This window comes from Dromiciops gliroides, chromosome 2 (genome assembly GCF_019393635.1).
Source record: "Dromiciops gliroides isolate mDroGli1 chromosome 2, mDroGli1.pri, whole genome shotgun sequence".
In the NCBI taxonomy this organism is placed as follows: Eukaryota; Metazoa; Chordata; class Mammalia; order Microbiotheria; family Microbiotheriidae; genus Dromiciops; species Dromiciops gliroides.
The window spans coordinates 456,850,505-456,922,593 of NC_057862.1; the positions used below are offsets into that span (position 1 = coordinate 456,850,505).

At 39.9% G+C, this 72,089-nt stretch overlaps 1 protein-coding gene across 1 annotated transcript; it reads left to right on the forward strand.

The window, feature by feature from the left end:
- Nucleotides 1-16,740: 16,740 nt before the first annotated feature.
- Nucleotides 16,741-47,668, forward strand: ZFP64 (ZFP64 zinc finger protein). Its single transcript, XM_043981119.1, has 6 exons — nucleotides 16,741-16,914; nucleotides 18,715-18,954; nucleotides 31,636-31,797; nucleotides 39,017-39,079; nucleotides 39,992-40,243; nucleotides 44,434-47,668. The coding sequence occupies exons 1-6, from the start codon at nucleotides 16,869-16,871 to the stop codon at nucleotides 45,780-45,782; spliced, it is 2,112 nt and encodes a 703-aa protein (XP_043837054.1). The 5' UTR covers nucleotides 16,741-16,868; the 3' UTR covers nucleotides 45,783-47,668.
- The last annotated feature ends 24,421 nt before the right edge of the window (nucleotides 47,669-72,089 follow it).

Genomic DNA, 72,089 nt, shown 5'->3' on the forward strand with positions numbered 1-72,089 from the left:
TAATACAGCTACTAAGTCAACACCCCCAAAGAAATGAAAGAAAGAGGAAAAGGACTCATATGTACAGAAATATTTGTAGTGGCAAAGAACTAAAAACTGAAAGGATGTCCCTCAATTGAGGAATAGATGAACAAGTTATTGTATATAAATATCAGTAAATACTAGTGTGCTATAAGAAACGATGAAGGCAATGGTTTCAGAAAGACCTGGGAAGACTTGTATGAACTGATGCAAAGTGAAGTGAGCAGAGCCAAAAGAACAATTCATACAATGACAATGATATTGTAAAGATAAACAACTTTGAAAGTCTTAGAAATTCTGATCAACACAACAGAGGACTAATAATGAAACATGCTACCCACCCCCAAGAGAGAGAAGTGATGGGATCAGAATACAAATTGAGGCATTAGGAAGAGGTGGAGAGTGCATGGCTAATATAGGAATCTGTTTTGCTTAACTATATGTATTTTTGTTTTTGTTTTTTTCAGGGCAATGAAGGTTAAGTGACTTGCCCAGGGTCACACGGCTAGTCAAGTGTCAAGTGTCTGAGGCTGGATTTGAACTCAGGTCCTCCTGAATCCAAGGCCAGTGCTTTATCCACTGTGCCACCTAGCTGCCCCCAACTATATGTATTTTTAACAGGGGTTTTGTTTCTCTTTCTTTTTCAGTAGGTAGGACAGGGAGAATTAGAAGCTGAAAATGAAATAAAATTTAATTTTTTAAGTGCTATACAAATTTGAGTGATTATTCTTATGGATAATATATAACCTAAATGTCAAAAGAGGCTCTAAAACTCTTGGCAGTTGTACCTTAGATTCTACCTTAGAGATCCTCAGTATTTCATCTATTTTGCTCATGCTCCTACCCAGAACCTTTCACTGGAAAATCAAAATCAGCTCGTTTTAACTTGGCTCTCAGGCTAGGCAGTGTTCTCCATTTCTATAAACGTCTTAAGGCTTCCAGAGTTTTTAAACATAGGATATTTAAGACAACAAGAGCCTCCTTTCCCCACCACCTCCAGGTCTCTTTGCCCTTCTCTTTTTCTCCCTCTCTTCTTTTTCCTTATCCCTTCCCCTTCTACTCCTCCCTCCTCTTTCTTTTTTTCTTCCCACTTTTCCTTCCCTCTCTCCATTTCCTTTCTCCTTCTTTGATCTCTACCTTCCTCCTCCCTTTATTTCTTCCTCTCCCTTTTCCTCCCCTTCTCCCTCTCTTACCTTCTTCCTCTCCTTCTTCCCTTCCCTCCCCAACCCCCATTTTCCTTTCCCCCTTTCTAACCTTTCTGCTTCCTCCCTTCCCCAGCCTAGACAATGTCAGTGGTAGTGGCAGAGATGGTAGGAGGCCGCAGAGCCCACTGAGGTGAACATCATAGATCTGTTCCAAGATATTGTCTCCAAAAAAGTCCACTTACTGTACCCATGAGCTGACAGTCACCAGTGAACATTACAAACTTCTGGAAAATACAAACTAACCAGCTTGAAGTATGTCAAACTGAAAGATATTGCACTATACATTGGTAGAAATCTGAAACACTTAAACCAGATGTATGCAGCACTTCTGCCTTACCTGGATCAGATCAGTTTAACTGAGGAGCACACAGCAGCTCTTGTTGGATGCATATCAGAAAAAAAACTAGAAGCAAAGTATAAGAAGTTAGGGAAGCGATGAAAGAATCAATTTTACCTACAAGAGTTGCAGAAGAGCTAAAACGTGCCAGATGGAACATATTAAAATTCCATGCTTTAGTTCCATAAAAAGAAGCAATGCAATAATCCAAAGAGAATCCCAGCCCCTGAGATTTGGTTAGATAGTATGATTTTGGCTGCCCTTTGTTGTTTTTCTAAAACTGTACCCCTTTGAACTTTATATAAATTCTCTGATTTCTTCTTACTGTTCTTCAACCCATGCCCCTGGACAAAGGCTCAGAATTCAGGATCGACCCCCTATGGAGCCGAAACAGACAAATGAGAGAATCTGGTTTTCCTGTCTTCTACCATACTAGTAAACACCTTTACCCCCTCCCCTGCTTCCTTATGAGTCAATCTTTGACTCTTTATAAAGTTTGGTCATTTTTCTTAATGTTGCTGAAGTACTACCAGCCTGTTCTTGAACTAAAAAAATAAAATACCAATATATAATCCTTAAAAAAATACAGCAATATCCATAGCAGAATTACTTTAAAGCATGTACAGATCATAGAAGTCAGCCTCCCTCCCCACCCCTCACCTAAATGAATGTAATAGGGATTAGTGATCAACCACTAGTCCTAATAAGTGCTATTTCTTAATGTCATCCTGCCAAAATGGTTAGTGCTCAGTCCCAGAAAACTCATATCATCCCTAGAGGAAGTCTAGAGGAACTACTAAGAGCATGAGTGTGCTGTGATAGCTAGTCCTAGGACAAGCATAGCTACTGCATCCTGACTTCCAGGAACTCAACCTATTTCTTGCTTTGGCCTTCCCATAGCGGTCATCCATTTCTCTCAATCAATGTGTGTTTTATCACAGCTAATGTCTGCTGCTGCCACCTTTGATTTCACAATTCCACAGCAACACCCTAGTGATATTCCTTTGCTTTCAGGTTGACAATATAACTCTGAAACTCTTCTCTCTCCTATCTCCATGGTTCTTTTTCTTCTTATTCTTCCTCTATCCTTTCCCAATCATCCCTACCTTCCTGATATCCTCTGCTTGGTTATCTCTGCCATGAATCTTGGAAAGCAATTTTCCCCTACCAGTGTCATTTATTCTCTAAAATACTCTACATATACTTCTTGACTCCTTCCATTCATGCCTTGTTGCAAAAACTCAAAGAGAAAAATTTTTTTTTAATTCCTGACCCTATTACCACGAAGAAGGAGGAGGAAGAAAAGAAGAAAATTGACAGCAGATGGGTATGAGAATGATCCCTATCTTTGTTCTCATCAGCTAGGTTTGTAAACACAGAATCACAGAATGTTTGAGTTGGAAGGGACCTCAGAAGCCATCTTGTCCAACTTATACTTGAAATACTTTTCTACCATATGGTACCATATTCAGTAAGTGGTGATGTATTTAGTCTCTATCTGAGAACCTCTAATAAACCTACCACAAAATTCCAAGGCACCTTATCCTTAGAGTTGTCCTTGACTCTCCTTTCCTTCATTCCCCAAATCCAATCAATCAGTTGACAAATCTTATTGATTTTACATCCACAGGATTCTCATAAATATCCTTTTATCTTCATTCACAAGGTCACTACATTATTTAAGGACCTCGTCAACTCTTACTAGATTATTTAGTAGTTTCCTAATTGGTCCCTCTTCTTCTATCATCTCTGATCTCTTCCATGTAGCTGCCAACTTAGTTTTCTAATCATAGGTCTTACCCTGTTCGTCCTATACTTTAAAATTTTCTGTGGCTCCCATACAGTAGTTTCACTATATACAGCTGTTCCTTTAACTGGGATGTTTATAATATACAGTTGAAATTACTCAGCCTGGCATTTAAATCTTTCTAAAATCCAGCTCCTGCCCACCTTTTCAGACTCATTTCATATTACTTATCATATATTACCCCCTCACAAATGATTTGTTTTGGCCAAACCGACCTACTTTCACCCAAACTCAGCACGCTATCTCCCATCTCATTGTCTTTCTTTGCAAAGACTGTCCCCCATGCCTAAAATGCACTAGCTCCTCACTTTCACCTGTCAGAATCTCAAGCTTTTTTCCAAGCTCAGCTTAGGTTCCACCTCCTATATGAAGCTTTGCCTGATCCCTCTAGTTGTTGGTACTCTTTCCTAAAATTACTTTGTATTTAGTTATGTCTGTATTGTATCCTTCCTCCCTATTGTATTCCACCCTCAGGACAACACAAGCTCTTTTAAATCAGAGATTTTTAAAAATCATGATATGTCTACCAATTAGCCAGATGTCTTGAACACAGTAAATGCTTAATGTTTGTTGAGTTATAATAATACAACATGCATGGTCCATGCAGGATACTAAAACTCAAGTTTTCCCCTCTGTGTGCTTCTTGGTTCTAGTATATCTGAGGAAACTAACATGACTCATGGAGATAAAATGACTTGCTTAAAGCTAGACAGTCAATTCATGGCCAATAGAATCCAATCAAAGAAGTATTTCTCAAAAGAGCTTAGTATGTATCAATCCATCAATTAACCATCAACATGTATTATTAAGTGTCATGAACTGTGCATTAAGCAGTAAGTACTGAGTACTTCAAATATTAGTACAAAGAATGAAACGATTTCTGCATATAATGAGCATCCATTTTAAAGAGAAAGACATGTGTTTGCAAGGCAATGTGCTGTTCACTGGAGATACAAAGACAAAATGTAAAACAATCCCTGCTCTCAAAAGCTAACATTATATTGCAGGGATTAATAAAGGTCTGAAGTGCTGGATTGGATGGCATTTAGATTTTATTCATCTAAATCAGTTGTTTTTTTTTTACCATCTAAGTCAGCTCTTTATCGTAAATTTGTTTTTATATTTTGGTTACTATTTCAATATAATTGGTTTCTTTTGTAATACTATGTGTTTCATGTAATACATTAACAATATTATTCAGGGGCGGAGCCAAGATGGCGGAGGAAAGACATTAAGCTCACTGGGCTCCTGATACAATAACCCCAAAAATAGCAATAAAAGAACCCTTGGGGCAGAAAAACACACAAAAATACAGGCTGAGCGTTTTCTCCAGCTATAGATAGATTTCAGGGGGCCGTGCTGGACCACAAATAAAGCCTAACCCCACAATCGGGCCGACACACCAGACACCTGCCAGAGGAATTTGCCCCAGTACCTCTGAATCGGCTGCAGCACCAGCGTCTTCTGGAACCGAGGGCACAGTCGGACTGAACGGCTGGAGGGGGCGAGGGGGGGCAGGTAAGTGCAGGGGTACCAGTGGATTGGGGGGAAGGATTCGACTGTCCCACCCCAGTGGGCAACCAGGAAGAAATCCTGAGCGGCGGGAGACCCAGGTGGGGGAGGGGAGCAGGGGAGCAGTCTCATCGGAAGCTGAGAACCACACCACAGAAAGCTTTGCTGGTTGGTTTCTTAGTAAATAGGCCTGAGGTTATCTCCAGACCTGAGAACAGGCCAGGTGAGATCAAAGCCTGCCCCCCCCTCAACCCAAAACACCTGGGACCCTCTGAAGCTGAGAACAGGAGTGGAGCCGAGAAGCAGCCCCACCCCCCTCAGCCCCCCAGTGGAGAGTTTAAAATCAAATGAAAGTGAGGCCAGGCAGGCTGAGAAGAAGCCTGATAATCCCCCAGGCCACGCTGTAGCTTGAACAGTGTGTCCTGGAAGTAGCACCACACTTAAAGAAGGAGTTAAAAGCCAAGAAATAGTAAGTCAGGATGAGCAGGCAGAGAAAGCAGAAGACCATCGAAACCTTCTTTGGGGGTAAGGTAGACCACGATACAACCTCAGAAGAAGAAGATAATAACAGGGTCAAAGCTCCAACATCCAAAGCTTCCAAGAAAAATATGAACTGGTCTCAGGCCATGGAAGCTCTTAAAAGGGACTTTGAAGAGAAAGTAGGAGAAATAGAAAGAAGATGTAGAGAAAAGGAGGAAAGAATGGAAAGGGAAATGAGAGCGATGCAGGAGAGTCATGAGAAAAAAGTCAACAGTTTGAAAAGCCAAATGGAAAAGGAGATTAAAAAACTGTCTGATGAAAATAACTGCCTAAGAATTAGGATTGAACAAATGGAAGCTGGTGACTTTATGAGAAACCAAGACACAGTAAAGCAAATCCAATTGAATGAAAAAATAGAGTGCAGTGTGAAATATCTTCTTGGAAAAACAGCTGACCTAGAAAATAAATCTAGGAGAGATAATTTGAAAAGCATTGGACTACCTGAAAACCATGACCAAACCAAAAGCTTAGACACCATCCTCCAAGAGATTGTGAGGGAAAATTGCCCTGATATTCTAGAAGCAGAAGCTAAAATAGAAATCGAAAGAATCCACCGATCACCTCCTGAAAGAGATCCCAAAAGGAAAACCTCCAGGAATATTATAGCCAAATTCCAGAACTCCCAGGTCAAGGAGAAAATACTGCAAGCAGCTAGAAAAAAGGAATTCAAATACTGTGGCGCTCCAATAAGGATAAAGCAAGATCTAGCAGCTTCTATATTAAAGGACTGAAGGGCATGGAATATGATATTCCAGAGGGCAAAGGAACTGGGACAAAAATCACATACCCAGCAAAACTGAGTATAATTTTTCAGAGGCAAAAATGGGATTTCAATGAGAAGGTGGTCTTTCAAGCATTTGTGATGAAAAGACCTGAACTGAATAGAAAATTTGACTTTCAAATACAAGATCCTGGAGAAGCATAAAAAGGTAAACAGGAAAAAGACTTCATGAGGGATATCAAAAGATCAAACTGTTTACATTCCTACATGGGAAGATAATACTTTGAAATCACAAGAACTATCTCAATAAGAAATTATGGGACAGCTGGGTGGTGCAGTGGATGGAGCGCTGGCCCTGGACTCAGGAGAACCTGAGTTCAAGTGTGACCTCAGATACTTGACAATTAATAGCTGTGTGACCCTGGGCAAGTCGCTTGGCCCTGGTTGCCTCACCAAAAAACAAAACAAAACAAAACAAAAATTCTTCACAAGAAATTCACAGAAGACAGGGCTGAACTGAATATGAAGGGATGATATGTGTAAAGCATTTATGTTTTGTTCTTTGTAGGGCAGACGGGGAGGGGTGTCTTATGTCTGGGGCTGGATTTGGGCTTGGGGGGGCCTCCTGGGTCTAGGGCTGGTGCTTTGTCCACTGTGCCACGTAGCTAATCCATGATGACATCATTAAAATAAGGTTGAGGTGTAGGAGGAATAAACTGGGGGAGGGAGAAGGGGAGAGATAGTCTGGGGAGAGGTATTTCACATGAAGGAAACAAGAAGAAAGCTTATGGAGGAGAGTCTAAGAGGGGAAAGGAGTTGGGGAGTGAGTGAACCTTAATATCATCAGAATTGGCTCAAAGAAGGACTAACCTACATACTCAAGTAGGTATAGTAATATACTTTTGCCCTGGGGGGGGGGAGAGAAGGGAAGGAGGAAAGGGCAGATTGAGAGAGAGAGCAGTAAAAAGCAAAATACTTTCAAGGAAGATGAAAATGTTCTGCATTACTGCACCAGTATGACATACTGAATTGTTTGATCTCATAGGGAGGGTTGAGGAGGGAGGGAGGAAGAAAAATTTAGAACACAGAATTAGCTCAGGGACCCTGATCTCATTGGAGTGGGTTAATGGAGGGAATAGCTTTCATACCCAATTGGGAGGAGCAATCTAACCCTGCAGGAAAATAGGGGAAGAGGACGAGGAAGGAAGGGTGAAAAAAGGGAGTGCAGAGCAAGGGAGAGGATAGTCAGAAGTAAGGCACCTCTGAGGAGAAATAGGTAAAAAGAAGATAGAGTAAATTTTGAAAAAATGGGAAAGGAAGGAAAGAAAATAGATTCTTGCTGATTAAAAAATAAGATATTTTTTAAACTTATGGAATTAACCTAAAAGTCCATATAGTAAAATATCTCTAAATGCTTTTACCAACAAAAGAAAGAACAAATCAGTGACTTAGTCCGGCAACTAAAAAACTAGAACAAACAACAAGAAATCAAAAGCCCCCAACTAGATATCAAAGTAGAAATTCTGAAAAGTATAGAAGAAATTAACAAATTTGAAAGCAAAACAACAAAAACAACATTGAATTTATAAATACAAATAGGATCTGGGTTTTTTAACAATAATAAAACATATAAACAGTAGTTATATATAAAACATATAAACAGTAGTTTTTTTAAAAAACAGGGAACAAATTGTTTATATCAAAAATGAAAAATTGAATAAGATATAAATAAGCTTCCAAAAGAAAAACTATAGAAACAGATGGATTTTCAAATGAATGCTATTAAACATTCAAGAACAATTAATTCTAACATCCCATAAAATCTTTGCAAAAACAAGAAAATAAGGTACCCTTCCAAACTCTTTATATGATAAAAATATAGTCTTGATATCTAAATCAGGGAGAAACAAAGCAGAGAAAGTAAACTTTTGATGAATATACTCAACATATATTGATACAAAAAAATAGCCAAGAGACTTCAATAACATATTTAAATGACTATATACAATGGCCAGATATAGTTTATACCAGGAATGTAGTTTTGGTTCAATATAAGGAAAACTATAAAGACAATGGGTCATATTAATAACAAAAATCATGAAAACCATATTATTTTGTCAAATGCTGAAAAGGCTTTTGATAAAAATGTAATACTTGGTTCTGTTAAAAACAAAAACAGGGGCAGCTAGGTGGCACAGTGGATAGAGCACCGGCCCTGGAGTCAGGAGTACCTGAGTTCAAATCTGGCCTCAAACACTTAACACTTACTAGCTGTGTGACCCTGGGCAAGTCACTTAACCCCAATTGCCTCACTAAAAACAAAAACAAAAACAAAAGCAGGGAGCAGCTAGGTGGTGCAGTGGATAAAGCACTGGCCCTGGATTTAGGAGGACCTGAGTTCAAATCTGACCTCAGACACTTGACACCAGCTATGTGACCCTGGGCAAGTCACTTAACCCTCAAAAACAAAACAAAACAAAAAACAGAGAGCTGAGAAATAAATGTATTTTTCTTTATCTATAACAAAGAGCAAACATCATATTTAATGGATAAATGTTAGAGGCCTTTCCACTAAGATCAAGGGTAAAGAAAGGATGCCCGTTTTCATTACTACGATATAATATAGTGCTAGAAATGTGAGCTATAGAAAAAAGCCACAAAAGAGCTATCACTTTTTCAAACTATCTAATATTTTATCTAGAGTAATTTAAAGATCTAACTAAAAAATTAATTGAAACTATATATTCAGCAAAGTTGTAGTACATAAAATGGATCCAAATAAATCACCAGAATTTCTTGCTACCAAACTCAGCAAAAAGACATAGAGAAATCCCATTGAAAATTGATCATTGCAGGGTGGAGGGGTGCAGCTAGGTGGTGCTGGCCCTGGATTCAGGAGGACCTGAGTTCAAATCTGGTCTCAGATACTTGACACTTAATAACTGTATGACCCTGAGCAAGTCACTTAAACCTCATTGCCCCCCTCCAAAAAAAGAAAATTGATCATGGGTCAGCAAACCCAATATAACAAAAATAATCATATTCCAAAAATTAATTTACTTATTTAGTTCCATACAAATTAAACAATGAGGGGCAGCTAGGTGGCGCAGTGGATAGAGCACTGGCCCTGGAGTCAGGAGGAACTGAGTTCAAATTTGGCCTGAGACACTTGACACTTACTAGCTGTGTGACCTTGGGCAAATCACTTAACCCCAATTGCCTCACCAAAAACAAAAAAAAAACCCAAATTAAACAATGAAAGATCACATTATAGAGCTAGAAAAATAATAGCAAAACTCGTGAAAGAACAAAAAGTTAAGAATCTCAAGGAAAATCATTTTTTTAAAGTAGGAAGGAAGCAGGCCTAATATTACTAAATCTCAAATTAAACTATAATACATCAATCATTAAAAAAATATTTGGTAGTGGTTGAAAAATAGAAAGCTACAATTGAAGAATATTTTCTCTCTTTACTTTTTCTCTTTTTTCAGAACATGAGGAAATTTGTCTTTCATTACTTCATATTTGTACTGAATTTTGTATTTTTTGTTTTCTCAATGAATGAGGGAGAGGTGAAAGGCAGGAAAAATCTGAAACTGAAAACTAAATTAAATTTTTTTTTAAAGAAAGAAAAACAGAGAACTTGATCAGTAGAATACATGAGTTACAAACAAACCTAGTAACCTGGTGTAAGGACTCCCTAATTGTCAAAAACTGCTGGGAAATCTGGAAAGCAGCCTTACGGAAAATTGACATACTTCAACATCTTACACTGTAGATGAAAATAAGCTCCAAACATATACATGATTTAGACATAAAGGATGACATTATAAACAAATTAGAGGAGCAAGGAAGAAATTACCTTTGGGATTTATGCATAAGGGAAAAGTTCATTAATCTAAGGGCAGAAAGAATCACAGAAAATAAAATGCAAAATTTTGAGCATATAAAATTTAAAGGGTTTTTTTTTTTTGCATAAGCACAACCAATACAATTAAATTTAAATGAGAAACTGGTAACCAGTGGGGAAAAATCCTTGCAATAAATTTCTCTGATAAAAGTCTGAGTTCCAAGATATATAAGAAACTGATTAAAATTTATAAGAATGATACATATACCAACCTATGAGTGACCAAAGGAAGGAGATTTAAAAGGAAGAAATCTTATTAACAAATGGAGGGAGGCAGCTCCAAATTGCTAATAATTAGAGCAATGCAAATGAAAGCACATCCATAAGATTGTCTAAGATGACATAAAAGGAAAATAACAACTGTTAGATCACTGTCAGAAAACAGGTACATGTCCCAGAGCTTCTGGAAAGCAATTTGGAACTATGGACAAAAATTTATAAGCTATAACATGTGATTCCATTTGATCCAGCTGTATCACCTTAGATCTATACTCCCAGAAGAACAGCAACAACAACAACAACCAAAAAAAAAAAAAAAGGTCAAAAAAGAGCCGCAAGCACAAAAATATTTATAGCAGCTTTTTTCATAGTGGCACAAAAATGGAAACTAAAGGGATATCCATCTATTGGTGAATGGCTAAATAATGGCATATGAATGTAAGAAAACATTATTGCAACCTGTTAGGTGGCACAGTGGATGGAATTTCAACACTTAAGTCAAGAAGGTGTGAGTTCAAAGCTGATCATAAATTCTTTCTAGCTGTGTGACACTGGGAAAAGCACTTAACCTATTTGCCTCCATTTCTTCATCTGTAAAAGAAGGATAATAATAGCATTTCCCTACCAGGGTTGTTATAAGGATCAAATGAGATAATAACTGTAAAGTGCTTAGCAGAGTGTCTGACACATAGAATGTACTATGTAAATGTATAAGAAATTACCAAAAAGAGAGCTTTAGAGAAATTTGGGAAAATCTGCTTGAATTGATTCAAAGTGAAATGAGCAGAACCAAGAAAAGAATGTATATGATAAAAACATTATTAAGACAAACAACTGTGAAAGACCTAACCTTGATCAATGCAATCACTAGCTACAATTCTATAGAAGTGAAAATGATGCATGCTATCCAGATCTTGACAGAGAAGTAATGGAGTTAAATTGGAGAATGAGACACACATTTTTTAACACAGTCAACACAGGGATTTGTTTTATTTGATTATACTTATCTGTTACAGGGGATTTGTTTTTCTTTTTTTTTTTTTTTGAATGGAGTGTGAAATAGAAGGGTGAGAGGGGATAGGGAAAGAAAGAAGGAAGAGAGGGGGGGAGGAGGAAGGAAGGAAAGAAGGAAGCAAGCAAGCCAGGCTTAGTACACACTCCTCATATTTACATGGGCAAGATTTGCTCTTAGAAGCTGCACAACCAGTAAACCCAAAAGTTGAACAGATCTTCTTGGAGCCAGGGAAAGGGAAAACAGTATACAGGGGATAAACTTTAAGGAAGGAAAGATAACCCTCAGAATTCATCACACTTTAAAAATCATTGGGGCAGCTAGGTGGCACAGTGGATAGAGCACCGGCCCTGAAGTCAGGAGTACCTGAGTTCAAATCCGGCCTCAGACACTTAACACTTACTAGCTGTATGACCCTGGGCAAGTCACTTAACCCCAATTGCCTCACTAAAAAAAAAAAAATCATTGATAAAGCTATTTCATAAACCTCTTCTTGTTCTCTTAGAAATGGGTGTAGTTATTATGTAATTGTTGACAGAGAAAAACTGAGGCAGACAGTGTCATGCAAAAAGCATCTGCCTTGGGGCAGCTAGGTGGTGTGGTTGATAAAGCACTGGCCCTGGATTCAGGAGGACCTGAGTTCAAATCCAGTCTCAGATACTTGACACTTACTAACTGTGTGACCCTGGGCAAGTCACTTAACCCTCACTGCCCCCCCCCCCAAAAAAATTTCATCTGCCTTGTGGTCAGAGAACCTGACTTTGGTCTTGAGAGAAATTATTATTTCTCTCTTGTATTAATTACTAATTATTTAATCAAGACCAGGGTTTTTCTCCTTTTCTACTTCCTCATCCAGAAATCAATCAGGGTGGGAAATCTTTCTCAAAGATTATTTCTGCTCTGTTGTCTTTACTCAGGTCTGGGGAAATGTGGATTCTCCCTTTTGTCAAACAGCTGATACGGAAATTGATAAATCTCTTTGAAAAAGACTTGAGTGATTCAAGTCATGTACCTCAATATTCTCATTGAAACATAACCCACCTCTCATTATAATATTCATTCTCTCATTAATTGTTAACCAATCAGAGTTGATTACCACCCTCAGGAACACCCACCCACCCTTTCAGTGACATAAACCATAAGCCCATCGCCATAAGGGATCTTTAGCATCTAAGAGTGCCACTGACCTCTTTATTAATAAAATGGCAGCCTTATTAATAAAATTATTAAACTATACAGAAATTATGTCTCTCAAACTTTTTACATGTCACAGTCTCAAACCTGAATTTGCTATTTATGACCTCTGTAACTTGGAGCAAGTTAGTTAACCACTCTGTGCCTCAGTTTCTATGTTTGTCAAATCAAGAGTTTGAACTTAAACAACAATAATAACAGGCTAGAGATAGGAACTAGATGTGTGATTTTATCAGAAAAGGGAATTCTGAGATAGGGAAACTCCTTCTACCAATCCTAGTCAGTACCTTCTCTACATTTTACGTCAGAGAAAGTTGCCACCACCAAGAGGTGAAGAAAGTTTCCCCAGGTCACACTAAATAATACAAATGCAACACACAAATAATAATGGACATCTGTTCAGTAAGGGAGTCATTGAATATACGACTAAATACAATATACGTTTATTTAAAAGCTTTAAGGTTTGGGCAACTAGGTGGCACTGTGGATAAAGCACCAGCCCTGGATTCAAGAGGACCTGAGTTCAAATCTGGCCCCAGACACTTGACACTTAACTAGCTGTGTGACCCTGGGCAAGTCACTTAACCCCCATTGCCCCACTAAATATATATATATATATATATATATATATATATACACACACACACATATATATATATATACATATATAAATGAAAAAATAAATAGATAGACAGATGAATGAATGAATAAACAAACAAACTAATTAAATAAAAGCTTTAAGATTTGACCTGGATATATTTGCATCAACCTATGCAAAGTGAAATGAGCAGAATCCGGAGAACGTGGTATACAGTAACAGCAATATTGTATGACAAAAAACTGTGAATGACTTAGGTGTTCTGCTATCTGCCTCTAGAGAAAGAACTGATACTGTCTGAATATAGACTGAAACATTATTTTTTTTACTCTCATTTTTTTAATTTGAGTCTTCTGGCACAAAATGACTAATATGGAAATGGTTTACATGATTGCACATGTATAAACTATATCATGGATATATAGGAGATTTGGAATTTGGAACTAAAACCTTTTTTAAAAAAATGTTTTAAAAAATGTTTAAACATGTAATTGGGGAAAAAATAAGATATCATATTAAAAAAAAAAGAGGGGCAGATAGATGGCGCAGTGGATAGAGCACCAGCCCTGGAGTCAGGAGTACCTGAGTTCAAATCCGGCCTCAGACACTTAACACTTACTAGCTGTGTGACCCTGGGCAAGTCACTTGACCCCAATTGCCTCATGAAGAAGAAGAAGAAGAAGAAGAAGAAGAAGAAGAAGAAGAAGAAGAAGAAGAAGAAGAAGAAGAAGAAGAAGAAGAAGAAGAAGAAGAAGAAGAAGAAGAAGAAGAAGAAGGAGAAGAAGAAAAGCTTTAAGGTTTGAAAAGTGATTTCCATGTGACCCCATTTGAGACTTACAATAAATAAAATTGTCACCGATTCTTAATGTTGGGTCTGATGAGGTTGGTTTTTTTTCAATATTTTAATAACTATATGTAAATATAATTGTCTTCCTTTGTAATCCTATATCTTTTATTTTATAGGCTTAAAAACATTACTCAGGTAGGTAGGTTTTACCAGATTGCCAAAAGGATCCATTACACAAAAAGGTTGGTTATAAAGCAAGGGTCAAAGACAGGATGTGAATAATGAGTAACAATAGCTGGTATTAATATAGCTTTTGTAAACCTATTATCTCCTTACAGTAATCCTGGGAGATAGGTGCTAGATGAGGAAACTGAGGCAAACCTTATATGACTTGTTCAGGTCACACAGGTAGGAAGTGTCAGAGATTGGGTTTGAATTCAGGTCTATCCCAACCACAAGTGCAGTTCTCTATTCACTGCTCCAAACAGTGAAAACAAGGAGGCCTCCCTCCAAGTGCACCTCTCTATCCACTCACTACTGTTTCCTTTCAGTTCAATTATCCCCAACTCTTCGTGATCCCACTTGGGGTTTTCTTGTCAAAGATATTGGAGTGGTTTGCCATTTCTTTCTCCAGCTCATTTTACAGATGAGGAAACTGAGGCAAGCAGGGTTAAGTGACTTGCCCAGGGTCACACAGCTAAGTGTCTGAGGCCAGATTTGAACTCAGGGAATCAGATTCCTGACTTCAGGCCCTTAGCTCTATGCACCATGTACTGGCCAGTTTCCTTTCTAGAGCAAAGCTTCTTAAATTGTGAGTTGTGACCCCATATGGGGTAACCTTACTGAATATGGCAGGGGCGGGGTTGTGAAAAATCTAGAAACAGTAAAAAGTTATATATATATATATATATATATATATATATATATATATCAATTTTATATACCTGGGGTCTTGTAAAAAATTTCTTGGGTGAAAAAAGGGTTGCAAGTGGAAAAAGTTTAAGAAACCCTGCTCCTGAAGATCCTTAAGTTACATTCCAACTGTGAATCCTATGATCCTTATACCAGGTCTACAAATAAGTGAGAGAGGCTTTGGAGAAAAGTTCCTCACCTCTCTGGGCCTCAGTTGTCAAGATGTTATATTTACATCAGGGCAGAAATTATGACCTGCTTTTGTTTCATAGATTATTGACTCCTTGAGAGCAAGGACTGGTTTTTGCCTTTCTTTATATTCCCAGCACTTAGCACAGAACCTGGTAGAGAGTTGACACTTAAATAGAAGTTGGTAATTTGGTGGAAGCTATGACCCCTGGGGGGGTGGGGGGGGACGTGGTATGGAGGAAGGAAGGAAAAGGAAAAAGAAAAAATAATGCATAAGCTAGCATTTATATACAGCTTTAAGGTTCTCAATAATGTTTTACAAATACTATCTTGTTTTATCCTCACAACAATCCCAGGAGGTAGGTGCTGCTATTATCATTCCCCTTTTACAAATAAGGAAACTAAAGTTGAAAGGGGGTTGTCAGTTGCCCAGCATCACATAGTTATTAAGTGTCAAAGGTCGTAATTGAGTTCAGGTCTTCCAGATGCCAAGTCTAGTGCTCTATCCATTGTGCTATATCCAGCTGCCTATAAAATATATAAGATTATAAAGAAAGCAAATTCTATTGAAATAGCTAGCAAATATTTTTAAATTTATATTACCTTAAAACATTATTTAAAAAAAATACATGGGCAGGAGCAGCAAGGTGGCACAATGGATAGAGCACTGGCCCTGAAGTCAGGAGGACCTGAGTTCAAATCTCACTTCAAACACTTAGCTGTGTCACGCTAAGCAAGTCACTTAACCCCAATTGCTTTAAACATCCAGGACCATCTCCAGTCATCCTGATATATATCTTGCCACTGTACCCAGATAACTTTGTAGGAGAAAGTGAGGTTGGTGAACTTGCACAGCCCTCCCTCACTTAAATCCAATTCACTGCAAGTCATGACACCACCCCCAAGGTCATGGTCCTTTTCGAGAAAGGACAAACAACTACAAGAAGACACTTTAGCTGTGTGACCATGAGCAAGTCATTTTTAACCCTGATAGACTTCAAAAAAATAAAAAATACATGAATTCCAGAACAAAAATTCTTGTTCACATAGATAATATAGAAATACGTTTTGCACGATTTCACATATATAATTAATGTCATATTGCTTGCCTTCTCAATGGGTGGGAGATTTTGGAACTAAAAAAGAAATTTTATTTGAATGTTAAAAATACGTAAACAATAAACTAATTTTTTTTAAAAAATCATGTTCCAGGGTTTTTACAGCTCTAACTTAAATACTTCCAAGAATCTGTGATTCCCCCCTAAGTAGATACACCCTTTAATAAGGCGGCTCCTACATTCCCAATGTTAGCTCCTGCTCTCTTGACTAAGAGCCGCCCTGCCCACTGCCTTCTGTAATTGACCAGCAGGGGGAGAGAGCCGCTTTGCTTTCCTTGAAGGGTAATGAGCACGCAAGCGCAATACACAAGGGAGAAAGTCGCTGCAGCCGGCTTGTAACAGCTGCAAAGAAAGGGGGAGGGGTGAGTTCTAGCAGCACCGCTCCTAGACACGATCTGCGTGTCTAGGATGGCTGCTGGGGCTACAGTACTCTTAATGGGGAGCAGGAGCAATAGCCCTAGCAAAGCAAGGCCAACAAACGGCTGTCGGTGGCTTGTAGCAGCCCCTGCATAGAAGGGAGGACGCAGAACTAGAAGCAGGTGGATGCCCGCCTTAAAGCGCCCTCTAGGCAGCGGAAGTGTGGTTTTCTTTACATCCGTCCTCTTGAATCGCTGAGTTAAGGGAGGAAGCGGGGCGGGGAGGGGGGGGGGAAGGAGGGAAGAGGAAAAGTCACTGCATAATGTAAATAAACACGCGCTCTCACCCCACCACCACTACCCCCCCCCCGCCCCATCAACCCTATGCACCCCGGCCTTTGCAGCCCCAGCGAGACTTCAACCCCAGGCCATGAACGCGAGCGGCGGGGGCGAGGGCTTCCCCGGCTCAGTCCAGTGTAAGTTATGCCGCACGGCGCGCTCCGGGGCCCGGGCTGGAACACACTGAGGGAGAACTGGGCCGAGTCTGGAGCCCCGAAACCTGGGTAGCAACAACCTGCCGGCGCGAGCCCCAGCCCGGGAACCTGGCTGGGGAGAGAGCGCGCGCCTGCCGGGCGGAGGAGGGCGTGGGAGCCTGGGACAGAGCTAGCTTGCTTTTTTTTCCCCCGAGCAGAGCCACTGGTACCCTGGAGCCGGGGGGTGGGCTGCGGCTGCATCCAAGGACAGTTCCAGCATCAGGACGGCGAAGGGTTTTATCTCCCATTCCCCACCGATGTATTTGCAGAATCCAGAGGGTCGTCGGAAGGAGTCAGGGGACAGTAGCTTGGAAAAAAGTTTGAGTCTCCCCCACCATTGGTTTGTGGTCCTCTCCACCATGGGGCTCTGTGGCCAGGAGTTGAGGGACATTATGCCAGGAAAGAGAGGCTAGAAGGGGAGAAGCAATAGGAAATCCCTGCAAAGAAAAGTTCTGCCACATTCAAACCAAATCCTGCTTTGTTGAGGAATGTGATTTCAGCAGTAATAATTGGGTAAAGGCATATTGCATGACCCCATTAATAGGAAATCAAGGTTAGCTTAAGATACAAGAGGCTTCCTGCAAATTATGCAGTTTACCCCTGGGTGGGTTGGGGTTTGGTGGGGGGAAAATACTTTCTAACATCATCATTTTGTAACCCTTGTTGTCGCTTGAGTTAGAGACAGTGTCAGGGGGAAAAAAATTGTTTAACTCTATGGGTTACCATCATCTGCTTCTTTCAGCTTTCTTAACCTAATTAGAAAGTGAGGCCTGGACCCATCCGTGATAAAATGCATAAAATCAATCTCTTCAAATCACTTCCTTTCTCATTTCCTCAGTTAACCCAGCTGCTGAATGTGGGAAGGAGTAATAGCTACAAAGAATTCTACTTATGAAGGAGCTCCTTAGCAAAAAAGGCTATCAAATTTTAAAATATTATTGATAATGTTAATATAGTGATAAAATACTGAGAATACTTTGGGCTTGCCACTTTACTACAAGTAAATATACACAGGACACCTGTTTTTTAGGAGACAGAGGGGGGAAAGAAATTATCCAGTAATTTTAGATAGTGAAAGCCTAACTCCTTTCCTTTAAAAAATTGTGTTATAAGTATAAATTTAACTGGGCTTGTTATTTAAAAGTTCACAAGAAATTCATCAGAATTTCTGTTCTAAATTCATGTTTTAAAAGATCAGTGTTATACCTCCATCTAGACAGATGGGAGCCTCCCTATAACTTAATAATTATTTTCATAAATTTCTGTGGCCAGGCTTTTCCTGACATTTTTCTATGCCTAGCTAACCTGATCCTCAGGTGGTCTGTTGTCCAGCTGTTCTTAGAGTCTTTACATTTTAGCAGGACCTTCTAGAGTTTGTACTCCACTAGCATAACCTTGGGGAATCCTGGGCTACCTCCATGCCAGGTTAATCCATAAAGTCTCCTTTTAATGGTAGTCATAAGAATTTGCTTTTTAACAACAACAAAAAAAAAAACTGCACCGGAAAGAACATTTAATTTGGAGTTCGAGGACCTGGGTTCAAATTCTGGTGCTGGCACTTATTACTGCCTGTTTGACCTTGGACAGATCACTTCATTTCTCTGAGCTTCAGCTTTCTCATCTGTAAACCCATCACCGCTATCTACAATCTTTATCATTAGTCCAAAAGTAAAAGCCCATTCAGTTTGCATTTTGAAAATCTTTTTAATTCACTTGTGAATTTTTTCTTTTTGTTTTATATAGTTCCTGGTGGCACTACTGTCTTAGTGGAGCTAACCCCAGATATTCACATCTGTGGCATTTGCAAGCAGCAGTTTAATAACTTGGATACCTTTGTTGCCCATAAGCAAAGTGGTTGTCAGCTGACCAGCACTACACCTGGTGCTCCCAACGCAGTTCAGTTTGTGTCAGAGGAAACGGTGCCAGCTACCCCGACTCAGACCACCACAAGAACCATCACTTCAGAGACCCAGACCATCACCGGTATGTATAGCTTTAATTACTTGGAAAATAAAAATGTAGCCATAAATGGTGTGATCCTTGTAACTAAATACCAGCCCTTGGAATATCCCAGGCTTTTACCACTGGCTTAAAACGAGGCTACTCATAAAATCCTACAATTGAGAGGGGCTTTATTCCCTCTTCTATCTAAACCAGACTTCTTTTTTCATAGATGAGGAAACTGAGACTCAAAGAAGGCAGATATCTTGCTAACGATGACAGAGGAGGTTAGTTAATGGCAGACCTGGGACCAAAATTCAGTTTTCCTGATTCTTTTCTCTTAGTGCTGTGCTGTTCTCTTTGAGAAAGACCCTGATTTGAAGTCATCATTATCACTGAAATCGATTATTTGTATACAATACAAGAAAGTTCTGGGTTCAGAATCTTGAGATTTACACTTCAACACAAGGAAGAAGATCATTAGTTTCTAATGTGGTGGCTAACTCTACCCTCTTCCCATTCATAATGGTTAATAGATACCTACTATGTTAAGAACATGGCACTAGATACTAGGAGAGATACAAAGTTAAGACAGCAGTCTCTGCCCCATGGCACTTTCATTCTGGTAAAGACCTAAAACCCATATACTGATAATTATCTGAAATACACAATTAACTGTGGCAAGTACATTAGCTGCAAAACAAAGTCCTTTGTGAGATCCAAGGGAGAAGATCATTTTTAGACAGTGGAGGCTGCCTAAAAAAGGCAGCATTTGAGTAGGGTTTTAAAAGGGTAGATAGAGGTGGAGGAATGGAGTGGCAAAAGGCAAAGATATGAAACATAAGAAAGAAACAACATAAGCAAAGGCAAAGAGATAGGAACCCATCTGGGGAACAGAAAGTATTTGTAATATGAGATAAGATTGAAATGTTGGAAAGACAGTATTGTGCTAAACCATGGAAAACTTTGAATAAACAAGGCCAAATCAGTCCACTGATAAGCATTTATTAAGTGTCCACAGTGTACTTAGTGCGCTAGATAGATACTGAGGATACAAATGCAAAAAAGTGAAATAATCCCTAGTCTTAAAGAAGTTATATTCTACCAGGGGAGATACATGTACATATATAAGTATGTACAGAATAAATATAAAAAGAATCAATACAAAAGATGTATATAAAATAGTTAAATGAAAGATTGTTAAGGAAGAAAGTACTTACTTGGGGGGATCAAGAAAGACTTCCTATAAAAAATGGTGCTTGGGCTGTGTCTTCAAGGATGTGAGAGATTTTATGAGGTGGAGGTAAGGAGGGAATATAGTCCCAGGTATTGGAAATAGCCAGAACAAAGGCATGAGATGAGACATTGGGGGCTACGTGTGAAGAATAGAGAAGAGGCCAGTTTGGTTAAATTATAGAGTATAGAAATAGGAGTAATGTAAAACTAATGGTTCAGGAAGGAGAGGTTTGGGCCAGATTGTGAATGGCTTTTTTTTTTCTTTTTGGTGAGGCAATGGGGGTTAAGTGACTTGCCCAGGGTCACACAGCTAGTAAGTGTTAAGTGTCTGAGGTCAGATTTGAACTCAGGTACTCCTGACTCCAGGGCCAGTACTCTATCCACTGTGCCACCTCGCTGCCCCATGAATGGCTTTAAAAGCCAAACAGAGGAGTTTATACTTTATCATAGAGGCAAAAGGGAACTACTAGAGTTTACTGAATAGGGTCAGAGCTGTACTTAAGAATAATCACTTTGGCTGTTGTGTAAAAAAGGGTGGATTGGAGTGGGAAGTCTTGTGACAAAAATACCAATTAGACCATTGTTGAAATAGTCCAAGTGAGAAATGTGAATAGAGAGGAGGGATGAGATTCTACAACTGTTGTGGAAGTGGAAAACAAAAAGTTTGGCAACTTATTAAATATGTGCTTTATAGGAAGTCAGGTTTCTTTGAGAAAAAGAAAATGGAAAGAGTAAGAGAAAGAGTTTTAGGATGAAGAGGAATTTGTTAACAAGAGGACATAGGTTCTAGAGGGAAGGGAAGCACAAAGAAGAAAAGGTCCAGTAAAGGAAAGGCAGGACTGAAATGGATGGGGTTGAGAAAGAATGAGGGGATAAAGATTATGAATCTGAAAAGCTGAAAGGATGATGGTGCCTTCGATATAAATAGGGAAGTTCAGTAGATGGGAGGATTTTCAGGGAAAAATAAATTCTGGTTTTGAGATATGTCTAGGGCATCCTGTTTGAGATGTCTAATAAGAAGGGAGAAGCATTTTAACTCCTACTCCAGATCTTTCTTTTTCCCCCTATTCCATCATTTTCCAGTACTGGATATTTCTTCTCCCATGCCATGCTAAGCTAGAAGAAAGAGTAGACATTCTTAACTCATCACTACCATATCCAGACCCACTGACTACTGCTGGCTCTCAGCTATCTTTTCTCCATCTGCCTATATCACCCAGTCCAGATCGTGTGTGTGTGTGTGTGTGTGTGTGTGTGTGTGTGTGTGTGTGTGTGTGTGTGAGAGAGAGAGAGAGAGAGAGAGAGAGAGAGAGAGAGAGAGAGAGAGAGAGAGAGAGAGAGAGAAACTGCCCCTGGTTTACTCTCCCCCTTTTCTCAAGGATTTCAGTACCTTCTTCTCTATTCCCACAATATACTCCTACCATTATAATATTCTAATTCATCAGATTTCTTAACTTGTATGTCTTCTACCAGTTAGGCACAGGGCTAGTCATACTTTAGATTTCACTAGCAGTGGTAACTGCTGCCTCTATGATAGAGAACTCTGAAATTCCCTTCTCTAATCATAACCTCTTCTTCTGCCTCAGTTTCATTCCATCTATATGTAGGCTTTATGCTCCTGGAAAGAAATATATAGTCCTTCTACCCCAGTCTGCAATCTTACTTTCATTGCTTCATTGTCTCAACACTATAATTTACTAGTTCAAGTATGTACTGTTCTCTGTCCTACATCCCTTGCCCCCTTTTCCTAAACCTCTACTCACAAGTTTCCAAACTGCTGAGGCAGCCAGATGGTGAAGTAGATAGAGCTGTGGGCCTGGAGTGAGGAAGACCTAGGTTCAGATCCAGCCCCAGACACTTCCCAGCTCTGTGACCTGAGGAGATCATTTAACCTCTGTCTGTCTCAGGTTCCTCTTCTGTAACATGAGCTGGAGAAGGAAATGGCAAACCACTCTAGTATCTTTGCCAAGAAAACCTCAAATGGGGTCACAAACAGTTGGACACAACTGAAATGACTGAACAAGAACACAGGGTTGTTGTGAGGATGAAATTAAATAATATTTGTAAAGCTCTTAGAAAAGTTCCTGGCACATGATTGGTGCTTAATAAATAGTTATTTCAGAGGGCAGCTAGGTGGTACAGTAGATAAAGCACCGGCCCTGGATTCAGGAGTACCTGAGTTCAAATCTGGCCTCAGACACTTGACACTTACTAGCTGTGTGATCCTGGGCGAGTCACTTAACCTCCATTGCCCCACAAAACCAAAAAAAAAAAACAACCCTCACTTACTAATAAATAGTTATTTCCTTCCCTTTCCCTACCTTGGCTTACCCCCACCATCTACTTTTACTATTCTATTCCCGTGCTGCTGATTACTACCAAATGCCACTGGAAGAAGCCATACAGCTGTATTGCCTGGTTATTGTTATTTAATATTTTAATATTGTTATTTTCATATTCAGATTTATATTATTTAATCTGAGCTGGATCCTCAATGCTTTATAGCAATCCTTTTGTTCTTCCTTGATTGAGTCTCTACCATACCTCCCATATCAACTGTTCCAAACCTCCTCAAGAACCCTACACCAAAGGTATCAAAAACCGCAGGCCATGTGGCCAGCAACACTTCCCAATGAAGCCCCAAACCAGATTAAAATGTAGGAAAATATTTAACAACATACATAAAAATACAAAAAACTTAGATAACATTATATATATTTTTTTTTAATTTTTTTTTTTTTTTAGTGAGGCAATTGGGGTTAAGTGACTTGCCCAGGGTCACACAGCTAGTAAGTGTTAAGTGTCTGAGGCCGGATTTGAACCCAGGTACTCCTGACTCCAGGGCTGGTGCTCTATCCACTGCACCACCTAGCCGCCCCGATAACATTATATTTTAAAACTAAGTCAACATGCAGCCCACAGGTTCATATATTATATTCAGTTTAGTGTCCCCAGTTCTGTTTGAGTTTGATACTGCTGACCTAAGTGCACTTCCTCCCTTTCAGCCCCTGACTTTGTCTTCTACTTTACTAAGAAAATCTAGGCCATCCACTGAGTTCCCTCTTCTTCCCTACTCCACACCCCAACAACTCCTCTATTTTATCCTCCATTGTCTTCTCCTTTGCTCCAATCTCTGAGGAAGAAGTGGTCCTCTCCTTACCAAGGCCAGTTCTTGTCATTATCTCCTTGATCTTCTTCCCTCCTGCCTCCTCCAGGAGCTTGCCTTTTAATAAATCCTATTCTCTTTGACTCTTATTTTAGTCTTTTCCTATTCTCCTCGTTTCTATCTTACCACCTACAAACATGCCCAAATCTCCCCCTATCCTTAAGGAAAAAACAAACTTTACTTATCTTGATATCTCTTCAAAATCTTATCCTGAATTTCATCTTTATTTCACAGCTAAACTCTTAGAAAACATCATCTGTCCTCATTGCCTTCATTTCATTATCTTCCATTCACTTCTCAACCTCTGGAAATCTTGCTTTGCTCCAGAGTGGGCACATGCTATCTCTTCCTCTCCTCCTCTCTTTCCCCTGTGCTTTTCTAGTTGACACCCTGAGACAATTCCACTTCTAGGTGAAGCCTCCCCATCCCAATGATTCTGAACTCCCAGTTCCCATTGTCCAAACCTCATTCTACATCTCCCACTGACTGTTCCCTTATTCCCGTTCCCATCAACCCAATCCCACACACACACATCCCACCCCGTTCTAAAGCCATTCATCCCTTCCATTGTGTTCTCTAGAATACCTGCTCCATAGGTAACACATTAGCTTTCATCTTCAACCTTTTCCTTTTTTGTTTCCTTCATCGTTTTGTAAGCCCTGAGATACAATTACCCTTTCCGTCACTGGTTGTACTTTCATTGTTGTGGTGGCTGAGTTGGAAAACTCCTTCCACCCCATTGCCACTTCCAGACTTTCCCACTACCCCCATCACTAAACAGTATCCCCTTCTTTGAGGTTCATTTAATCCATATTTATTACCCAATCAAGGTTCCAATGGTTGTTGTCTACAGACTTCCAGGATACTCCCCTTCCTCCCTCAATGAGTTCAGTGTTTGGCTCAGTTTTTTTTCCTCCTCATGTTAGGGGACTTCAACACACCATATACATATATACATACATATATACACACATACATCTATACTTATATGTGCATATATATGTGTATAATATGTATATGCTCCCTCAAAAACCCTAACTGAATTCCTCAATTTCTTAATTTCTTATGAGCTGCTCCTCTACCCACCTCAGCTATACATACAGTAATAACCTTGATCTTATCTTCACTCACAAGTGTCTCACCTCTATGCTTATGAAGTCTGAAAATCTTTATCTTATAATCTGTTATCATTTCATCTCTTCCTCTGACTTGCATCTTGAACCCTGTTTTTCATCCTTACCAAGATCTCTAATTACTCCACTATCAGTTATTCCCTAGACCAACACCCCTGCACTGCACAGTCTCCTCCTTTCCATATCTTGATCATTTGGTGAACCAGTTCAACTGTATTCTATCTTCTCAAGGCCCTTGTCCCTTTATCCTGTTGCTGTTCTTGCCCCATCAAGCACCAGACTTGGATTACTTTACTATCCACTATTTTCACTCCTATATTTACATGCTGCTGAACAAAGGTGGAGAAAATCATAAAACCATACTGACTTGATCCACTACAAATATATGTTATATAATCTCAACTCAGTCCTCACTGTGGAAAAGCAGTTCTTTTATCTCTCCCTACTCAGTTCACTGCCCACTCTCCACAACAGCTCTTCCAAACCTTTTCATCCTTACTCAAACCTTCCACAGATCCCCATCCCCTCCCCTCTCATCTCAAAACCTCATATTTCATTGAAAAAATTGCAGCCCCTTATCAGGAGCTCCCTCTTTTCCCTTCTTTCTGATCTCATATCACTCAAATAACTTTTGCCACTATCTCCTCCCTCACCTTGCCTCACATGATGATATAGCCTTACCGTTTTACAAGGTTAACCCATCTACATTCACAGGTGATCCCATTTCATCCCATCTTCTCCAGCATATTGTCCCTCCTTTCATTCCCACTCTCCCATTAATCCTCAGTCTCTCTCTGATAGATGTTCCCCTACTGCCTACATATATGTCCATATATCCCCATTCTCAAAAAACCCTCAATTGGTCTGTCCATCTCTACTAACTACTGTCCTATCTCTTGCCTCCCTCTCATGAATAAATTTCTTGAGAAAGCTATCCAAAATCACTGCCCTGACTCCCTTTCCTCTCTTCTAAATCCTCATCAATCTGGCTTCTGATCTCATTATTTAACTTTTCTCTCCAAAGTTACAAATGATCTTTTCATTGCCCAATCTAATGGCCTTTTCTCAATCTTCTCCTTGATACTATGTTCTCACTAGGTTTTTGTGACTGTTCTTTTCCTGATTCTCCTCATACCTGTCTAACCATTCCTTCTCACTCTCCTTTGCTAGATCTTCTTCCACATCTTGCATGGTCTCTTTGGGTTTCCCCATAGCTCTGTGTTGGTCCCTCTTCTATTCTTCCTGTATACTATTTTGCTTGGTGATCTCATCAGTTCCCATAGATTCTATTATCTTCTTTAAGCAGATGATTCTCAGATACATATCCAGCAGCCTATTGGACATCTCAAACTGGATATCCCATAGACATTGTAAGCTCAACATCAAAAACTCAAAACCTCATTATCTTTCCCCAAAAACTCTCCCCTCTTCCAAGCTTCCCTAGTACCGTGGAAGGCACCACCATTCTCCTAGTCCACTAACCCTAAAACCTAGATGTCATCCTTGACTTCTCACTCCCTTTCGCCTTCTATATCCAATCAGTTTCTAAGTCCTATCAATTCTACCTTGATAACATTTCTCATATACCACTCTTCCTGTCCTCTGAGAGTGCCACCATCCTGGTGCAGACCCTCTTCATACCATACTTAGACTATTACAGTTGACTTCTGGTTGATCTCCCTGCCTCAAGTCTTTTCCCAGTCCAATCCATCCTTCACTCAGCTGTCAAATTGATCTTTCTAAAGCACAGATATGACCATGTTAACCTCCTATTCAATAAACTCTCTCCATTAGCATTTGTTCAGTCTTTTTTTTTTTCAGTCGTGTCCAACTCTTCATGACCCCATTTGGGGTTTCTTGTTAGAAATATTGGAGTGGTTTGCCATTTCTTTCTCCAGCTTATTTTACGGATAAGGAAACCAAGGCAAATGGGGTTAAGTTATTTACCCAGGGTCACACAGCTAATAAATGTGAGGCCAGATTTGAACTCAGGAAAATTATTATTCCTGACTAGGACCAGTACTCTATCCACGCACCACCTAGCTGCCCTATTAGCACTAGGATCAACTATAAAATCCTGTTAGGCTTTTAAAGCCCTTCATAACCTGACCTCATCTTACCTTTTCACTTTCCTATGCCTTACTACCTTCCATGTACTCTGTGACAGTGACACTGACCTCCTTTCCATTCCTTGCACAAGACACTCTCTCAGTGCTAGGCACTTTCTCTGGCTATCCCCTGTGGCTCGAACTCTCTCCCTCCTTATCTCTACCTCCTAGCTTTCTTAAAGTCTCAGCTAAAGACCCATCTTCTACAAGAAGCTTTTCCCAATCCTCCTTAATTTTAATGTCTTCCACCTAGGATTAGCTCCAATTTATTCCATTAGACTGTGAACTCCTTGAGAGCAGCGACTGTCTTTTGCCTTTCTTTGTAAACTCAGGGCTTAACACATTGCCTGGCATATAGTAGGCACTTAATAAATACTTGCTGAATTGACTTGATTTCTGCCAGCACTTTATGAAAATTGATTTCTCCAAAGTTACCAGCAGTCCCTTAACTGCTAAATCTAAAGGCCTTCTCTCAGTCTTCATCCCATCTGACCTCTCTACAGATTTTGGTCCTGTTGACCTTTTTGCATATTCTCTACTCCTTTGGCTTCAGCAAAACTCTTCTCCTGCTTCTCTTCATACCCACCTAAAGACTCCTCAGTCTGCTTTGATGAAACACCATCCCAAATTTGGATGTCCCCTAAGGCTCTGTCTTGGGCTCTCTTCTCATCTGTCACTAAGCAGCTAGGTGGATCAGTGGGTACAGCATTGATCCTGGAGAAAGGAAGACTCTGACTCCAAATCATTGCTCTTTCCACTATTACTTCCAGATGGGTAGGTGTCATAGAAATGGCATTTGAACTGGGCAAACCAGTTTGCCTCAATTTCAACTGTAAAGGCTAATAAATAAATGTACCTACCTCACAGATCTGTTGAAAGGGTAAAATGAAACATTTGTAAAACATTTAGCACAGTACACATAGTGGACATTTAATAAATGCTTATTCCCTTCCCCACCACATGCTTCTCTCTGTACTCTTTTCCTGGTGATCTCATCTCTCTCCGTGGCTACAGTTTTCCAAAATTGTCTTTAGCCCAAATTGTTATTTAAAACTCATCCCAAATCACCAACTCCAGCCTGGATGTCTCATCAATATCTCATATTCACGATATCTTTCTTCCTAAACTTGTCCCTCCTCCCTAGGTCTCCTGAACATACCACCATCTTCTGTTACCCAAGTTTACAACCTCAGAGTCACAGTCTACCCTTCCATCTCCCTCCATATCACATCAGTTGTCAAGCCTTAGGGATTACACTTTCTTAGCAGGTCTTACATTAATCCTTTTCTGTCTCCTATCACTATCTTAGAGTCCTGCCTTATTACCTCTAACTTGGCCTATTATAATAGCCTCCTAATTTGTCTTCCTGTTTCTAGCTTCCCCTTTCATAGAATTACAGAATTCCAGTATTAGAAAGGACCTCAGAAGCCATTCACCCAAAAGAATCCCTTACTACTGCACACCTGACAGGTAATCCTCTAGCCTCTGTCCCAATGAAGAGAATCCCAGTACATTATCCCCCAAACAGTCTATTCTACTTTTGGATGGATCTAATTATTAGGAAGAGGCAACTAGGTGGCACAGTAGATAAAGTACTGAGGCTGGAGTTAGAAAGACTCATCATCCTGAGTTCAAATCTGGCCTCAGACACTACTAGCTGTGTCACACTATTTACCTCAGTTTCTTCATCTGTAAAAAAAAAAAAAAAAAATGAGCTGAAGGAAATGGCAAACAATTCCAGTATCTTTGCCAAGAAAAAATTTTAAAGTGGGTCACAAAGAGTCAAACACAACTGAAAAACACTGAATCATTTTTAGGAAATTTTTCCTGACATCAAGCCAAAATGTACCTCTAATTTCTACTTAGTACTCCTAGTTCTGCCCTCTTGGACCAAATGGAACTGAATCTAATCCCTTTCCATAAAACAGCCCTACAAATACACTGGGTCATTGGTTAACAGCTAGAAGGGACTTAAGAGGCCCTCTAATCTAACCCCTTTTTTTACAAATAAGGAAACCAAATCCCAGAAAAGTTAAGTGACCTGTCCAGGACCACATAACTAGAAAGTAGAATAGTTATAATGTCCTTTTCTTCTCTAAGCTAAACATCTCCAGTTCTTTTAACCAGTCCTCAGATGGAATGCATTTGAGGCCCTCTGAAATTTTGGTTGCCCTCCTGTGGAGATTCTAGTTTATCAAAATCTTTCTTGAAATGTGGTGACCAGAACTGAAGACAGTACTCCAGATATGGTCTGACTGGGGCAACATAAATTGAGATTTTCAGTTTCTAACTCCTAGAAGCTATGCCTCTCTTAATGTAGTCCAAGATCATCTTAGCTTTTTTGACTGATATATCATACTGTTGACTTATTATCCTTTTGGTCTGTTAAAAGCCTGAGATCTTTTCCACACAAATTTCTCTCTAGTTGAGTTTCTGCCACATGGTGCTATCCTTGTAAAGTTAATTTCTTAAATCAAAATGTAATATTTTACCTTTATCCCTATTAGATTTCATCTTTTTTAGATTGAGCCCTATTTTACAGCCTGTCAAGATATTTTCAGATACTGATTATGTCATCCAGGATGTTATCTCTCCCTCTTAGCTTTGTGTCATCTGAAGATCTGGTAAGGATGCTACCTATTGTCTTTTTCCACATCATTGATAAAAAATGTTAAACCGTATGGGGCCAAGCTAAGATCACTGGAGACCTTCTGGGTTGACATCAAACTATTTTTTTTTTTGCAAGGCAATGGGGGTTAAGTGACTTGCCCAGGGTCACACAGCTAGTAAGTGTCATGTGTCTGAGGCCGGATTTGAACACAGGTACTCCTGAATCCAGGGCTGGTGCTTTATCCACTGAGCCACCTAGCCGCCCCCTGACATCAAACTATTAATTAACTATCCTTTGGGTCTAGCCAATCAACCAGTTCCAAATCCATCTAACTATATTATCGTCTGGCCTACATCTCTCCCTTTTTCCACAACAATAGCATCTTGTACTTAAAAACTTGGTTAAACCAAGAATATCTACAATATCAAAGAGTATCTACTCTATTCTCTGATCTGCTAATTTAGTAACCCTGTCAAAAAAAGAATTAAAATTAGCCTTGTTCTTAATGAAGGTATGCCAACTCTTTGTGGTCCTCTCTTCCATTTCTAGAGATTGAGTAACTGCATTTAATTATGCATCCTAGAATTTTGCTAAAGATAGAACCCAGACTCACTGGCTTAAGTCTACAGGTTCCATTTTTTCTTTTCTGGAAAGCAGGACATTTGCCCCTCTTCTAGTTTTCTTTTCTCCCTGGTCTTTCATACATCACTGCCATTGAATCAGTAATCAATCCTTCTCCAATCTATCCTCCACACAGCAGCCAAAATAATATTTCTAAAGCGCAGGTCTAACCACATGATCAGAAATCTTGAGTGGTTTTCTGTTGTGCTTAGGATAAAATACAAATTTCTCAGCATGGTATTCCAGACTCTCCCCATCTGGCTCAAATCTACCTTTCCAGACTATTACTCACTTTCTCCTATGCTACGTTGTAACATCTTGCATCTCCATGTTCTTGCATATGCTTTGGGGATGACCCCTGTCACCACCCCCCCTCCATGCCTGGGATGCACTAACTCTTCACCTCTGATTCAGAATCCCTAGATTCCACCCAGGCTTAGCTTCAGTGCCTGTGAGCTCCAGCTCCCATTATACGATTTTTCTCCCCCTAGTTGTTAATGCTTCCTTTCTTAAATTCTCTGGGCCTCAGTTTCATTGTCTGTCAAATAAGGTTTCCATATACCTCAGATGGCTTTCTCTGCTCTACTCCTCCCAAATTCTCCCTTTAAGGCACAGCTTAAATTCTGCTTCTGCTATTACTTCCCAGCCAGAAGTAATAGTGGAAGGAGCATTGGATTTAGAGTCCCAAAACTTGGATTCACATTCCAGCCCTGCCATTTATGATGTGTGTGACCTCACACAAGTCATCCTGCCCATCTGGGCCTCCAATTTCCATATCAGTAAAACAAGAGGGTTTAAACTCTAAATTATATGATTTTATAGAGCATTCTTCATCTTATGTTCTGGCATTTTGCACTCCTCTTATACACTTAATAATATAGACTAATTAATAATATATTTATACGTGTATGTGTCATCCCCTTCCCCCTTTAGATTTTAAGCTCCTTGAGGACAGCAGCCATATCTTCATATTGGTTTCTTCCCCAATGTTTAATAAATGTTTAATAAGTGAATAAATGAACAAAACGAATGCATACTATCCTAATGATGCCAAGGTAATGAGTTCTACCTCCTATCAGCCATTTAGCTATAGCCACAGACACTACTGACCAGAAAAACAGAGTAATTGTTATATTGTAAGGGGCTAAAATTCTAGCTAGTCTGTCTAAAATATCTAATGAGGGGGCAGCTAGGTGGCACAGTGGATAGAGCACCGGCCCTGGAGTCAGGAGTACTTGAGTTCAAATCCGGCCTCAGACACTTAACACTTACTAGCTGTGTGACCCTGGGCAAGTCACTTAACCCCAATTGCCTCACTTAAAAAAAAAAATATCTAATGAGTGGTCGCCAATAAATTATAAGCTTTAGCAAGAGTTAGGCTTTTAAGCATTTATTAAGGAGAATAAGAATTTGGTGAAGAGAAAGAAAAGCCTAGATTCATCTATCTATTAAAGGGAGAGCACATTTCTCGCTCCCTTCTCCACCCGAGTCCTGAGGAAAGAGAGCAAGAGCACCAGCCTCTCCCCCTCTTCCTCCCACAAACAAACGTCACTTCCTGACGCCAAAGAGCCGCATGTCCTGCCTTCAGATGCCTTCTCCTCATGGTGCGGCATCCTGCAGTAAGTCTCCAGCAGGTGGCATCATTCCAATTGTTACAATATGTATGGTCCACATATACCAACCTAGTAGTATTTCATTTCTGTCTACCTTTACTCAGAATGGACTAGCTATATAGTATATATAATTTTTCACTTTTTTAATAGTACAGCTTAATATTAACCATGCTATATGATTATATTATGAATTATAAAAATGTTCATGTGATGGTAACACTTTTTGTATCTTTAGTTTCAGCTCCAGAATTTGTTTTTGAACATGGTTACCAAACCTATCTGCCCACAGACAGCACTGATACCCAGACTGCCACAGTCATCTCAGTCCCTCCCAAGTCACGGTCTCGAAAACCTGCAGCGTCACCTGCACAGAAGAAACTTAACTGTTGCTATCCAGGTAAATATTATTTTATCTCATTTCTTGTGTACCAGAGCAACACAATTTAGCACCCAAGTGGAAAATTCAGGCTTTCTTGTTCTCTTACTCTTCACAGTCAGACATTAGATAGCCAGTGCTACCTGTTAAAATCATCAGCTATACCGACCTGGCCAGCACACGCAGCATTCCATTGTCAACCATTACTGGATGCTCACTTAGCTCAAGAGTTCTGCAGTGTTTTTAGCCCTGGTATGTGACTCGCCAAGGCCATGGACCTCTGTGAACTTCCTTCTGAAATCTGTATGGTCCAGTATACCATTCTCTCTCCATCCTTGTTACTGTTATTTACTGACCTTGAAATAACTCTTCTCCCAAGCTTCCCAGATGACCTCAGTAGGCCAAGGTCCTCCCAATTTCAGGGCAAGTGTTACATCCGCTGCACCACCTAGCTGCCCCTCACCTTAAACACTTACTAGCTGTGTGACCCTGGGCAAGTCACTTAACCCCAATTGCCTTAAACATCTGGGACCATCTCCATTTGTCCTGAGCTAGATCTTGCCACTGGACTCAGATGTCTCTGGAGGAGAGAGTGATACTGGTGACCTTGCACAGCCCTCCCTGACTTAAATCCAGTTCAGTGCAAGACATGACATCATTTGTATGTCATGGTCTTTTTTGAGAAAAAAAGGACAAACAACAACAACAGTAGGCCAAGGTCTTCCTCTCCATACCACCCCCTGCCATTATCCTTAGGAACTGCATTTGATTCATGCTGATTAACAAGTCCTCAAACCCAGGAGACCATACAAGTCTCCAACCCTGGTTGAGAATAGCTTAGTTCAGCCATACTGATGTAGTAATAACCTAGATTTTATTATCTTTGAGAACTGCACCAAGATCTGAAACTTGAAATTCCTACCCTCCAGTCACAGCCTTCTGTCACTTCACTGCTTCTGCTTCTTCACCCATACAAACACTTATAATTTATCCATGTATTATTGCCATTTGTCCTGACCTACGTCTTGCTACTGGACTACATTGACTCTGGAGGAGGGGTGATGACTTTGCACAGCTCTGCCTCACTTAAAGCCAGCTCACTTGCAAGTCAAGATATCACCCTCCTGATGTCATTGATTCTCTTTGAGAACGAAAGACAAATATCACCACTTTATCCATATTGTGGCCCTTAGACTCTTGGAGTGTGCCCCTTCTTCCAGAGCATTCCTCCCACTCTGGCCTCTCTTGCTTCCATACCCTGCAATCAAACATGTCCGTGCTTCATTAGCTACTACCCTAGAACCTCTTCCCTTTTTTAGGGTTTTAAAGGTTTTATTGATGTGTTTTTATTTATATTACAAGCATAGAATATCCCTAAGAGGTCCCTTGTATCAAAATAAAACAAGTAAGTAAAATTAACACTACAGGGACCTCATCTGAAAGTGTATCCAGGATTCCATATGTGGAACACCTTCCCCATCTAGGTTGTGAAATTGTGTTTTTTTTTTAATTAACAGAAATTTGTTTTATCTCTCTCCTACTCTCTCCCACCCCATTAAAAAAGAAAAAGAAAAACAGATTCTTGTAATAAATATGCAGTCAAGCAAAACAAATTCCCTCATTGTCTATATAATATTTATATATGTATAACTACTCATATGCAGATGTGTATACACATATACACGTACATTTACATAAACATACACATACATATGTATCTCATTCTGTCACCACATCAACAGTCTTATTTCTTTTCTGGTTCTCCTGGGTTTCTGAGCATCACTGGAAAAAGTTACAAAATGGAAATGATCTTCCTCACTATCAATTAGCATTCTTTTATTAAACATCTAGAATGTGCCAGGCACTGAGTTAGGGGTTGTATGTTACAAATATGAAGAATGAAACAATTCTTCCCTCAAGGAGTTTACATTCTAACTAGGGAGATAAGTACCTTTATAAATATATACAGAATAGATTATAAAGAAAATAAATACAAGGTAGTTAAATACAAGTTAATTAGGGAAGGAGGAGAACATTTGCAGTTGGGGGAGAGATACTGGACACATTTGGTACATGACACTAGTGGAGTCTTCACTACTCACCAGTTCACTTACTCTACTCTTATCAAATTCTTCTCATTCTGGGCAGCTAGGTGGCGCAGTGGATAGAGCACCGTCCCTGGAGTCAGGAGTACCTGAGTTCAAATCCAGCCTCAGACACTTAACACTTAACTAGCTGTGTGACCCTGGGCAAGTCACTTTACCCCAATTGCCTCACTTAAAAAAAAAAAATTCTTCTCATTCCCATAGTGACTTGTCTTTTATTATTTTTTTTGTTTGGTTTTTTTGTTTGTTTTTGTTTGGTTTTTTGCAGGCAATGGGGGTTAAGTGACTTGCCCAGGGTCACACAGCTAGTAAGTGTCAAGTGTCTGAGGCCGGATTTGAACTCAGGTATTCCTGAATTCAGGGCTGGTGCTTTAACCACTGCACCATCTAGCTGCCCCCTAGTGACTTGTCTTTTAGTCAGTCAAGAAATTTTTTGGCAGTCAATAAACATTTATTAAGAACCTACTATGTGCTAGGCATTGCTATCACTGGGGATACAAAGAAAGTTAAAAGACGGTCCCTGCCCTCAAGGAGCTTACAATCTAATGGGAGAGACAGCACACAAATAACTGTGTACAAACAAGTTATATACAAGGTAAATTGGAAATAATCAACAGAGGGGGGCACTAGAATTAAGAGGGATCAGGAAAGGCTTTATGTAGATGGTGGGATTTTAGTTGTGACTTGAAGGAAGCCAGAGAAGCTAAGAGACAGAGATGAGAGAGAACGTTTCATCAATGCAGGGAAGCCAATGAAAATGCCTAGAGTTGGGAGACGAAGTATCTTGTTCATGGAGTAGCAATGCCCCTGGATTGAAGAATTTATGATGAGGTATAATATGTAAGAACACTGGAAAGATAGAGGTCATTTGGGGGGAGAGGGGGCAGAGTTATAAAGTTTTTTGAAAGCCAAACAGGATTTTATATTTGGTCCTGGAAGTGATAGGGAGCTACTGAAGTTTATTGAGTAGGAAGGTAACATTATCAGATTTGTGTTTAAGAAAGATCTTTTGGGGGGGGCAGCTAGGTGGTGCAGTGGATAGAGCACCGGCCCTGGAGTCAGGAGTACCTGAATTCAAATCCAGCCTCAGATACTTAACACTTACTAGCTGTGTGACCCTGGGCAAGTCACTTAACCCCAATTGCCTCACTAAAAAAAAAAAGAAAGAAAGAAAGATCATTTGGACAGCTGAATGGAAGGTAGACTGGAGTAGGGTGAGACTTGTGGCAGGCAGACCCATCAGCAGGCTGTTGTAATAAATCTAAGCATGAGGTAATGAGGACCTGCATCAGAGTAGTGGCATTATCAGAGGAGAGAAGGGGGCATATGTGAGAAATATTATGAATGTAAAATCAACAGACCTTGGCAACAGATTAGTTATAGGATGCAAGAGAGTGAGAGGGCAAGGATAACATGTAGGTTGTGATCCTAGGGAACTGGGGGGATAGTGGTACAAGGGGGCAGCGATGTGGCACAGTAGATAAAGCACCCGCCCTTGATTCAGGAGGATCTGAGTTCAAAACCGGCCTTGTGACCCTGGGCAAGTCACTTAACCCTCATTGCCCTGCAAAAAAAAAAAATAGTAATAGGAAAGTTTGGAAGGGGAGGGATGTTTTGGGGAAAAATAATTAGCTCAGTTTGGGACATTTTGAGTTTAAGATGTCTACAGGACATTCAGTTTAAGATTTCTGACAGGCAGTTAGGGATGAGAGACTGGAGGTGAGCAGATAGTTTAAGGCTAGATAAGGTAGATTTGGGAATTACCCGTATAGAATAATCAAAACCATAAAAGCACCAAGTGAAAATGTATAGAGGGAAAAGAGAAGTTAGCCCAGGATAAACCGTTGTAGGACACTCATGGTTAGTGGGCATAACCTGGATGAAAATCCAACAAAGGAGACTAAGGAGAAGTAGTGAGACTGGTAGGAGAAGAACCAGGAGAGAACAGATTCATAAAAACATAGAAGAGAGAAGATGATGATCATCAGTGTCAAAGGCTGCAAAGAAGAATGAAGATTGAGAAAAAAAGCCATTTGATTTGGCAATTAAGAGATCATTAGTGGGGCAGCTAGGTGGCGCAGTAGATAAAGCACCAGCCCTGAATTCAGGAGGACCTGAGTTCAAATCTGGCCTCAGACACTTGACACTTACTAGCTGTGTGACCCTGGGAAAATCACTTAACCCTCATTGCCCCGCCAAAAGAGAGAGAGAGAGAGAGAGAGAGAGAGAGAGAGAGAGAGAGAGAGAGAGAGAGAGAGAGAGATTGTTAGTAATTTTGGAGGGAGCAATTTACATGGAATGGTAAGGTAGGAAACCTAATTGTGAAGAATTAAGAAGAGAGTGGAAAAGAGTAGGTAAAGGCCCCTATTGTAGACAGCCTTCTCAATGTTTTCAGCCATAAAAGTTAGGTCAGATATGGAAGGATGAAGTGAGGGGTTTTTGAGGATGGAGGAGACACAAATGTTTGTAAGTAGAAAAGCAGCCAATCCACAGGGAGAGATTGAAGATAAATCAGAAAAGGGGGATGATAAAGGAGGCAATGTCCTGGAGAAGACGGATAGAATGGAATCACTTGTGTTTATAGGGGTTAGAGAGAAGGGCCACCTTTTCATGTGAGGCAGGAGGAAGGAGGAGATGGTGGCATCTGGGTGATGTAAGACAAGGAGAGAAGAGGGAACTCTCAGTGAATGGTCTCCATTTTTTTTATTGGTTTCAATTATCTAGTAATTTTTAATGGTCTCAACTATCTAGTAAAATATGAGGCAAAGTTCTCAGCTGAGAGAGTGGGGGGATGAGGAGCAATTGAGATACTATTAAGTCCCAAACCATAGCACTACACTTAATACAAAGGACTCAGCCTCCAATCCACTGAGATTAAGGCTCACCTACTCCATTCTTCAAAACTTCCCATCATCTCCTTTCCTCTACTCACAAAAGAGGAGATATCCCTATTCCCCACTAAAATTCATCTCTTTTCCTGTACCCTTGATTCCATTTTGTCTGTATCTCTAGCTAACGTTTCTCTTGTGCATTTTTGGTCTCTCCCTCTCCTCTAGCTTCTTGCTATCTGCTTCCAAGCATGTTCTGACTTCCAAGTCCTTTCTTTTTAAAGCCTTCTATTGACCTATCCTATCCAGTTAGGATGCCTTATCTTTCTCCTCTATCCCACAAGATTGTTTTTAAAAATTATCTAGTTATCAATGACCTTCTTCTTCACACCTTCACTCTTCAGTCACTTGAAATTTGGCTTCCCCCACTGAACCACTCTACTGAAATAGCTCCAAGGTCACCACTGAACTCCTAATTGCTCAATCCAATGGCTTTTGTTCAGTTCTCATCCTCTCCGACTTCTCTGCCACATCTGATACTGCTGACTCAGTTTCTTCTGAATGTCTTCTTTGCTTAGTTTCAAAGAGGTTCTCCTCCTTCCTTTCTCACTACTTCTTTGGTTCATCATCCTTTTTACAGTCCCTTAAGGCCTTGCTTTTACCTCATTTCTCTTCTCTTCACACTCTCTGCTTTAGTATGTGCATTCACTTCCTTACCTTCAACCAGCATTTCGATACAGATGACACCCAGATCTGTGTGTCCCCTGGTTTGATCTCAGCTGAGATTTCCAGCTGCCTGGATGACCAGGACCCCTGGAACCCATGAATACCTCAGTCAAACTTGATGTGTCCAAACCCCAGTCTTCTTAAATATTTCTTATGACTTAATCATTTCTGTCTTCCACATGCTTCCTTCACTTCTGTGTTTGAAATTTGAGGTTATGTTTGCCCCTCCCTTCATCCCTCTCTCCCCTTATCTAATCAATTACTGAGTCCTGTTTATTTTACCTTTGTAATAACTCTTGAATTTGTCCCTACACATCTCTTTTGCTGAAGTCTGTACTTTACTGTCCCATTCTTTCCCCATCCCTCCTTGCTTTATTTATTATATTCCTTTGCATCCTTTATAACCCAACTCAGATGCCACACACATAAAGCCTTTTCTGCTTCCCAACTCCATCAGTAATGATCTCTTTCCTCAAACCACACTTAGCATTTTGTTTGGCCTTTTCTAAAGTTCTTAATATTGGCGTTCCCTAAGGTTTTGTCCTAGGTCATTTTCGCTTTTTTCTCTACTCTCAGTAACGTCATCATCCTGTACTTCATCATATCGCTACAGAGGGCTCCCACATCTCAGTACATCATCACCAATTGCCTATTGGACATTTCAAACTGGATAACCTAGAAACATCTCAAATTCCACATGAACTCATTATCTTTCCCCAAAAAAATCTTCTCTTCCAAACTTCACTATTTCTGTCAAAGGTACTGTCATCCTTCCAGTATCCCAGGTTTGTAATCTTGACTTTATTCTCAACTCCTCAACCCTTGCTCACTTTTTATATCCAGTCAGTTGCCAATTCTTGCCATTTTTATATCTATAATGTCTCAAATCCAAAGTTTTCTCTCCATTCACACAACTACTACCTTAATTAAGGCCTTCATTATGTTCCTATTCTGGTTGGTTCTAAAACTTAGGAGAAATTTTAAGAGTTATTGGTTTTAATTGAGGGAATGCCCATCAATTGGGGAATGACTGAACAAATTGTAGTATATGAATGTAATGGAATACTATAGTGCCATAAGAAATGATGAGCAGGTAGATTTCAGAGAAACCTTGAAAGACTTACATGAACTGATGCTGAGTGAAGTGAGCAGAACCAGGAGAACATGATACACAGTAACAGTAACACTGTACAATGATCAACTGTGATTGATTGTCTTAGCTCTTCTCAGCAATACAGTGATCCAAGACACTTCCAAAAGACTCATGATGAAAAATGCTGTCCACATCCAGAGAAGAAACTGATGTGTCTGCATGCAAATAGAAGCATACCACTTTCACTTTGGGGGGTTTTTCATGTTTTTCCCTTTTTTCTGTTTCTTCTTTCACAACATAACTAATATGGAAATGTTTTACATTATCGTACATGTATAGCCTATATCAGATTCCTTACTGTCTTGTGGAGGGATTAGGAGAGGGAGGGAGAAAAATTTGGAACTCAAAATCTTTCAGAAAATGAATGTTGAAAATTGTCTTTACATGTAATTTAAAAAATACTATTTTTAAAAATTGGGGTTTTTTAGGTTGCCAGTTCAAGACAGCATACGGCATGAAAGATATGGAACGTCATTTAAGAACCCATACAGGTAAGTATCCATGATCTCTTTTTATTCCATGTATTCCCAGAATGTGTTTTAATATTTAACCGCATGATACCTTTTGTAACTGCTTATAGTTTGTATTATAAAATGAATCAGATATTTAAAAGCTATAAAATTCTGAAGTTGGTCACTTTCTTCAAGAACTGAATCCTCAGGCATATGTCTGGAATGAGATTATAAATTCTTCTATGGCAGGGATTCTCTTATTATATATATATATATATATATATATCTCTGTATCTGCCTCAGGGTTACATGGAACCAGCATTTTATGAATGTTTGCAAAAAGAATGAATGCATGTAAACAGTTGGTCAGTTTACCACAGTGTTGTGAATTATTAGCTGAAATTATTAGTGGATAAACTTCATAAATTAGATGTTTATAAGCAAAATTGCTGTGAGGTTTGGTAAACTGTGTAATCTCTTTGGTTTGAGACTTGCCATCATATGTTTAAAAGTCATGTATGTGGGGCAGCTAGGTGGTGCAGTGGATAGAGCACCGGCCCTGGAGTCAGGAGTACCTGAGTTCAAATCCGGCCTCAGACATTTAACACACACTTACTAGCTGTGTGACCCTGGGCAAGTCACTTAACCCCAATTGCCTCACTAAAAAAAAAAAAAGAAAGAAAAAAAAAACTAAAAAAAAAAAAAAGTCATGTATGTGTAGGAGGCAACAAGTGCCTTATTTTGTATGTCTCTACAAAGTAGTGTGGGCAGATTCCCAGGTTGCTAAGCTGATGCATGTTGCATGGGTTCATTCCACACCACAGAAATGGCATAAAACAAGTTAAGTATACCACTGTCCCTTTAAAATAGCTTATCCCAACCTGACTCCCTGTCTCGACTTTTTCCTCTTTTCCAATCATGACCACCTTATAACGTCTGTTTTGTTTGAAGGAGACAAGCCTCACAAGTGTGAGGTCTGTAGCAAGTGCTTCAGCCGGAAAGATAAACTGAAGATGCACATGAGGTCACACACAGGTGTGAAGCCATACAAGTGTAAGAGCTGTGACTATGCTGCTGCCGACAGCAGTAGCCTGAATAAACACCAGCGAATACACTCCAATGAGCGTCCTTTCAAATGTCAGATCTGTCCCTATGCCAGCAGGAACTCCAGCCAACTGACGGTGCACCTTCGATCCCACACTGGTAAGGAGGGGCCTGGCCTGAAAACCTCCTCCCAACTTTCTCTACATACAACACACCTTGCTTGTATTTTGGAAACTTGAGGTCTGGTATAGCTGGTGCAGAAAGGATTAACTAACTTCCTTCTGAGATTTCCCTTACCTCTGTTAGAAAAGCAGATAGATAAATGGGCTGTGAAAAGGCAGCACAGAATAGTACAGAAATAACTGGATTAGGTGGTGTAGTAGATAGAGTCTTGGCCCTGGAGACAGAAAGACCTGAATTCAAATTCAGCCTCGGATGCTTACTTGCTGTGTGACCCTGGGCAAATCACTTAACCTCTTTTTGCCTTAGTTTCCTTATTTGTATAATAGCACCTGCCTCCCAGGGTGGTTGTGAGGATAAAATGAGATTATATTTGTAAATCAAACTATATAAATGTTAGCTACAATGATGATTTGAGTTTGAATCCAGCCTCCAATACTTCATAGTTGAGTGATCCTAGGCAAGTCACCTAAATCTCTTTCTGCTTAAATTTCCTCCTTTTTAAAATGGGAATAATAATAGCATCTCCCTCCCATGGTTGTTGTGAGGATAAAATAAGATAATCATGTAGTGCTTTGTAATCATCAAAGCACTAAGTCCTAGTTATTAATATTAATTTTAATTAAGTTGATACTACTAATAATCAGTGGATCAAGTTTTGCACCCTTTGTCTGACTGTAGTTAAGTGACATTTTCACAGCTAGTAATAACCACCACCAAAAATTTTATGGTGCTTTAAGGTTTACAAAGCACTTATCACACATTATCTCATGTGATTCTCAAATGGCCTGTAAAATAGGCACAATTGGCATTATTCCCACTTTACAGATGAGGAAATTGAAGCTTTTAATTGTAAAGAGACTTGTCTAAAATCACACAGATACCAAACATCAGAGGTGAGATTAGAACCCAGGTTTCCCCCAGCCTCAAGTATTGGGGGGGGAGCGGGGCAATGAGGGTTAAGTGACTTGCTCAGGGTCACACAGCTAGTAAGTGTCAAATGTCTGAGGCTAAATTTGAGCTCAGGTCCTCCTGAATCCAGGGCCAGTGCTTTCTCCACTGCACCACCTAGCTGCCCCCTAGCCTTAAGTATTGAATTCTTTCTGTGTCTCCTGTCTCAATGTTTTCATCTGTAAAATATAAACAGTGCTTATCTTCCCTGCTTCCTAAGATGTCTGCAAGGAAAGTACTTTGCAAACCTAAAACTGCTTTAGAAATATGAGTTGTTATTACTGAATTATTCTGTATTATCAGACAGAATTTGTCATATTTAACAGGAATATTTTTAAAATAGCCTAGGAAGTAAAAATGATGTCATTTTTCTGGCCATCCCTTTTGAGCCTTTGACCTATGAAATTATTTAATATTTTTCCTTTGCCACGTTGATTGTGAATTTCAAGGGAAGCCCTAATAAGGGCTTCCTCTTAATTTGAAAACTGAACTTGAGAATTACCTCCAAGTTCCCTTTATATTGGTTTGCCTGGGCTCTGAAGGATTTATTTCTTACTGATTAAAAAATAAATCCCTGGCAAAAGAGATTTATTTAAACTTTAATTCTTCCCTTATTCAAAAAGAGTTTAGGCTCTACAGTTTAGCTATGAGAGGTCTAAATTTCCTGGGATTTAGCCTGCTGAGGGTTTACATAAAAACAGATTCTTCAAGTTCGGTAGTACCTTAAAGGTCATCCATTGCAATATCCTGCCTGATGGAAGTATTCCTCCTACCACAATGGTGTCAAACTCAAATAGAAATGGGGGCCACTATATCATGTATAAGAATCCTTGCAAGCTACATATTGACTTAGAAAACCATACAGTAACATTATCTATTTTTATTGTATTTGCATTTATTTTGTCAAATATTTCCCAATTACATTTTAATGGGGTTCAAGACACACCAGGGAACATTGTGGGCTGGGTGTTTTGACACATCTGTTCCTCAAGATCCCTAACAGGGTTACCACAAAAAAAAAACAAAGAATATGATGCTCTAGACCAAATAAGGTCATAGAATTAAGACATGTAAGAAAGGAACTTCAGAGATTATAATTCAGGGTTTCAACATGTGTTTTCCATTATAACTATTGATTATTCAAGTTTAAAGTTTATTTCTCCATGTTCTTGCTAAAACTATAACACTTGCCTGTCTTGTGGTAGGCAAGCTTGATGATACAATGGATAGTGAAATAAAAACTTGAAGTCAGGAAGACAAGTTCAAATCCTGTTTCAGACTGTTTTCCTGGGCATGTCACTTAACTCTCAGCCTCAGTTTCCCCAAATGTAAACTGAGGATAATAACAGCTCCTACTTCCCCTTTGTATAGTATATCTAGCATAGTAATTTTGTCGTTCAGTCATTTCAGTTGTGTCTGACATTTTTGTGACCCCATTTGGGTTTTCTCAGCAAAGGTACTGGAGTAGTTTGCCATTTCCTTCTCCAGCTCATTTTACAGATGAGGTAACTGAGGCAAATAGGGTTAAGTGACTTGCCCAGGGTCACACAGCTAGTAAGTGTCTGAGACTGGTTTTCCTTACTTCTGGGCCAGTGCTCTATCTCAAAGCTTCTTAAACTGTGGGTTTAAGACCTATATGTAGTCACATAACTGAATGTGGGGTTTGGGGAAAAGCTGGCATCAGCAAAAGGGTATGTATACTTATTTTATATACCTATATACCCAGGGTCACATAAAAACATTTTTTAGCGGGGCAGGGGGAGGGAGAAATGGGTTGAGTGGGAAAAGTTTAAGAAGCCCTGCTCTGGGGGGCAGCTAGGTGGCGCAGTGGATAGAGCACCAGCCCTGGAGTCAGGAGTACCTGGGTTCAAATCCGGCCTCAGACACTTGACACTTACTAGCTGTGTGACCCTGGGCAAGTCACTTAACCCCAATTGCCTCACTAAAAAAAAAAAAAAAAAAGAAGCCCTGCTCTGTCTACAGTACCACCTAGCTTCCCTTTATAGCATAGCAAAGTGCTATGTAAACCAAAGCCCTGTATTTTAGCTCTTAGTGGTAGTAGTGGATCTAGAAAGCTGACTTTGGAACCAGGAAGACCAGAGTTCAAGAACTACTTCTGGGGCAGCTAGGTGGCACAATGGATAAAGCACCAGCCCTGGATTCAGAAGTACCTGAGTTCAAATCCAGCCTCAGACACTTGACACTTACTAGCTGTGTGACCCTGGGCAAGTCACCTAACTTCTCAGTGATTTTAGGAGTAACTCTCTAAGACTAAGGTTTCAGAGAAGATGCAGATCTGCATTAACAGAGGGAGTTTCCTCATTCTTGAGTTCTGCATACCAGTCATATCACAGGTCCTGTCCCTATCCTTATTCCCTCTATTATTTTTAGTATCATGCAAAATAATTTAAATACAATCTCTGCCCTCTAATATCTTTCAGCCTAAGAAAAGTAGCATTATATTTGATGTACATGTTTTGGGTGGATAGAAAAGTTAGGAAGATTCCCCATTTTCTGTAGCTTTTTTCTTAAAACAGCCACCCAAAAGAATTTAGCCAGGTCACAAGGAAATGAATTTGGAATTTGGAATCAGTGTTTTCTGGGCCATTTTCCTCTGTCAAGACAACATCTTTCACTAAAATAGATTTTTTTTTAAGAAACCCAGCAGCTGGGTTTTAAAACTCCACTAGCAGAGCGCGCAGCTGGGATTGTACGATAAATAAATCAGAGCAGTAAACAATGCATCTTTATTAATAAAAAATCTGCATAAACTATGAGCTAGGCATTTTAAACATTTTAAAAATATACTCTGATTAGCCCAGCATGATACAGCTTGATTCAAAAACGTGTAGCAAAATCAGCGTAATATATAACTCAATCAACGAATTGGGCAAAATTATACAGCTATGAAACATTAACGGGTAAAGTGGGCAAATTAACCACACGCACGGTAGCTCGCTTATTAAAGAGGAAGAAAGCACTGAGTACATTCACAAATTATATTTTGATTTGGGAAAACTAGAGACCCCTTTTAACTTCCCATTTCCCTCTGTGTTGCAATGCCCAAATAAAGGATGATCGCTTGGGCTTGGGGAAGAAAATAATGCAGATCCACTTTTCCCCCCAACCTGAGCGACTCGGACACTCGGGAAGTGATTTTCCAACCTGGGCTCACGTGTCTACACCTCCTCTAACCGCCGTGCACCTTCCCTCCACAGGGGATGCCCCCTTCCAGTGCCAGATGTGCAGCGCCAAGTTCAAAATCAACTCGGATCTGAAGAGACACCTGCGCGTGCACTCGGGGGAGAAGCCGTACAAGTGCGAGTTCTGCGAGGTGCGCTGCGCCATGAAGGGAAACCTCAAGTCCCACATCCGGATCAAGCACAACACGGAGAACACCTTCAAGTGCGCCGAGTGTGACTTCCAGTGCGGCAACAAGACCAGCCTCCGGCACCACACGCGGACCCACCAGCCCGAGCAGCCGGTGAAGTGCCCAGAGTGCAGCTACTCGTGCGCGCACAGAGCCGCGCTCAAGGTGCACGAGCGCATCCACTGCGAGGAGCGGCCCTTCAAGTGCGACTTCTGCAGCTTCGACACCAAGCAGCGCAGCAACCTGACGACGCACGTGAAGAAGGTCCACGGGGACAAGGTCAAGAGCAAGAAACAGAGCCTGGAGAAAAAAGGAGGCAGCGGCGGCGGCGGGGGAGGAGGCGGCGGCTGCGCCGGAGCAGGAGCAGGAGGAGACCGGCCCAAAGCCGGGGGCTCGCGCCAAGTGGCCAGACTCGATGCCAAGAAGGCTTTTCAGTGCGACGCTTGCGAAGCGTCCTTCGTGAGGGAGGACTCTCTCCGGAGCCACCGGAAACAACACAGCGAATACAACGGCAATAAAAATGCCGAACTGGCCGTTTTGCAGCTTCAGATGGAGCCCGGCCGCCAGGTGGGCACACCTCTCACCGTCAGCCCCCTTCAGGTGCCCCTCCAACCAAACCAGATCCCCCAGTTCAGCGAAGGGAGGGTCAAGATCATCGTGGGCCACCAGGTGCCACAGACAAACGCCATTGTCCAAGCAACCTCAGTGAACATTATGCCTCCGGCCCTAGTTGGCCAAGGTCAAGAAGACCTCCCCACCAACAACCGGCTGCAGATTCTGCGCCAGGTCAGTCTGATCGCCCCGTCTCAGCCATCTGTGTGTCAGAGCGAGGCCGGGCCGATCGGCCAGTCGGCGGTCCTGCTGGCGACCCACGATCAGACGGAAGGGGCAGCTTTGCACCAGACTCTGATCCCCGCCCCTGCGGGCCCTAATCACGAAGGCCCAGCCAACCAGACTTTCATCACAAGCTCAGGCATTAGCTGCTCTGATTTGGAAGGCCTCAATGCTTTGATTCAGGAGGGGGCAGCAGAAGTGACTGTGGTCAGTGACGGGGGCCAGAATATTACGGTATCGACCACTGCCCCTCCTATCTTTTCCTCTTCTTCCCACCAAGAACTGCCCAAACAGACTTATTCCATCATTCAGGGTGGAGCCCACTCAGCTTTGCTCTGTCCTGCAGATTCCATACCAGATTAACTTTCCTGAAAATGTCTTCCCTTCAAAATAATCTCTTTCACCTGTTTAAAACACATCCATAGAATTCTGTCAGGTTTGCTCATGATAACCGAAGTACTTCCAGGTTGGCTCCTTGAAAAATAAGTTATAATTTTATACTGTCAAATATCATTTTTTCACATTCTAAAAATCTTGAGAGCAGATCATTCCTGAATTGCCATATCATAACCACTACATATTAAATATTTCCAAGATGCTACAGATTTGTTGAAGAAAAAGAATTAAATTGTAAGCAATAGTAAATGCAAGTATTTTTTTGGCTTCCTTTCTTATATTTCCTTACCATGATATAGGTGCCTTATGTCTTCATTGGCTGGATGACAGACTTGTGCCCAGCACCATCTTGGAATACATGTGAATTGTTCAATAGTCCAATAAAGTCCCAGATACAGGGAAGAAAGAAACTATTTTCCCTCATGTCTCATGTGGCTTTTTAACGCAAAATTCACAGTCAAAAGAAGCAAAATAGTGTTTATTTATTTTTCTCATGGAACTTATTTTCTAAAATCTAGGCAGTCCCTGACCTACTAATCCTGGTTTATATACATTTCTGATTTACATATGACCCTGACACATGAAAGGTTATATATACATTAATCCAGCTAATGGTCTTTTTACCCTGACAATACCCTTTGGGACTTTCTTTGCATTTTACCTTCCCCCCCAGCTCTTGCTTGGGACATCCCCCTCCATCTTACACCTATCTCCACTTTTTAACCCCAACTTCAGACCTTCCTGCATAAAGACTCAGCCTTAAGCCTTTGTGTAATTTCATCTCACCCCAGGGTGACATCTACAGAGGGAAAGGAGAAGATGGTAAAAATCCATGTTTGCCTGTCCCACCACCGGACAGAAGCATCTCAGCCGCCTTTTCTATTCAGAGGCTTCTTCTCACTCTCTATCCTGACCCGCCTCAGCTACTTTAAGGAAATACACTTGAGTGCTCCTATACAAAGACTAATGAGTTAAATTTATGAGCAGCTCTCCTTCCCTACAGAGTATAAGTGAAAATTGGGGTAAGAGAAAGAGTTAGAGTTGAGAAAAGGAAGGATATTTTTTTTGATACTTTAGAGGGTTTTTTTAAGTTTTATCAAATATAAGTGTTAAATTGATTCAAAAGACTTTGTAGGGGCAGCTAGATGGCACAGTGGATAGAGCACCGGCCCTGGAGTCAGGAGTATCTGAGTTCAAATCCGGCCTCAGACACTTAACACTTACTAGCTGTGTGACCCTGGGCAAGTCACTTAACCCCAATTGCCTCACTAAAAAAAAAAAAAAAAGACTTTGTATATGAGTTCATATCAGTTGGTGGCACCAAGTTTAATATATTTCATGTCCTTGAAAACAAAAGTTTAAATGTAAATAAATATTAGAACTGAATAAGATATTAAACTATGCTCTTTTCTAAAAACAAATCTTATTTTATTATGAACTTAATCATCAACAAACACGAATGTTACAAGATACACAAAACAGAAAGGAGGAAGATTGTATTCAAACCTGGACTTATATTATATACACCTTTTAAAAAACGCTGATTAAATACGACAGGAACAAAACTGTCCTGCTTGTCTGTATCCCCTTCTGAACTTCCTTCTGCTCTCTTCTATGTATTTTTAAATATTTCATTGATGTCCTTTTCTGGGTTTGGTTTGGTTTGGTTTGCATCACTATCACTCTCCACTAACTCAGTTCCATCCTATGGACAAGAACCTTTGCATATCTGTTGTACGTCCCTCATTCCCCAGTAGAATGTAAAAACCTTGAGAACTGGAAAAGGGTGATTTGGTTTTATTGTCTTTAGATTCCCAAAATGTAGCACAGTGCTTTAAGCACTTAATAAAAGTTTGTGGAATATTTGGTGCTGGTCCCCGATCTTTGTATGTTCAGTCCTGGGCCCCTCTTAGGAAGGATATTGACAAGCTGAACCATAAGTAGAAATCAGGAAGGGAAGGGGGCTAGAGTCTATGCCTTGAATGAACTGGACCCAGGTCACCTAGAGAATGGGTAGCTGCAATGGGTGGTGCAGTGGATAGAGCACTGGGCCTGGAGTCAGTAAAACTCATCTTTGTGAGTTCAGATCTGTCTTCAGACACTTACTAGCTGTATAACCCTGGTCAAGTCATTTAACCCTATTTGCCTCAGCTGGATAAGGAAATGACAAACCACTCCAGTATCTTCGCCAAGGAAACTTCAAATGGGGTCACAGAGAGTTGCACACTTTAAACAACAACAACAACCTAGAGAAGCTACTAGATTTGGATACAGGTGACAGGTTCAAATCCTGGTTCTGCCACTCACTACCTGTGTGACCTTATCAATTAGCACAATCCCTGGCACATAGTAGGCACTTCATAATATTGGTTGATTGATTGACCTTGAACAAATCTCTTGATCTCTCTAGGTTTCTCAGTAAAATGCCAGCTCTGTTCTCCAAATCCATGAATTCCATCTCTTTCCTCAGCAAAAGCCCTCCCTTAAAACCAATAAGTAGTGTTCAGCAGAACAAATCAGTAAATAGCAGTGTGCACAGCCTTTCGTCCATCTTCCTGCACCTGTAGGCCATCACCTCTCCGATGAAAGGTGGGAAGCTTGCCTCACTGGCCTCTGAAGTCACGACTAGAGCACTGAAGTCTTCTAAGATCATTTCCCTTTATGTTATTGTGGTCATTGTGTAAATGGTTCTCTTGGTTCTGTTCACTCTGCTTCAGTTCATAAGTCTCAGGTTTCTCAAAATCAGTAATTTTCCTCATTTCTTAGGATGCAAGAATATTCTGTTGCCTTTGAATACCACCATTTCTTCAGTGAGAAGAGAAACTTTTTCCTACTCATTTCCCGATTGTTAACTAATCAGGGGAAGGTGGAGTATCACTAGACCTTAGAAAACCTGGAAAGAACTGTATGCAAGATCATCCATGGATAGAAAGATACCTTTGCCCGAAGCAAAAGGTGATGGTGATGAAAAAGGGGAAACATGAGGAAAAAAATAGGGAGTGTAAAAGAAGATGGCTAGAATGAAAGTGGTGATCCCACAGCTCTATGGAGCAGTAGAAGGCTGCCCCTACTCCCAGCTCCTTACCCCCCAAATCCCTAACAGCTGCCCTACCCAGACCCGATCAGATAATGATGAGACTGGTTGTGGTGCCTCATGATGCAACAAGTTAACAGGAAGAGGCAGATGTTTTACATGCAGCAGTATAAATATTATGAGAACTCTTTACTTCCTGTTAATTCTACATTGAAATTCTTGCATCAGCCACAAAGATCACAACTCTTATTTCTGTTTTGAAAGCTTTTTTTTTTCTTCTGCAGGCAAGTTATTTTGGAAGACCTAAATAATGGTATTATGGGGTTCCATGGGACAAAAAAGTTTCTATTTTTTAAAAACTCTGTGTAAACCCTGTTTACTTGTAAATCTGTGGTTGGTATTTTATCTGGGGGTTATTTCATTAGAGAAACTAGGATTTTCAAAAACACAATGTGAGTTGGGAATGAAAACTCAATACTGGTGACTTCATGAATAGAAGCTTTTATAGAATCTCAGCATTAGAATCCAGTGCTTACCTCAACAAGAATCCTCTTTATATACTATCTGACATAAGCAGTCATCCAATCTCTTTGCTCAAAGGTCTCCAGTGCTGAAGAAGTACTTCTACTATCTACTGCAGGCCTGCTCTAATTGTTAGGGAGTGTTTCATTGCATCAAACAGAAATCTGCCTCTCTGCAGCTTACACTCCTTTCTTTGGAGTCAAGTGGAACAAGGCCCACTCCTCTTCTACGTTTTTCTTGAAAGTCTCCATGCATATGTTTGACTTTCCATCCCCAGTCATAAAATAAAGTTCTTGAGAAATTGTGCAGCTCAAATAATTCAGGGGCCTTTGCAGCTATGTGACCTCAGATAACTCATTTCATCTCTCTGAGTCTCAGTTTCTTTATCTGTAAAACAACAGCATCAGGAGGCAGCTAGGTGGCACAGTGAATAGAGCACCAGCCCTGGAGTCAGGAGGACCTGAGTTCAAATCTGGCCTCAGACACTTAACACTTACTAGCTGTGTGACCGTGGGCAAGTCACTTAACCCCAATTGCCTCACCAAAAAAAAAAAACAACCCCAAAAGCATCAGATTAGACAACTTCTAAGACCCCTTTCTGGCTCTTAAATTCTATTTACCACTTCACTCCAGAACCTTTCTTTTTGACATTTTTTAAAAGTTGCAGTTTAAAAGCTTAGCCTGTAGATGGCGCCAGAGATCAAGATAAAAGTTTCAATGGTCTAACAACAGGACCTACTGAAGGCACATTTTAACATTTTACCAAAATTTTTTCCAGTCTGATTTCTCCCTTCTGCAGTGGAGGGGGGGGGGGTTAAAAATTTTTTTTGTTGAGACTCAGGTTTTTTTTTAATTAATGTTTAATATTGTTTTACATATAGTTGGAGAAAAATAAAATACTAATTTTTAAAAAAATTAAATTACTTGGTTGCCCTTATCAAGCCAAATGTTGATGCTTTTATAAGAGAAGAAATTATCAATTTGGTTTGGTAGGACTGAAGGGATCACTGAAAATTGAGAGATGGAAAAGTTGATGGTTTGAAAATACAGCTATATAATCACTTACATTTCAATAGCCCTTTAAAGTTGACAGCCATCCAGTGAGGTGGACAATGCAAGGAGTAGTATTCTGTTTTACAGGTGAGGACACTGAGGCTCAGAGAGAGGAAGTAAATTGTCTGGGACCACACAACTGGCATATACTAAAGTTAAGATTATTTTGTTGATGTCGCTGGATTCCAAGTCCCAGGGGGTCCTTCTTTCTTACTTCATCAGCCAGCCTCTCATGGGAACAAGACAGGACCAATAATTTTAATTGCATAATTTAACTGGTATGAAGTGGCAAAGTAGGAACAAGGGAAATAAAACCATGTTTATGAGTAAACACAGGTCTCCCAATGACTCAGTGCTAGTTTCCTTATTTTCAAAGTAGAAAAAAAAAAAAGACAAAGTAGAAGCAGTACTACTAGGTTATTAGAGCAAGATTGTCTTGAAAGATAAATAATGGAATGACTGCAATACACAAGAATATTTTCAGATACTAGAATATGACTGTTCTTTTGGAAATTATATTCAACTACTTTCACAGAATACGTTTTCTACATTTAGCTTCCAGAAACAAAAAGTGAGGAATAGATTTTTGTCATAAATACATGTGGGAGCAATTCTTTTTTACTCTGAGGTACAATTCTCAAGACAAATAAATAAGATATTAACCTTATTAGAGTATAGGGCAATGGAAAGTGTCAAATTTTAACTCAGAGGACCTGGGCTAAAATCCCAGCTCTGATACCTGTGTGACCTTAAGAAAGTGACTGCCTCTTTTGGCACTCAGTTCCCTCATTTATACAATGAAAGGGTAATACTAGATAACTTCAAAAGTCCCTTTCATATGATCCTGTGAATCAATTGTTTGGGAAATTTTTTTTAAGTTGTCATTTCGTATTGAAATCCTTGGAACTATATAGGTTTTATTATTACTGTACAACATGATTGAAATCTGACTTCAGACACTAGCTGCGTGACCCTGGGTACATCATTTAACCCCATTTGCTTCAGTTTCCTCTTCTGTAAAATGAGCTAAAGAAGGAAACGATTGGCAAACCATTCAAGTATCTTTGGCAAGAAAACCCCGAAGGAGTTTGTGAAGGGTTGAACACTGAAGTAATTGAACAACAGCTAATTCGAGGAAATGTATTCCATTGCATTATAGTTATTTCCGTTAGTCTTATTCCCCAAGAGACTACAAGCGCCTTTAGAACCAGAGCTAGGTCTTACCTAACTTTACATCTTCTCCAAGGACCTAGAACAATGTTCTTCAGGAACTCATAGAGTTTGGAATGTATCTTAGAAGTCTTCTAGCCTTGTCTCCTCATTTGACTGATAAGGCAACTGAGGCCCAGAGAGAGCAAGTGACTTGCCTAAGGCTACAAATCTAATGAGAGGCAGAGAATGCTCAATTTAACCTCTCTGGGTCTCAGTTTTCCCATCTATAAAATGACAGACTGAATTTGATGACTTCTTAGGTTCTTTCTAGCTCTAAATCAGTGCTCATCTTATCCTAAATTAATACTGAATTAAAATAAATGTAAACCTAAGATCAAAAATCCATTTAAATTGGTGAAAAGTATGAACTATCCAATATTTTTAAAGATACTTCAAAAATCTTTCAACTAGGCTAACTAGGCTAACTAGGCTAACTAGGTTGAAGCCAGTTGAGAAACAGTTGTGGCTTATTATAGGCCAGAAGGCAGTATAAAGCCCATTTCCTAACAAAAAAAGCATTCCCGGATAGAGCACCGGCCCTAGAGTCGGGAGTACCTGAGTTCAAATCCTGCCTCAGACACTTAACACTTACTAGCTGTGTGACCCTGGGCAAGTCACTTAACCCTCATTGCCCCGCAAAACCCCCCCAAAAAAAACAAAAAACAAAAGCATTCCCAACCCACTGTGTTGAAGCACAGAAGACCTTTGTTCTTCCTCTAGTTTTTTTTCACCTTTGGCACAGATAATTTCACTCCTGTAGGACTTGCTATCCCCATCTATAAAATGGAATGACTAGACTGGAAAATCTCTAAAGTACAAGGATTCTTAGCCTGGGGTCTTGAAATTTAAAAAAAATATATTTTCAATATTTTAAAAAATGTTTTGCTAACAGTATTTCAATATAATTGGGAGTTTGGGGTAATTCTAGGCATTTAAAAATCATTATTCTAAAAAAGGATTCCCCCAGACTGTTAAAGGGGTCTTTGACCCAATAAAGGTTAGGGACCCTTCCCTTAAGGTCTCTTTTAAATCAAATCAAGTCAGTATGGCATGGTAAAATACTAGATTTGGAACCAAAGAGACTTGGATTCACATCCCAACTCAGAGGTTATCTGTGTGATTTTCCTTCCAGAAGTGCACATAGCCTGTCTCTAACACAAAGTCCCAATTTGCAAATTAGGGCTGTAAAAAGAAGTAGATTTAAGACACCCATGATGAAGAGCTATTATAGATCCAAGGACACCCAAGACACAGACCCAATAGCAGTGAATAACTTCCTTCAAGTCTTAGCCGAAGTCCCACCTACTGCAAGAAGTCTTTGCCAGCCCTTCTTAATCTTAAGGCTTTCCCTCTGAGACTATATGACATTTGTACATAGTTATTTGCATTGTTTCCTTAATTAGACTGTGAGTTCTTTGATAGCAAGAACTGGGTTTGTTTGAGGGTTTTTGTTTGTTTTGTTATGTTATGTTATGTTTTGCCTTCCTTTGTATTCCTGGAGCTTAGCACAGTGCCTTCCACATGGTAGATAATAAATGCTAGTTGATTGACTGAATAATTCCACAATATCTTCAAGCAAAGCCTCAAAGAAAAACTTATTTTGGTCACAAAGTCAACTAGAATTTCTGGAAGAAATGTAACAATGGCTAAAAATCATATTTAATAAATGATATGTGATCTCTTGAGGAAAGAATTTGAAAAGAAGTGTTATAGAAAAGACTTAAAGAAAGAATTAACAGGCTAATGCAAGAAGAATAAAACAGTTCTTATGAAATTTATAATAAACTGAACAGAAGTTAATGCCTCTATAAGACAACATCAAACATTAAAGCAAAGTCAAAAAACTTTTAAAAGTAGAAGAAAATCTAGAATATGTCATATCAAAAACAATTGACCTGGAAAACACATCATAGAAAAAATATCTAAGAATCGTTGGATTATCTGAAAGCCATGATCCCAAAAAAAAGAGTCTGAATATCACATTTCAAGAAATTATGAATAAAAACTACCTATTGGTATAGAAATAAATTCAATTCAACAGGAAAAGAGGCAGGAACTAAGAGAGTGAAGAGGGCAAGAGACAGGGTACATTCAGGGAGAGATTATCCATAAGCAAGACAAACTCCAGCCTTGGAGGGTAGGTCATGAAAGGTGAAGGGAAAGTTTAAAGGAAAGAAGAACAGGTAGCAACAACCTATGATTAGAGTCTGAAGAAAGGGATGAAAAGTGGAACAAAGGAGCATAAATAGATTACAGCAACCATAGATGCCTTGAGTTGTACACATTTTTCATTACCTTCTTTATAAAAGAGAAAGGAGCAAAGAAAGGCAAAAGTGTAAAGAAAATAGAACAGAAGGAAATATGTCAGTGTATTCAAAAACAGAATCCAAAGGACAAAGATAAGACAAGATAAAGATTTATAGACGGTAAAAATAAGTTATTGGAACAGTCTCTTATGCTTCAGCTAATTTGAAAAAGGGATGTGTGTGTCATGATCTCAGACAAAAGTAAATAAACTGAATTATGCTTAAAGACACCATAGACAATTAATATAAATAACATATAGGTACCAAAAATAATCTAAATAAATAAAAGAAAAACAAGTTGCAAGCTTAAAACTATAATAGTGGGGAACATGCCCCCAGTCACACTAAGACAAATCTAAACCAAACTGGCATTTTGTAAAAGTTAGATATCATCAATATTTAAACTATTGAACACATCAGAACCATGAAACATATCCTTTACCAACTACAATGAAATAAAAATATATTCAGTAAAGGGCTGCTAAAGAAAGGATTAAAAATCAATTAAGGGGGCAGCTAGGTGGCACAGTGGATAAAATACCGGCCCTGGATTCAGGAGGACCTGAGTTCAAATCCAGCCTCAGACACTTTACACTTACTAGCTGTGTGACCTTGGGCAAGTCAATTAACCTTCATTGCCCCCCCCCAAAAAAAATCAATTGATTGGGAACTTGGAATTCTAAATACAATCATGCATTCCATCCAAAGGATTCAGACTCCACCTCTGACCTCACCCCTTCACCCCCAACCTCCTTCAAAGAGACAGCTGGGAGCAGCATCCAGGTCTGTTCCTCAATGACCGGGATGGCCAAGAAGAGAAAGAACAGAATACCAAGAAGGACTTCAGCCTGTGTGCAGCCCAGATTTGGCAACATACCCATTGTGCACCTAAAGGACAAAACCATCAAGTTCATTATCCACAACATCATGGAAGCTACAATCATTAGGGACATCCCCAAAGCCAGCATCTTGTTTTCCTATCTGCTACCCAGGGTGTATGTGAAAGCATAGGTGATCCACAACAAGGTAGTGAGGAATCGAACCAGAGAATCACAAAAAACATGGGACTCCTCCATTCCACCTCAGAACTTTGGGTGAAGCCCCCAGACCCTCTCTAAAGCCCATGTAAAGAGCTGCCATCCTTCAAGACCCCTGAAACCCTCAGAGAAAAATAAAATGGCTGGTCTTCAAAAAAAAAAAAAACCCATACCTGGAAAAAAAAAATCAATTGATCAGGTCATATGAACAAGATGAAGGACTAGACATTTTCTCTGATCCTCATGACTACTCATACCACTCCAAGCAGGAATTATGTGCTGAAGATAAAGTAACTTCAGTTGTCTCCATGTGCTAGGACACCCAGAATCCAAAAAAAATGATTTAGGGCAGCTAGGTGGTGCAGTGGATAAAGCACTGGCCTTGGATTCAGGAGGACCTGAGTTCAAATCCCGCCTCAGACACTTGACACTAGCTGTGTGACCCTGGGCAAGTCACTTAACCCCCATTGCCCTGACAAAAAAAAGATATTAAAAAAATAGTTTAAAAAAATAACCTATGAATCAATACTCATTCAGTACCCCTCTCCCCTTTCCCATGCTTATTGGCTGGGAGACTGCACCAGCAGTCCCAAAGACCTGACAAAGGTTTACAATATAATACAATCCACCCCATCATCCCTGTCCCCCTTCCCTCCTCCCTGGCTTCAGGCTTCAGAAGTTGGCCTGGGCCATGACAGACAGACAGTGCAGCTCCAGCCCTTCAGGAGCAAAAGCCTACCAGGGGCCACAAGCCCATGCCACCAGCATCACAAAGCTCTGAATTCTCAGGGTCAGGACAAGGCCACACCACCAGAGGGGCAGATCTCTGAACTGCTGGTTCCAGGCCAGAAAACTAAGAAACAGAGAAAGAACAAGAAGACATTATCAGGGCCCAGTGGAACAGGTGCACAGAACTCCACCAAACCTGAGAGAAAGAGCACAGCTTCCAGGTGGGTTCAGATCTTTTTGTTTGTTTGTTTGTTTTGGTTTTTGGTGAGGCAATTGGGGTTAAGTGACTTGCCTAGGGTCACACAGCTAGTAAGTGTCAAGTGTCTGAGGCCGGATCTGAACCCAGGTCCTCCTGACTTTAGGGCCGGTGCTCTATCCACTGCGCCACCTAGCTGCCCCGTGGGTTCAGTTCTAACCACCTAAAAGTCACTTGGGGGCAGAACCCTAGGTTAGTAAACTGAATTGCACAAGATGAGAGAAATTTGAGGTGCTTTGACATTAGCCCCCAAGGAAACAGAGAGAACAGAATCAGAAAGTGAATAGAAGAAAACTGGAATGTGGAAAGACTGAAATGACCAAAGATCTCAGGAAAAAGATAGAAGATAAATCAACAGGGGAAATATTAACAACAGAAGGAAATATGGCGTCCACATGTAGTGAATTTGTTCATACGCCTATGAATAAATCCTAGGAAAATGATCCAACACTTGATGAAACAGAGGTCCTTGTAGAATGTGAGAACATGGAGCCACAGCAGACTCTTCCTTAGTGGATCAAAAGAGACTTTTTGAAAGAGAATAATGACAATAGAATTTATGGCCTGCACTCCACAGCAAATGTAATGGGCAGTATAGAAAAACTGGACTCTGAGACTACAAGTCTCACAAAAGAGAAAAAAATGGTAGGGAATGCAAATATAGAAAAGTAAACGACAATCTAGAAGAGAAGCAAAAAAATGATAGCATTAAAAGAAAATGTTGGGGCAGCTAGATGGCGCAGTGGTTAAAGCACTGGCCCTGGATTCAGGAGTACCTGAGTTCAAATCCGGCCTCAGACACTTGACACTTACTAGCTGTGTGACCCTGGGCAAGTCACTTAACCCCCTATTGCCTGCAAAAAAAAAATGTTTATTATACAGGTAAAACATATTGATCTCAAAGTCATAGAGACAACCTAAAGATCATAGGTCTCCCAGAAGAACACAAGAGGAAAAAAACAAACCTTTAATGCCACAATGCAGAAAATAATAGAAGAGAACTGCCCAGAATTGTGCACATAGAAAATGAAACACCAAATGGAAGAATTCACAGTTCACCTCCAGAGGAGGAGGAGGAGGAGGAGGAGGGGAAGGAGGAGGAGGAGGAAGAGGAGAAGAAGAAGAAGAAGAAGAAGAAGAAGAAGAAGAAGAAGAAGAAGAAGAAGAAGAAGAAGAAGAAGAAGAAGAAGAAATGCAACCGAAAAGAATGACATGAGACTATTCTGCCTCCACTAAAAAACAGGAGGAGATGGAATGTGTCCTGAAGTATAATAGAGTTCAAGATACTAACCTACAAATCTGAGCTTAACTATACATGGAAAAAAAAAAAGATGGATGTTCAGTAATAAAGAGATGTTTGAAACATTTTTAGAATGCAAACCAGAACCTAAGAGATTATTTGCTTTTCAAACACCCCAAACAACAGAAATGCAGGATGATTGAATAAATACAACGGCTAAAGACAGCAACAATGACAACAGAGAAATCAGAAAGGAATTTCTTTCTAAACATACACAATGTGGAAGAGATTGGTAGAGGTATATGGGCAGTAAATGGGGCTATATGGACAGAACCTGACAATCCCCTCCCTACACTGTTTAGGGAGGGATTTTTTTTGGGGGGGGGAGACAACTATATTACTACATGAGAATATGCAGAAGGTTGGGAAGGAGGAGTGAGGAGATAGAAAGAAATGTCTGATCTACCAGGTCAAATCAAAGTCAAGTAATGAAGGGAAGATGACCCTGTGGTCTCAGAAAGAAAATAGCCTACAGGAGAGCAGATGAGGAGAAGAGGGAAGGATTAAAAGAAGAGGAAAGGAAAAAGACCTTGCTTTGGTGGTGTGAGAGGGTTCCACTGATGAACACTCCTATGGGTGAAGAGAAATAGTCTGGGAAAGGAGACAGGAAGCTTATGCTAGATATGGCCTGGAGGATTTGATGCTTGAAAAGTCTACTCATCCTACAGTGGGATAGGGTAGTTGAAATCCTACAGACAACTGGCACCTGGAAATGAAATGAAAAGGAATGAAAAGGAATGAAAGGAAATGAAAGGAAATGAAAGGAAAGGAAATGAAATGAAATGAAATGAAATGAAATGAAATGAAATGAAATGAAATGAAATGAAAATGGAATGAAAAGGCATGGACCCAGAAAAGAGATTGTGAGGCAAATGCAGGGAGGGATGCTACCAGGGGAGAGTATAGATCAATGGTAGGCTGTATAACCAATGACATGGTGAAGGAGAGGCCCTAGCATAGGAAAAGTCTGAAACTTGCAATAATTGGCATTTTTCTGGGGGTGAGGGACAATGGAAAATGAGAATCCACCCAAAAGTACAGCATCCGGCCCAGGCACAAAGCCCCAGTTTAAGAACAAAAGCCAGAAGGATGACTAAATCAAATAAGACAGTATAAATATTATTGTAGATATAAAGTCCTCCAAAAAGAAGCAGTGAGTAACACAATAACAACTGCCAGTAGAGACTCAAAAGAGAAAAAAAAAAAGGATTTTCCACAATTACTACATGAATACTGTCCGCAGACAAAACAAAGCAAAAGACTTTTAAAAATGAAATAAAAGCTCTTACATAAAGAATTTAAAAGTAGAATAAATAGTTGAGAACTGAAAGTGGTAAATCTTACCCAGAGAACAGACTGCCCAAAAATTAGTATAAACCAAACAGAAATCACTGACTCTAAGACACAGTAGAAGAAAATGTAGGATGTCAGATATTGAAAACAACTGACTTGGAAATATGGTTAGAGAGAACTAATGTAAAAATTACTAAACTAGGAGCAGCTGGGTGGCACAGTGGATGGAGTGCCGGCCCTGAATTCAGGAAGACCTGAGTTTGGATCCAGACTTGGACCCTTGACACTTGCTGGCTGTGTGACCCTGGGCAAGTCACTTGACCCCAATTGCCTCACCAAAAAGAAAAACAACAAAAAAATTACTAAACTACTTGAAAGCCATGACCAAAAAAAAGTCCTGGAACTATATTTTCAGAAATCATAAACTATAACTGCCCAGATCTATTAGATCCATTGGACAAAGTGAAGATGGAAAGAATCCACTGAACACCTCCTAAAAAGAAACCCCTGAAGGAAAAGTTCCAGGAAGGTTGTAGCCAAAATCCTGAGATCCTATTTCAAAGAAAAAAATACTGTATACACACACACACACACACACACACACACACACACACACACACACTATTTAAAAGAAAAAAAAAACTGTACACATTCAAAAAGAAACAGTTCAGAGCAAGAGAACCATGGTTAGTAGGATGGTTAAAGACCTGGCAGATATGGATGTACAAGAAAAACTTATACTAAAAACAAATTGCATAAGACAAGCTTCTACTAAAAAAAGAAAAGAAAAGATTATGGCATAAGATCTAAATAAATTCCAAAAGGCAAAAAGGGTAGGCACACAAATAACAATAGCCTACCTAGAAAATCTGAGAATAGAACCACAGTGGGGCAAATGAGCTTTTAATGGACTAGAGGACTTTTAAATATTTCTGGTAAAAAGACCAGAGTTTACCAGGAACTTTGAAACATAGACACAAGGGTCCAGAAAAGCCTAGAAAGATAGTTATTTGAGCAATTGGAAAGAATTGTATTATAATGTAGTGCTAACATTTCAATAAAAGAGATAAGAAATGTGTCGTTCCCCCCCCCCCCAGAACTTTACCCTTTTCACAAGGTATTGAGGGAATTAAATTTTTAAAATGGATATCCTGGAGTTTAGATTTGTTATGTTCCGAGGTTTGTGAAGGGGTAAGGGAAGGAAGAGGAAAAGGAAAAATGCACTAGGGCAGAAAGGAGGAAGTAGGTAGTGAGACTTTCTTCTTCATAACTGAGATGTGTAAAAAGAAGAAGATACAAACAAGTAGTAGAGGATGAAGGGAGAGCATCATATGAGTCTCACTTTTATCTGAAATGGACAATGAATCATTTGGTAAAGAAATACATCAAATTCACCAGGAAAACAAGAAGGGATGGGGGGGCAGTTAAAAGGAAATATAATACAAAGGAGGAAATAGCCACAAGCAAAACAAACTTCCTGACCACAAAAGAGAGATTAAAAATAGAAGAAAACAAAAAGAATTAGAATCTAAGGAGGTACACAGTAGTTGAGGAATAGCTAAAGAAATGGATGTAATGGAAAATTATTGTCCTGGAAGAAATGTTGAAAGATACAATTTCAGAGAATTCTCTGAGGTATTAATGGTTGTAGACTGAAATAAGCAGGACTGGAAGAACAATTATACAAGGGCAACATTATAAAGAAAAAACACTTTGAAATACTTAGGCACTCTGATCAGTGTATTGACTAGCAATATTTCCAGAGGACATATGGTAAAAACACATTGCCCACCTTTGGACAAAGAGGTAATGGACTTAAGCTTTAGAAAGAGACATACATTTTTGGACATGGCCTCAATGTGAATTTGTTTTATTAACTATGTTTATTTGTTATAAGGGGTTTTTTTCTTTCTAATGGGAAGGGACACTGAAACAGTTTTTTTTAATGTAAAGAAGAGAATAGAAGAAAGTCTAAAAGGAAGTACAAAAAGACAAACAAGACAGTTTTGAGAGTAATGTGAAATTATATGTATGTGTGTGTGTTTAAAAAGCAAATGGTAAGGGGCAGCTAGGTGGTACAGTGGATAGAGCACAGCCCTGGAGTCAGGAGTACCTGAATTCAAATCCGACCTCAGACACTTAACACTTACTAGCTATGTGACCCTGGGCAAGTCACTTAACCCCAATTGCCTCACTAAAAAAAAAAAAAAAGCAAATGGTATGAAATAGACTTTCAGTTTCATATCCAACCCCTCTTGTTCTTCTGTGTATATGGAAATTCTCATTTCTTGTTTTAAGTTCAAAATAAAGATAAAATATTAAAATATTTATAGCAGCTCTTCTTTTACTGGCAAAGAATTGGAAACTAAAAAAAATGCCCATAAGCTGGGGAATGACTGGATAAAATATGCTATATGAATACAATGCAATATTATTGTGCCACAAAAATAATGAAAGGATTTCAGTTAAACCTTGGAAGGCTTGTACAAACATACAGAATGAAGTGAGCAGAATCAGGAGAAAATTTTATACAATAACAACATTGTAAAGACAAACAACTTTGAAAGACTTAAAAACTCTAATTAATGAATAACTAAACAGGCTTCCAGGGGACAGAGGATGAAACATGCTACCCACCTCCTGACAGAGAGTGAGGGACTCAAGATGAAGAAGGAGCCATTTGTTGTTTTTGTCATTCAGTCATTTCATGCATGTCTGATTTTTTATGACCTGTTTGGGGTTTTCTTGGCAAAGATACCAGAATGGTCTGCCATTTCCTTCTCCAGCTTATTTTACAGATGAGGAAACTGAGGCAAACAGCTGGCTAGTAAGTATCTGAGATCAAATTTGAATTCAGGTCTTCCTGACTCCAGGTCCAGTGTCCTATCCATTGTTCCATCTAGCTACCTAGAATGAGTCATACATTACAGCCAATGTGGAAATCTGTTTTGCTTTGACTATGCATAATTGTTACAAGGGTTTCTCTTTTTTTCTTTTTTTAATTTAGCATGGGGGGGCAGAAAGGAGAGAAAATAAATGCTCATTAATTGAAAACATTTTAAATTAAACTAATAAATGCAACTCAGGAGTTTGAATTAATGAGAATTGGGGAAAGGGGAATAGAGAGAACTATGAGGCATTCATAAGGAGGGAAATTAAACTTGACGTTTCAGGATGTTGGGCTTTGGGGAGAACTCTATGGCCAATAAAACACTGGGGAATAAGTTTCTCAGATGTTTGACCTGTTTGTCTTTCTGTAGTTGCAAGACACATAAGGAGAGCTCTGAGCAAAGTAGAAGTAGGGAGGGACCGAAAGGAGGAAGAGAGGGAATAGGGTTAGTAAATTGTGTTGGTAATTACTTTATATCCTCAATGGAGAAATTAAAGAAAAACATTAAAAATGTTAAGCACATACACAGAGAAGTCACAGAAAGGGAATGATCTGGTTTGGTGAAAGAAATGCCCACACTACCAAGCTAAAAAAAAAAAAAAGGATGCTGCAAAAGTTATAAAATTTAAAGTGAAAATTTGGAATCTTTTGCATTCTCACTTCAGATTTGTAGCTATTTTTTTTTTCATGAAGTTAAGTTCTTAAGGAACTTAAGCTTGGAGGGCAGCTGGTGGCGCAGTAGATAAAGCACTAGCCCTGGATTCAGGAGGACCTGAGTTCAAATCCTGCCTCAGACACTTGACACTTAGTAGCTGTGTGACCCTAGGCAAGTCACTTAATCCTCATTGCCCCACAAAAAAAAAAAGGAAAAAAAAGAACTTAAGCTCTATGTGTATTTTAAAAATGGCCTGTTATTTCATCCTGTGGGAAACAGCTGTGGTTAATTGTATTCATTATTGGAATAAATTAATTTTGAATTCTGGCTTAGCCAATTTTAAGCTATGTGACAATGAACAAGTCACATAACCTCTCTGAGATAGTTACCTAATCTGTAAAATGGAGATAATCAGTATCTGTATCTAATAATAATCAGTATCTAACCACAAAATAGTGGTTAGAATTGAGATATGACATATGCAAATTTCTTTATAAATTATATATGTGTGTATGTAGATAGAGGAGGATGATAGATAGATAGATAGATAGATAGATAGATAGATAGATAGATAGATAGATAGATAGATAGATAGATAGATAGATAGATGAGAGGGCTATCCAAGACATGTAGAATGGAGCTGTTGTGTGGCTCCCCAGGAAGGCAGAATAGACATCTCTAAGCCTCTTCTCCCCCTAACCTTCTCTAAGGGAGACTTTAACTCCTTCCAGGAGGGAAAAGAAGAAGTTGGGACAAGAAACTTGGCCACTCAGTTTTCTTCAGGGAAAGGAGTATACCAGGCTAGAATTGTATCTGCCCCCTTAAATTTTATTCATCTAGGGGATGTCGGGTTTGGGTTCAAGATAAACTTTTGATCATTGTTTCTTTCTTTTCTTTTTAAAATTTTTTTTGATGAGGCAATTGGGGTTAAGAGACTTGCCCAGGGTCACACAGCTAGTAAGTGTTAAGTGTCTGAGGCCGCATTTGAACTCAGGTCCTCCTGACTCCAGAGCCCGGTGCTCTATCCACTGCGCCACCTAGCTGCCCCTTGATCACTGTTTCTTAATGGGGAAAGGAGGATTCAAGTTCTATATCCAAGACTTAACCCTTTCCCTATTGGATGTCAATTCCACAATAAACACATATAATAAGTAGCAAAGACCCCCATTTATCCATGTTAATAGCAAAATAGAAGTCAGAGAAAGTATACATAATATATATATATATTGTAACGATTGGAATGACGCCACCTGCTGGATACTTACTGTAGAAGAGTTCTGCCCATGAAGCGAAGGTCTTTGAGGGCAAGACCAGGAGTCTTTTCTTTGGCGGGAGGAAGTGACGCGGACTAGTGGGAGGAGGAAGGAAGAGACTGGCGCTGACTCTGGGGCTCTTTCCTTTGGACTCTGGTGGAGAGCGGAGCTAGAAATGTGCTCTCCCTTTAATAGATAGGAATCTAGGCCTTTCTCTCTCTCTTTACCAAATTCTTATTCTCCTTAATAAATGCTTAAAAATCTAACTCTTGCTAAAGCTTATAATTTATTGGCGACCACTCATTAGATATTTTAGACAGTTTAGCTAGAATTTTAGCCTTTAACAATATATATATGTATGTATGTGTGTGTATATATATATATATATATATATATATATATGTATATATATATATATATATAAGAGAATATAGAGTGCAGGAGCTCTTCCATTAGGAGTGAGGTAACTCAGCTCAGTCAAGAGAGACTTAGATCTCACCCAAGGGGAAGTTCCTCAAAGTCTCTAGTGTGGCAAACTGGGGACAGTGACATGATGGAGACTGCCAGCTATCCTCATGTTGGCTTCTTCCCAGAGTCTCGTCCTCCCTTCAGCAGCCTGAAGTGGAGTTAGCATTGTCCCATACTCTCTCTCCAAGCTGGTAGCCAGAAGTGTTCAAAGCAACTGCAGAGTCCAAAGAGACTCAAAGACTTGAAGAGACTGGAGAAACTGGAGCTCTCTTCTCCCCTTCTCTCACAAACACCACCTGACCCTTCACGCAGGTGCCAGGCATTGATCCCCAGCAATGAGGAGAAAATCCCATACCAATGAGCTTTGTTACATATACATATGTGTGTATGTGTGTATGTATATATACACATATACATATACATATGCATATGCTTATGTTTAAATATATGGATATATTTATGCATATACACATGCTTATTGTGTTGTACGTGTGTATGTGTGTATGTATATATAGGTATATATGTGTGTGTGTATGTGTGTGTGTGTGTATGTGTGTGTGTGTATATATATATGTATATATGTTGGGTATATGGGTTGTTCAGGGGGACTAGCACCTCTAGCATTAGGGCTTGTCAAACCTTTTTCAGGGTTGCTTATCCACTTTCAGTGTCTACCTGCAACCCAACTCTTACTGTGGCTCCAACAAGTTGTAGTATGCACAGTGGCCATGCCCCAGTAAACCATCTTAGCAGACGGGCTAAACCAGGTTGAGGGTAACCTACTGGTCTCAAACCCATCAGTGAGTTAGAGGAATGTCTTTCCCACATATGTGAAGACTTCCCCCCTTGGAATGGATGAATAAGAACAATTTGTTCAAATGGCCATGAAAGCAACTGAAGTAGGCATTGTAGAATGCTGAGAGCTTGGTCAGACATCAAAGACACCAAGGTCATTCACTGCATCCCAGATCATTGCCAGTTATCTTGACTTTTGCCCTGCCACTGGACTTTGGATGACTCTGGAAGAGAGAGTGAGACTGACAACTTTGTGTAACTCTGCCTCGATTAAATCCAAATCACACACATGTCAAAATATCACCTGTGATGTCATTGGTAATCTTTGAAAAATTTATGACAAACAATATACACATATATGTCAGATTGAACCATTGTTATTATCCTTTTGTGAGTAGAGAATCACTCAAAAGGGAACTGAGTGTCAGTTCTCCATGATACATGTACATGCAATTTGACTTTCATAACTATGTCAAAATGAGCAAACAATGATGTATCCTTCAAAGCCTCATATAACACAATGTTATCCTATATAGCATTAGGCCTGAATCCAGGCCCCCGGTCCCTCACCTTTTTGCTCCAGGGTCTTCCCGGGGAGCCCTATGCCAGTCCTAATCTAGTCTACCTGCCTCAGGGATCTTGGTCTTCACCCCAAGGCCTTCTTCAGTGCTCAGAAAGGTTAACCCTAGATCATACCCACTTCAAACCCCACTCAAACAGTTCCTGCCTTCTATCTGAAAACCCCACCCACCCAGGCCACACCTTCACTTGTTCTTGCCTGCTATGAAGCAGGCTTCTTGGGCCTCATGGGATACACCTTCATGGCTGGTCTTGTGAGAGGCCCTTGGAAAGTCTAATCAACTTGCCTTTCTCAATAGATCTTTCTCTAGCCACTGTTACTCTGCCTGGATTCATTTCTCACTGGTTAGCATATTCTTACTTCTTTATGTTCTCCCCATCCCAGTGATTCAGAATCACCCAACTCGTGGGCTTTTGGGTTTTTTTTTTGGGGGGGGGGTTGTTTATTTGTTTTGTTTTGTTTTTTGTGGGGCAATGGGGGTTAAGTGACTTGCCCAGGGTCACACAGCTAGTAAGTGTCAAGTGTCTGAGGTCAAATTTGAACTCAGGTCCTCCTGAATTCAGGGCCAGTGGTTTATCCACTGTGCCACCTAGCTACTTCCCCCCACCCTGCACCCAGCTATTGTTATACAAACCATATTCCAGATCCCTCACTGCCTGCCCCCTTACTCCCACCCTCATGAACCCTACTTCCATAATGTCCCATTCTAAATCTACCTCCCTCTTCCACTGTGTCTCTGGAACGCCTGCTCCATAACTGACAAACTCACTTTCATCTTAAACATTTTCCTTTCTCATTCCTTCCACCCTTTCACATTCAATGACACCTGACTCCATCCTGCTGACACTGAATCCCTGACCACCCTTTACAGCATTGATTATACTTTCACTTATAAGAGTAGAGTAATTGAGTAAATCAATCAAATCACCCAATGTCAATTAACATAAGTGATAAAATGCCTAGATATCTTAACCATGTGAAAAAATATCAATCAATCCTCAATCTTGGGCTTTAGTTTCAATCAATCATAAGCTTTAGAATAAAAGCAAAAAATCCTTCAAACTGGAGTGATGTTATGCAGAAATAATAGTCAGATTGGCTAAGGAACCTTGGCCATGCATAAGGATAATCTACAAAAGATCAAGCTACGGGGTGGCTAGGTAGAACAGTGGATAGAGCACCAGCCCTGGATTCAGGAGTACCTGAGTTCAAATCTGGCCTCAGACACTTGACACTTAATAGCTGTGCGACCCTGGGCAAGTTACTTAACCCCCATTGCCCCACCAAAAAAAAGAAAAGAAAAGAAAAGAAAAAAAAAGATCAAGCTACTTTAGAACTGCCATTATTACAGAGATTGCAGCAAGTGCATGCAAAACCCTGAAGAGGAACCACTTGAAGGGAAAGCAAGCCTTGGCATAGATCTCCCCTTCAACTTTTTGGCTGGAGGAGGATTTTGTAAACTTCAAAGGTCTGAAGGATTTGTTACTTCTCAACTTACCATCTGTGTCCTGTGTCCTGGCCAAATACCAAATCAGCTGAAGATAGTGTATGTATTGGAAGTCAAGGACAAACTGTATATAGATTTATAGCTCCTCACAGTACCCAGCAAAGAAGCCACACCATGCCTAAGGGGAACTTTTTGAGCACCCCACAAAGGAAGTCAAAGGACAGAAAGCAACCAGGATCTGTGAGGTACCCCTTTGCCATCCGTGCTGCCTCAGATTGAGCCCACTTTCCTCTGTACTCTCTACTAGCGTGAGAATGTGTCACAAACTTTTGGTAGGATGTTTAATACCAATTCTACTACCTTTTTAAATACCCCTTTCTAAAAAGCTACTTAAGTATATCTTGTTACAAATGATTCTCAACCGATATGCTTAGAGAAAAGGATACCAGTGGGAACTCATTAGTTGTATGGAATTAGAAAAGACACCCCCATCCCACCCCTCAGCTGGCAAGGTCTTCTTCCAGATAACAGGTCTTGGATGAGTCAGAACATTCCTTGCTTCCCATTGCTACTTCCAGACTTTCCCTCTACTACTATCACTCAGTAGTAATCTCTCCTTTGAGGTCCATTCAATTCATCTTTATCTCGCAGTTAAGATACTGGTAACTTATCTACCAACCTCCAGGACAATCTTCCTTTCTCAATGATTTCAGTGCTTGGTTCACAGTCTTCTCCCAACCTCAAGTCCTGCTCTCATTCTAGAGGACTTCAAAATACATATCGATGTTCCTACAAGTACTCTAACATTCTTTCTTCAATCTACTTGATTCCCATGACTTCATTGCACATAAAAATGATTGTATCCTTGGTCTTGCCATCACCCACAAGTGTTCTTCTGTATTCATAAACTCTGAAATTCTTTTATCTGACCATTATATTTTATCACTCAATCTTTCTGGCTGATGGCCACTAAACTTTTATCTTCATCATGACTTCTAGACCCTCCACCCTTCAGGTTCCTAGGTCATCACCCCTGAATTAGCTGTATTCTCTTACCTTCCCTATCTCAAGTCCTTAGTGAATTAGTTTAACTCTATATTACCCTTTATACTCAGGTCTCTTCCCCCTTATCCAAATAATCTTGCCCTACCAAACCCCAACCTAAGATAACTCCCATAATCCAACTCCTTCTCTCCTTTTCATGTGCTGCTGAACAGATCAGGAGAAAATCACAAAACCATCCTTACTACTTACTACAGATCTGCTACATGCTCACCAATGTGCCCTCAGTGCATCAAGGCAACCCTTTCACACCTCCCTAATCAATGCATATTCCCACTTAGCACAGCAGCTATTCCAAACCTTTTCATCCCTTCTCAAGCCTCCCATATAATTCTCTGTCCCTGCTGTCTCAGATGAAGACATTGTCTCATACATTGCATTCACCAAGAGCTCCCTCTTCTTTCTTCCTCCTCATCTCACATCACTCAGGTGCTTTCTGTCAATATCTCCTCTCTCACCCCTGTCTCACATGAAAAAGTTGCCCTTCTCCTAGCCAAGGCAAACCTTTTTATATATACTTTTGCTTCCATTCCATTATGTCTTCAACAGATTGTCCCGTCTACCATCCCCACTTGCACTAATCTTACGCTTTTCATGTGTTAATCTTCTCAGTCTTCTCATCTACTGGCTTTTTCTCTCTATAAACGTCTCTATAGCTCTCATCCTAAAACAATTTTCACTTGATCCAATTATTCCCTCTATCTATTGATATATTTGATATGATACATTTAGCCTTCTTAGCTAAACTGCCTATTAAAGTCTATACTTAATGCCTCCACTCCCTCTCTTCTCATTCTAAACCCTCTGCAATCTGGTTTCTAATCTCATCATTCAAGTGAAACTACTCTCTTCAAAGTTACCAAAGATCCCTTAATGGCCAAGTCTAATGGCCTTTTCTCAATCTTCATTCTTTTTTTTACTACTCTGGAACTTTTAGCACTGGCAATTATTCTCCTTGTTCTTTTCATACCTAACAGCTCCTTCTCAGTGTCCTTTGCTAAATCTTTACCCAGGTCATACCTATTAACTGTTGGAACAAATTGTTCTCATCTGTCCATATCACCAGGGGAAGTCTTCATGTGTTTGGGTTAGACATTCACCCAGCTCAACTGAAGCAGGTGCTGTGGAGTACTTAGAGCTTGGTGAGACATCAAAGATGACAAGGTCACCCACTGCATCCTGAGCCTTCACCTTTTGTCCTGCTACTGTACTTCAGTGACTCTAGAAGAGTGGGGCTGGTGACTTTGTGCAGTTCTGCCTCCCTTAAATCCAATCCATGCACTGTGATGTCATTGGTCTTCTTTGAGAACAAAGGGCAAACAACTAACTGTGGTTATCCCCCAAGGTTCTGTTTTCCATCAATACTATCTCATTAACTCCCATGGGTTCAATTATCATCTCTGTGAGGATGATCGCAGATCTTTGTATCCAGGCCTAACTGTTCCCCTGAATTCTAGTCTTGTCTCACCAACTTTAGCTAGGTGGCACAGTGGTGAGGACCCTGGGCTTGGAATCAGGAAGATTCATCTTCATGAGTTCAAATCCTGCTCCAAATACTTACTAGTTGTGTGACCCTGGGCAAGTCACTGAACCCCCTGTTTGCCCCAGTTTCCTCATCTGTAAAATGAACTGGAGAAGGAAATGGCAAACTTCTCCTGTATCTTTGCCAAGAAAATGCCAAATGGAATCACAAGGAGTCAGACATGACTGAACAACAAATGACCAACTTGGTCATCTCAAACTTTTTTTCTTAGTGTCCTCAGCATATAGTCACTATTTAATAGATGTTTGATGACTGTTTGATTAATTGTTTAAATCATTCATTAGATACCTACAATACACCTCTAGAACCAAAACCTTCCCCCATCTCCTCTCACTCTAATGGCTGTCTGGTTCAGATCCCACAGAGAATGAATGCTGTCCTATACCTGTCCGGTGCACTTATCACATAATATTGTGCGTTGCACTTATTTGTGTTTGCATTTTTTCCCATTACTAGGCTATGAGCTCCCTGTGGAAGGGTACCTGATCTTGCCTAAATTTTATGTCTTCCCCAGGATCTCACAACGCACACAGTTTGCACAAGAAAAATCAGTTGAACTGAATTAGTAAGCATCTACTCTGTGAAAGGTGCAGTGAGGGATACAAGGAAGGACGATACCTTGACATTAATGAACTTAAAGTCTTAATATAAGAAAGGATTGCAAATTTTTTACATATGTTATTTCATTTAAGCCTCATAATGACCCAGTGAAGTAGGTGATACTATTATCCCCATTTGATATATTAAGAAACTGAGGCTCAGCGGGCAGCTAGGAGACTGAATGGATAAAGCACCATCCCTGGATTCAGGAGGACTTGAGTTCAAATCCAGCCTCAGAAACTTGACTTACTAGCTGTGTGACCCTGGGCAAGTCACTTAACCCTCACTGCCCAGAAAGAAAGAAAGAAAGAAAGAAAGAAAGAAAGAAAGAAAGAAAGAAAGAAAGAAAGAAAGAAGGAAGGAAGGAAGGAAGGAAGGAAGGAAGGAAGGAAGGAAGGAAGGAAGGAAGGAAGGAAGGAAGGAAGGAAGGAAGGAAGGAAGGAAGGAAGGAAGGAAGGAAAGAAGGAAGGAAGGAAGGAAGGAAGAAACTGAGCCTCAGAGAGATTAAGTAAATTGCCCAGGGGTCACAGATTTAGTAAGGATCTGTGGTAGGATTTGAACCTAAAACTTCCTGACTCTAAGTTCACTCTACCATGCTGCTGTGCAGACAGGCCACAGCCACCCTCAAGCTGTGTGTTGCCATTTCCTAAACTGATGACATGTTTGAGCAATTTTATAAAATTTGCTTTGCTCTTTTCTCCTGATAGTCTTAATCCATTTCATTTCATGAGCTGTTAGACTTTTCCATGGATAAGAAACTTCCTTAGAGAGTTTTACCCACAGCCTTTGGAATAAAGAGGCAAAGAAATGTCGGAGGCCCAACAGCCTCTGTAGAATGCTACTGTTTCAGAAGTCTGCCAAGTAGCCAACATTTGAACTTTTTTGTTGCTGTTCTTAAGTCATACCACATTTCTTGGGAAATGAAATCCTTGAACAATTCATATCTAACCTGTGAACCTCCCTTTTAGGACCAAACTGCTCAGTCCAATTATATCCCAGGGTCGGGGATGGATCTGAGGTATCCAAAGAACACACAATGTAAAATTGTCAAATGATTTTAATTGGAGCCATGAAAACCAGTCCTCCCTTTTAGAGAATATTTTTCCTGAAAGGCCACAAATAGCTTTCTGATTGGTATTCAACTCATTCCAGGTGCAACTTTTGCACTTCATTACAGGATTCAACTGCATGTGGGAGTAACTAAAGAGGATTGTAAATACATTATGACCAAATTCCTATCCCTCCCTTCCTCCCTGACCCTATGAATTTTAAACAGACTCACCTCTGGAGAAATGTTTGGTTTGGTTTGGTTTGGTTTTTTGTTTGTTTTTAATACACTAGGAAATTTAGGTTGCAAATTTTTAAAACTTGGAAATTCACAGTAAGCATCATCCCCATATCTCACATTTATATAGCAATTTACAGTTTACAAAGTTCTTTCCTCACCATAACCCTGTGAGGTAAGTGGTAATTAAAGCCATGTTTTTCCTTTGGAGATTCCAATAGATTATTCCTTTTAAATTTGAGAAAACTTTATTCCCTCCATATGCAACTCGTTTTGAGCATATTTACACATATTTGGATTTTGAAGGGAGAGTCTAAATACAACTGGTTTTCCCTCTATCAATTATCCATTTGACCCTTTGGTATAATAAGACAATGGTTTCTACAGAAACCTCAAGGAAATGATGTCTCAGATATCAATGTGAATTAAAAGGCTCCATAGGAAAAGCTCCCCCCCCCATATCCATTTCTTTCTCAGCCTTTATTCTAGACACAAGACATCCAGAAGGACTTATGAAACATGGTATTTAATTACAAAGCTATCTTTTATGTCTCAAAAAATTACTGACAGTAGCATTATGAACATAGGAAGTGTTTGAATAATGAGTTTCCTAATTATATAGTAGAAACTCAAAAAACCCTTGGTCACATATGTCTAAGATATGAAAGCTTTTTCCCTCCATCTTTTTGGTTCGCCAGAATTGACCCATTGTGAGGCCAGAGTTACACAAGTGTTGAAATTTAAGTGATCTGAAACACCACGTTGTAGGCCTTCTAGCTGTACAAAAAGTTTCAACACAGTCTGGGACATTTCTCATCTCAGAAATATAATGAAGGGCCCACTTTTAAAACATAAGAAAATGGAGCTTCTCCTTTGTTTCAATGGTCAGTGGAAATACTAGAAAATCCAAAAGGTACATTTTGTAATGTTTGACTGGAGAATTTTGAAATTGTG

What these genes read in the sequence shown, in the direction of transcription:
- ZFP64 (XM_043981119.1), top strand. Translation starts at nt 16,869, where the DNA reads ATGAACGCGAGCGGCGGGGGCGAGGGCTTCCCCGGCTCAGTCCAGT. An exon ending in ACTTAACTGTTGCTATCCAG is followed by an intron (nt 31,798 to 39,016) that starts GTAAATATTATT and finishes GGGGTTTTTTAG; the next exon opens with GTTGCCAGTTCAAGACAGCA. An exon ending in TCATTTAAGAACCCATACAG is followed by an intron (nt 39,080 to 39,991) that starts GTAAGTATCCAT and finishes TTTTGTTTGAAG; the next exon opens with GAGACAAGCCTCACAAGTGT.